Source organism: Miscanthus floridulus, chromosome 12 (genome assembly GCF_019320115.1).
Source record: "Miscanthus floridulus cultivar M001 chromosome 12, ASM1932011v1, whole genome shotgun sequence".
Lineage (NCBI taxonomy): Eukaryota > Viridiplantae > Streptophyta > Magnoliopsida > Poales > Poaceae > Miscanthus > Miscanthus floridulus.
Window position 1 is genome coordinate 40864492 of NC_089591.1, and position 72089 is coordinate 40936580.

Consider the following 72089-nt stretch of genomic DNA (forward strand, 5'->3'; position numbering starts at 1 on the left):
CATATGAATCAATATGATCAACCACATTAGCATTTGATACCTTGGTGTCACCTTGTGACATGAAGCAATGTGGTGATGTAGGAGAGCTTAAAGTAGCAATATCATCCGGGCATGATCCATCATCATAACCATCAAGTGTGCATGGGGTAGCATCATCATTTGCAACACTTGTGGCATCATCAATCTTGTCAAGTGAATTTGTAGTGGATCGATCATCATCATCACTTGACCGTGAGGTGGAGCAATCTTCCACAATCACCAAGTTGTGGTCATGCTCAACATCCTCATGCGCCACTTTCTTGGGCTCATCCTCCTTGAACTTGCCATCATCCCATGTGGAGGAATCACCGAAGATGCGCTTGATGGACTCCCATATCTCATGAGCGGTTCCCGTGTAGTTTACTTGTTTCATCAAATCAAAACTCAATGCATCCATTAGAAAACAACAAGCATGTGCATCAAGTTCATAGAGAACTCTTTGAGCTTTGGTGAGATTTCTATGGTCCAAGACATGAGTGAGACCACTAGTGACAATCCACCAAAACTTAGGTCCTTTTGCACGAAAATGATCAAGCATGTGATTTTTCCAATGTGCAAAGTTTGTGCCATCAAAAATATGTGTCTCACAAACATCTAGCCCACTAGACGCCATCCTCTTGGCTTAGTGAAGACCACAAATAAGAGACCTAGCTCTAATACCAATTGAAAGATCGAGATGGTGGACTAGAGGGGGGTGAATAGTCCTTTCTAAAATTAATCGCGACGGCTAACCAAAACAAATGCGGAATTAAAACAATCGGTCTAGCCAAGACTTCACCCCTCTATCAAAGTTCACAAGCACCTTATAAAGATCCTAATTAGGCAACAAAGGTGTCGGGCTAGCTAGAGCTCACCTATCCAATTCTAGGAGCAAGGTCACATAAACCTATGCCACTAGTATTTTGCACACCGGGAAGCTCCTACACAATTCTAGTAAGCAAAAGCACAAAGCTCCTAAGCTCACTATCAATGCTCAATAACAAGGCAACCAATGCCAATTTAGAGAGCACAAATACTTAGCTACATAAACTAAGCAATGTGACTAACAAGGTCACACAAACCAAATTAGCCACGCAAGGGAACTACTTCCATGCTACACAAACAAGAAGGTAACTAGTGAGCTACACAAGCTAACTAATTACAAGAGCAACTACACAAGCACAATGTATATGAAAGTAATTACAAGCTTGTGTAAGGGGATTGCAAACCAACGGGAAGAACAATGTTGATACAGTGATTTTTCTCCCGAGGTTCATGTGCTTGCCAACACGCTACATCCCCGTTGAGACAAGCTCCAAGGTTGCCACCGGTCCTCTTGCTAGTGGTGACCCACAAGTCACACTCTCCCATGTGGAATGCTTACCACAAGCTCTAGCACTTGACCCAACCGGACCACTTGTCGCCCTTCCCGTCTCGCTCTACTAGAGTTGCTCTTTGTGGCTCCCACGGGGCGAGAAGAATGCCCCTCACAAAGCTCTTCTCAAGAGCACCGCACAAGCTTCTTGCGGGCTTCGACAGAGACCACCACCAAGCCATCTAGGAAGTGGCAACCTCCAACACAACAAGCACCACCGGCTTGCAACTCGATCACCTAGTGCCACTCGATGCAACCTCACGATGCAATCGTACTAGAATCGCTCTCTCACACAATCGGATGAACACTATCAAGCATATGTGAGATGGAGGGCTCCTAAGCACTCTCAAGCATAGACACAAAGTCCCCCAAGGTGCTCTTCTTTAGCCATGGCTGAGATCCCCTTCTATTTATAGCCCCCATGAAAATAGAGCTATTGTACCCCTTCACTGGGCACTGCTCAGGGCGACCGGATGCGCCGGTCAGATTGACCGAACGCAACCGGTCCAGCATCCCGTCAACGGATGCATGCCACACGTCGCCTCCGTTTAACCTTAGTCGCTTGATTTCAATGGTCAGCTGCCGCTGATGACCGGACACAGTACAGTGAGGATGACCGGACGCTACAACGCCTGAGTCCGGTCATTTCTAGAGTGCTTCCCGAGCCTTTGTTTAGCAACTGGACGTGTCTGGTCCCTGGTGACCGGACTCGCCTCTACGTCTGATCCCCTCTGGATCAACTCAGTGCGCTACGTCAGCATACGTCATCACTGACTAGACGTAGGCCCTGCGTGTTTGGTCACTTTTACCATGCAGTGTTTGGTCACTTGACCGAGATCGCGCCCAACTGTTGCCACTAACCGAACATGCCGGTCCTACTGAGGCCAGCATCCAGTCACTCACAGTGACCACCTTTCTCCTCCTTTTTCTTCACCGAGTTGATCCTCATCAACTCTAAATTCTTCTCCTTTACAAAAGTACCAACACCACCAAGTGTACATCATCATGTGTATGTGTGTTAGCTTTTCACAAACATTTTTAAGGACTTAGCCACTCAACTTGCCACGCCACTTGATCCTAGCAACGATGCAAAGTTAGATCACTCGAGTGGCACTAGATGACCAATATGCAAACAAGTTTGCCCCTATTGATAGTACGACCATCTATCCTAAACCTGGTCATCAACTTCTCTACACACCTATGACCGGTGAAATAAAATGCCCTAGGCTATACCTTTGCCTTGCGCATTCCATTCCATCTCCTCCAATGTCGATGCAACACATGCACCAACACGATCAACAATCTTATGATCCACTTCATATCATCACGTGATCATATTGGTTCATCGATCTTGACTTCACTTGCTTTTCACCGTTGCCTTCGTCCATCGGTGCTAAGTCTTGCTCAAGATTCACCGCTACGTGGTCCATCGCTCCAAAGCCTCCAACTTACCCTTCACGCTTGCAACCGGTCCATCAAGCCAAGTCATGTCTTGATCTTCTCCACCGTGATCACATGTCTCAATGTCATGTCTCATGTGCAATGAGCTCCTTCATCATCATATGTGTGAGCTTTGCAACATCTCCAAGCCATTTTGACCTCCATGGCATATGTTGCTCACACACATGTACCTGTGGACTAATCACTTGTGTATCTCACATAAACATAATTAGTCCACCTAGGGTTGTCACTCAATTACCAAAACCAAACAAGGACCTTTCAATTATGTGCACTATGCACCCACATTCTACAGGACAACAAGTGGACAACCACGACCCGTACTATGTCACTTTGGTGCACCATACCTTGACGTGGAGAATAAGAACCTGTGATGGAACTCGAACATGCAACAGAAGTAGAGACAAGACATAGAGGTCCTACAGACCAAGCTCGCCAACCGCCACCCTCCTCTTGGGCTCTTGACCACTTAGGTTGGGAGATCCATTCCCTCTCAATTGTCACCTAACCCCCAAGACTATATAAGGGGAGCTAGACCTTCATTCTGGGAGGGGTTTTTTCCTATCTTGAATCTTCTCACTTCCAAACCCACTCTTACGAGCGCCCCCATTGTAAGCCTATTGAGGACTTGAACCGAGGAACACAAACTCGAACCCCTTTGAGACTAGACATAGGGATCTGGCCTGAACCAGTATAACTTCCCTATGTCTCAAATGCTTCCCATCGATTCCTAGCACAGCGTGACACTAAATTTAGTGGTCGGTTCTCATAACACTGACATCGTGCATCTTCTAGGGTAAAACGGCCCTCAATCATTGCTAGAGGTCCCTAGGACAAGTTGAAGCCGGGTAAAACCACTATTTTCATCTCCACCCTCCACATATTCTTTTAGCTGGTGGAAAAGCCATGCCAAATGGGACCTTATTACTTCGTATTTACACAGATAGTGAGCTAATAATTTAATTGGATTTAGGGTTTGTTTGCAAACACATGCCTAGTTACTAGTTAGGGCTAAAAATTAGTTGTGTTCGCTAGCTAGTTAGCTAACAACTAGTAAAAACTTAGCTAAAGAATAGCCCACCTATTAGCTCTCCTGTTTAGACGCACTAGATCTAATTTTTAACTAGCTAGTACTTAGCCCCTTAGTACCTATTTGGAAACTGGTTTATAGTTAAAATCCAGTGTTAATTATGGGTCCATATTTTTTCTGACATGGTTTAAAATGTTTGTTTGGCACTGCTAGCGCCCGGATGTCCGGACGGACACGAGTGTCTAGACGCTCACGGCTGCAGTCAGTTTCCCCTCTGTTTCACGTGTCCATGCGTCGCCTAGACTTCACTCGACCGTGCCTGCTCACTTGTACCCATGCGAGGGCCCACACCGCCCAAACGTCACCCGTGCGAGGACTGCTCGCGCCCCCTCCCACTTCCCACGTGCATCCATGTGCAACACCCAATCTACTTTTGAAACATCCAAATGCAACACTTGCAACTTATAAAAAAGACATATGAAACACTTGAAACATGCATCTGAAACACTTGAAAAAACAATTGATAACCATCGCAAACATATGGAAACATCCAAATAAAACACTTGCAACATATGTGTGAAACATATGCAACATCCAAATAAACGCACTTGTAACATACATTCGAAAAAATAGATGAAACATTGGGGACATACGCTTGCAACATACGTGTACATCCATTACAGCATATGCAACATCTCAATCTACTTTTGTAATCTGTGTGAAGAAAATGAAACATATCTCTAAAGCATATGAACCATTTCAAATGTATACTTGCAACATGCATCATATCCTGGTGTGGCCTCCTCCGTCGTCTGCATCGAGGCACCGCAGCCATAGCAGGAGGTGAGGCTAGAGGGCTTCCATGCCAAGGCCCAACGCTTCTCCTTGCGTCGACATCATCATCGGGCGAGGCGGGCAGTGGAGCAGGAGCAATGACACGAGCAGCAGGGTGGGCACATGGAGCATCACTGAGAACAGCGGCAGGCGCGTGGAGCATCGGTAGGAACAACGAGGCGGGCAGCGGAGTGGGAGATGGACAGGTGATGATGAATTGACTAGATATTAATAAGCAAAGGTTGTGTCACATGGTCCCACACCCTGTGTTTGCCTGATACTCGAGTAAAGGTTGGACGCTCAAAATTACTAATTTTTGTTTGGGTAACCGGTGAGCACTATAAAAATACAACTGGTTTGGTCTAATACCATTGTTTTTTTAGATCAAAGGCATTGCCTGGCTTTATTGAAAGCTTAAGGAGCCCAGGATCCACTGCTAGGGATACCAGCTTACAATAGAGTTTGGAATGTTAATGAAACTCAACTTAACATCAACAAAGATAAACCTACAACTCTACTCAAGTTTAGACCGAACTCAACCAAACCACACTATTTGGGACTATGATAACATCAAAACCAATGCCATCATTACATTGTAGCAGCATTCACCGATAATAGCTGAATAATGTCCTCTGCAACAGGCTTCAACTTTGGTTTCAGCAATGGGCTCCATGTCTTCACCACCATAACCATCTTGTAGATGAGTGCCACTGAAGAGGATAGTATCTTGTTGAACACCACATCATTACGTGTCTTCTAGAACAACCATAGAGCGCCTGCACATAAGAACATAGTTACCACCTGCTTCTTACCTCTACATTTCTCTATGATCTCAGAAAACAAGGATGCACAGCTGATGGGGGATGACACCCAGCCCAAGCAGTCACACATGAATGACCACAAAAACACAGCTATGGGGCATTGAAAGAGAATGCAATCAAAGGTTTCAAGAATGCCACACATAAAGCACTCCTCAGGACCAGACCATTTCTTCTTTTTTAGCTGAACTCCACATTGTATCCTATCATGAGTTGCCATCCACATAAAGATTTTGACCTTCAAAGGAATGGTGCATTTCTAGATTATCATCATTTATCGATCAACAACCTCCAGATGTCATCAGTTTGTATAAAGAACTAGTAGAATATTTCTAAGAGTTTTCTAGGAGCCAAACAACCTCATCTCTTCCTTCAGTAAGCTCAACACCTTCCAACAAGTCCATAAGTTGGGACCATTCCAACACGAGCAGCAGGGTGGGCACATGGAGCATCACTGAGAATAGTTTCTTGAAGGCATACACAGTCAAATGAATGTTTATAGACTAACTCTAATAATAGCTTTCTTCTCCCTACATTCCCCAACCCCCTTATGTTCCAGAAGAGGATCTTCATCCTTGATCCACAGATAATAAATTACCTTCATCAAAAGCTCTATCCCCTGCAAACTCTAATCAAGGGGGTATTGCCCTGTAGTACTCTCATCCACTGTCTGATCTCTATCTTCTATAGAACTCGGCAAAATTTTTTGTTTTGTGTTCAAAAGGGCAGCCATTGCATCCTCTTTGGCTTGAATCAAGGAGATATTTGCAATTCTAGTGGCTTCCTCATTCCCTAAAGAAAAGCCACAAACTCTAGCAATTGTATCTAGGGAGCATGAAGTATAAAAAATAGGTAGGGTGGAGGAAGAAGTAATGGGCGTACCCAGTGCAGAGAGCTCCCGTTCTGTGCGGGGTCTGGGGAAGGGTGTCAGTGGCAAGCCTTACCCTCGCTTGTGTAATGCGAGGAGACCGCGACTCGAACCTGGGACCTTCTAGTCACAGGCGGTAAGACTCTACCCTTGCACCAGGCCCACCCTAATGGAGGAAGAAGTAATACCTTTGGAAAAAACTTTCCTAGCCATGGCCTTCTCTTGGACAAGCACATCTCTATCTTAGAGTCTTGAGCTTTGTCTGGTACAATTGATTGACACCTTGATGGGTTCAAAGGGAACCAGAACTGGATTAGGCATAGGCACTTGGCCAGGTTGAGAAGACAAATTTGGATCAGCTTGCATAAAGTTAGAGAGCTTCCTAACTAGCTAAGATAGTATCAATTGTTGTAGCGCTACCGTCTACTTTGGGATTGACACTAGAAGGACTCATCCCCACCGCATCTCCAACTATCTCATCAGTGCCAACTATCTCATTGGTATTGACCACAGGAAGCAGAGTATCAGGACTTAAAGTGAAACTCTCAATAGGATTGGGCAGTAACTTGGCCACTAGGGTCCCAACCTGATTAGCCCTTGTATTAGTTACCAGCTGGGCAGCTTCCAAATGATCATTGATAACTAAAGAGTTACTATCAAACATAGCTTCCATAGCAGCAGAATCTAGAGCTGTGATCGAACTCTTTGGATGAGGTAAAGGCACCTTAGAAGACTCCTCACTCACCCATTTGGATGTTTGCCCCTCAACTATTTTAGAACCTTTCTGATCAAATGTTCCATTTGGATTCAACTTGCTTGCTAGCTCAACTATCTCCTGAATTATATCTGTAGAATACATCAAGTCCTGACAACTCTAAATATTAGCATTTGAGGCTTGAGATGTAGCTTCCTCCACTGCACTATTATTGGTACTAGGGTCAGCCAAATTGGCTTTCTTACCCTGGTACTCAGATGGACTAGCTCCATTGTTGTTTGAAGGCCCTTGTGGTGGTGGGTTTCTAGACTCCAACCAACCATGACTCTCTTGTGATTCAGGGTCATCCTCATCCTTATCTTCCAATTCATCATCATTAGGCTTAGAAGAAGGGAATTTCTTCAACTTATTAGAGTAATACCGAGTAATCCTTCTACCCTATTTGTTGATGAAGACCTCTGAAGTACCACCAATCTGACCAGGGTTCTTGCATGAGACTTTAACCTCGACTGATCTCCAGCTCAATGATGGTAGATGCACCTCTTTAGGATCCCCTACCAATCGAGCCAATTCCATTACTCATAACTGCCTTGGATGGAATGTTAACTATAAACTCACTCCTAGAGATGTGTTTCACATTCCAATCCCACTTAGAGTCCACTAAATACTGTAATTCAGTTTTAATTCTTGCTTTAGTGCCTCTCCCTTCTAAAACAGACACAAGAGCTCTAATTGGGGATTCTGAATTAGCTTTACCATCTGCTTTGGTTTCTGGTACATCTAGACAGTAAAAAATTTGCCCTGGCAACCTATATCCACACAGTCGTAGGCCTTTAGATTTCATCAGAGAGCACTAAGCAGACTTATGACCAGTATCTCTACAACTATAATAGAATGGGGGCCTTTTGCAAGTAGATTGGTGATGGCCATAGTCATTATAGTTGAAGCATTTCATAGGAAGGCCTGAATACTGACCTAATCCTGACTCCCAATTCTACTGTTGGTTGAAACCCCTCCTGCGATCTTTAATCTTGTGTCAAAGGTCCTCCTCCATCATCCGCCTTATATCCTGAGCCTCTTGAACATCACCAGCGTGGTTGCGACCTTGGAAATCCCTTGGGTCATGATCTCTAAACAACTGGCAATTCGGGCGCTGATCTCTTTCACCTTGCTCCTAGTAATCCCGATGCCCATGACCATCCCGACCTTGGAACGACTCACGAATGTCACGGCGTTGATCTTGGAAATCATCACGCCTGTCTCTGAAGCGATCCCCCTCACAGACCTCCCTAAAGCGCTCACCATCTCTGCTATCGCGCGACTGGTAGGGCTTTCTCTCCATAGATTCTTTGGCTACCTCCACGAAGGACTTCTCATCGGTAGTGGCGGGATGCGCACAATGAAGATGTTTTGATTGAGCTCCGAACTATCTAATGTCACTCACACTCGCCAGGAATCGCTTCGTCGTCGGGTCCCAAACCCTAGTGGCGGCGACCCCCAGCGATGGCGACAGGTCTTAGGCTGGGGGCGACTAGATGGGGGAGAAAATTGGTTATTTGCCATTACAAACAATGGGCTTCGTAAAATTGCCATTCAAAAAATTGACTTCGCAAAATTGCTAGTCTAAATATGTACACTTTGTTTTTTGTTGCCTTAATCCCTATTTAGCTCCTTTGTTTTTGTTTTTTGGGATTGTCCTTCACGCAAAAAGTCATTGCTGTCCTTGGCTTGGCTGCTAGGAGACGTCGTTTGCATCTTGGCTGCATCAGCCGGAAAGATAGTTCAAATCGGTTTCCACGTGCAAACTGCATCGGACGTAAAGATAGTTCAAATCTATTTCCACTCGCAAACCGCATCGGACGTCCTTGCAAACGAAGAACACGTGCCCTAGACGTCCATGATGCGGCACCACCGGCGGACGCGCTCGCCGCTGCCACACAACCACCCATGCTCAGCGTCGCCACGTCGTCACCTGCGCTCGCAGCGACCACGATGGTCGTCGGCACGACCATGGAGGAACTCACAGCGACCTCGGCAGCCGTCGGCACGACCACGGTGGACCTCGGAGTGACCTCGCCGCCCCTCATCGTGGCCCCGACAGAAGGCGCGCTCAGCTTGCTGTAAGCGGCCGACGCACTCGGCGGGCTAGATGCAGCCCCAACGTCGTCACGCGCCCCGCCGGATCCTAGTCCGTCCCTCATGGTGGACGCACCCTCACTGACCGGCATTGACGCGGCTTCGCTGGCACCTGCGCTCAACGAAGACTCTGCGCCCTCGACGCTGCCTGACATGGTGCAACGTGCACTACCTCCGAGGTGTGGTGATGTAGCCTTTTCGTTTTTTTGTTTCTTTTTTTCAATTTTTTTTGTGTAAACCGTAAACTGCAAACGATATTTGGTTTAGGTTTGATATGGAGGTTGATGATCCTATACCACAAGTTGACTGGGACAACTTGCAGATAGTAGACTCACACGATGAGGAAGGAAGAATTGAACTTTTGAGTGAAAATCAAATATATGTGCTTTTAGGGCTTAGAGATGAGGAGAGTGCACATGTGGCTGCACCAAATGATCGATCGATGGATATGCAGAGTGTCGATAATGATAATGATGCTGCAATTCCTACTAGTGATGTTATACCAAGTGAGTTGGTAATTTCATATGATAAGGACCACCCCAAGATGGACCTTGGCACTATCTACCCATCTATGAAAGAGTTCAGGATGGCAGTGTGGCAATTTGCCATCAACGAAGAGTTTGATTTGGGAACTGAGAAGTTTGATGCGACCAGGTTTAGAGGTTTCTGCAAGTCCACTGGTGACTGCCCTTGGAAAATCAATGGTTCGAAGCATAAGGGCGCAAGCACTGTAGAGGTGAAAATATTTTTATGTAGTTCAGATTTAGATTACTTAATTTGTTGAATTTATTTCATATAGTCCTCACAAATTGTGTAATTGTAGGTCACAGTTTTAATTGATCACCATACATGTGTTTCCATGATGAGGGTGAAAACTATTACACCATCTCGTAACTGGGTAGCTAGCAAGGCTGTTAGTATCCTCAGGGATTATCCTCATATGGGTGCTAAAGAGTTGCAGGAAAAGTTGCAGAAAGAGCACTCTGTTACAATTTCATATGACACGGTCTGGAGGGGTAGAGAAATAGCTCTCGCAGAGGTTTATGGTAGCTAGGAAGAGAGTTTTGAGCTACTGTACAGATGGAAGGCTGAGGTATTGAAGAGGTCACCTAGAAGTGTGGTGGAAATTGAGGTGCTTGAAGTGGATGGTAAAGTTTATTTCCATCGTTTTTTCTGTGCTCTTAAACCTTGTATTGATGGTTTCTTGGAAGGATGTAGGCCTTACTTGAGCATAGATTCTACAGCACTTAATGGAAGGTGGAATGGCCATTTAGCCTCAGCGGTAGTAGTTGATGGTCACAATTGGATGTACCCACTTGCTTTCGGGTTTATAGCTTCTGAAATAGAGGACAACTGGACTTGGTTTATGACCCAACTAAAGAAGGCCATAGGTGATCCTCCACTCCTTGCATTGTGCACAGATGCATGCAAGGGTTTAGAGAATGCAGTGAAGCGTGTGTTCCCAAAGGCAGAGCAAAGAGAATGCTTTCTTCATCTTATGAAAAATTTTCAGAAAAAGTTTAGAGGGTTTGGAAGGATGTATCCTACAGCAAGGGCATACGATCAAGATATATTCTTTGAGCATATGGCTGCAATCAAATGTGAATCACAAGAAGTGGTGAAATGGTTAACTGACTACCATAACCTGTTGTGGTATATGTGTGGCTTTAATCCAGATATCAAGTGTGACTACATCACTAATAATATAGCTGAGGTTTTTAATAATTGGATACGAGACATTAAGGACTTACCTGTTGCTGAACTTGCTGATAAGGTTCGAGAGATGATTATGAGATTGTGGAACAAGAGGAGAAATATTGCAGATAGACTGCCAGTTGGGAGGATACTTCCAGGTGTTATGGTTCAACTAAAGGCCAACACTAGAGGATTGGGACACTTGAAAGTTGTGTCAGCTGCTAATTGGAGTGCAGAGATTTGGGACCACAGTAAGAATATTGCTGAAAGGCATATTGTCAAGTTGCATCAAAGGACTTGTACTTGTCTTGAATGGCAGCACACTGGTAAGCCATGTCAACATGTATTGGCCTTTGTAACCTCACGACGGGGAGTGGACCTTGAACAATTTGTGCATGACTACTACTCAGTGGATAGATTCAAGGCTGCTTATGGTAGAGAGATTGAGCCAATGACAGGTAGATCACAATGGCCACATGTGCAGCTGCCATTTGTTGTTTGTGCACCTCTTAATCCTAGAGAAAGTGGAAGACAAAGAAAACTTAGGATAAAAGGATGTCTTGAAGGTGGACACAAGAAGAGAGGTAGGAAAGACAGTGAGGGTACCAGTAGTGCTACCAATGCATATGACAATGCTACTAATGCAGGTGATACTGCTCCAACCAACGCTAAGGGAAAGAAAATGATTAGAGGCCCAATGACTTGCAAGAGATGCGGTGAAAAGGGTCACAGCCAAGCTAGTTCCAAGTGCCCACTCAATAGGACAAAGAAAAAAAGGTAAACCTTTGTTTTTATATTCAATCCTATAATTATAATGTCATTATAAAATTTAATTCCCTTTTTCTTGTAGAAAGAGACAGCCTAGAAAGAATGTCACAAAGGCTAAGCCAGGTGAGGTTAGCACCCCACAGAGAGCAACTAGAGAGCAAATACTACGGGATAGTCCTGGAAGGGTGACTAGAAGGTAAGAATAAGTGACACAAATAATCTGTCATTTTGATGTACAAATCTAGTTCAAAAATATTTGTCTAAGTGTAGTACTATCTGTGTGTAGCCGTCTTGCTTTCTTGCTGAGAGAGGGCGGTTCAGCACAATCTATGACCACTGCTCCAGAGAAAATGCCTACTACAGCTGCACCAAAGAAGTTGACGCCAAAAAGAAAGCTACATATTGGATGAACTCGTTTAGACTTAAATATTATAGATTTACGAGATGAACTCATTTAGGCTCAATTTATGCATGTATGAGATGAACTCATTTATACTCAGCTTATGGATTCGGATGTGAACTCATTTTATTCTCAATTTATGAATTTGTGTGATAGACATATGCGTGAATGCAGGTGGAGTGCATGCAGTTGTCAGCGTCACACTGTTGCTGAACATATGAAGAACGCTGACGGTTAAAATTTGTCCATGAATTTTGCTAGTAGCAAAGTGCAGCAATAGCGCATATGCATAGTAGCATCATATCATCGCTCTAATAGTGGAATGCATCCCCGGAGTACGAGTGTATGGCAGCGATAGCTAGCTGATATTTAGTAGGTCTGCTCCCTGTTTTACTTTCTGAGAACCCTTTTCTATTAAAAAAAAATTGACAGAAAGAGCGTGTATGTATACAAAATTCAAATAAAATACAAAAAAAACGTTATTATAATCTGTCACTTCACATCAATTCCCAGTGATTTGGTGTCATGATTGCTTTTGACAAATCATACCAAACGTAAAAGGTGTGCTTAGTGCCGTGGGGCTGGACAAACAGTACAGGTAGAGATTTTCAGTATCCTGTGGGAGCATAAGCTCCACGATTAAATCCTTTTCTACAGCCTTATATGGCTGAAAGTCATGTAGTTTTTGTCGTGCACAAAACGTGCCCTGAAGCAAGCTGTCATCACGATCCTTCTACGCAGCAAAGGTGCGAACGATGATCGGTATTCTCGTTCCTGACGCAGCAAAGGTGCCAACGATGATCCGCCCGACGTCTCGCAGCAGCCAAGGGCAGAAATGTCTTTTCGTGGAGAGGACAATTCCAAAATACAGAAACAAAGGAGCTAAATAGGGATTATGGCAACAAAAACAAAATATACATGTTTAGACTGGCAATTTTGCGAAGTCAATTTTTTGAATGACAATTTTGCGAAGCCCATTATTTGCAATGGCAAATAACCAATTTTCTCCTAGATGGGGGAATGTAAGAGTGAGAAAATAACTCCTCTATGGATGGGCCATAGTAGGCCGGCCCAACTCCTTTACCTTTCTCTGCCTTTGTGAACTTTCTTGAATTTTGGGATCACCTGCTTGCCCCCCGCCACCCTGCTTCAGCACAGAAGACGCGTTCCTCTGCTCCAGCAATGGCGGCTTCATCCTTTGCAGTATCTGTTCGGTTGATCTTATGCTTTCTGGCTCCCTAGTACCTGCCGGCTCCCTGCCTGCCCAAAAGAACTGAATCGGAAGATTACCCACAGTAATCGAACGCGAGTCCACAGCGACGATCGGAGGAATTTTGTGGTGTCTGAGCCTATTCACCCTGGTTGGATCATCGGGCTGGGAATGTTTTGGGAGTCCCAACGCCACAGTGGGGTTCTTCCTGGCCGAACTCAAAGGTGGAAATTGATCCGCATTCAACCAATCATCCAAATCCATCTCTAACAATTCAACATCTGACTGAACTTGCTCTGACGATATGCCCTGAAAGCGAATATCTGTGTTTCTGCAGAATCTCGATCGAAAGTCACCCTGATTGGAGCCCAGTTGCTTATGATTCGAACTCCTAGAACTCTGAGGCGATAGCGCAAATGGGGGATAGGCAAGGGTTAACCTGCGATTCCCCATCAGACCTCGAAGAATTTGGTAGTGAACAACACAACAGGAACTAACTCTGAGAAATCAAGCTCAATTGCAACACGCAACCGAGACAAACATGCTTCAGCAAAAATGGCACCCGCGCCGAGGGAGTCCGCCCCCGCCACCCCCCCCCCCCCCCCCCCCCCCCCCCCCCCCCCCCCCAAGCCCCGGCAGAACCGGACGTAGAGGAGACGAGATGAGAAGATACCACGGTGAATCGAAGCGGCGTCGAAACCCGAGTCGAGTCTCCTTTTCGTCGAAGATGACCCCCGGGATCGTCGCCGGGGATCGCCAGAGTTGAAGCGTCTGTTCCGCCTGTCTGCCATCCCGGTCTAATACCGTTGTAAAAAAAAAAAAAATCGTCTAACCAGGCCCGACTAAGACTAGTATCGGACAGTGGCCAGTTGTGCCGCTGCTCTCGCCATGAGTAACGGGCCAGGAACAAGCTGAATGGCTGACATGTTGCACTACGAGCTTCAAATTTATGCGCAGGTCCATCACAGATGTCCAGAATTCAAGAAATTTAAGGAACAATTTCTTAAAGGAAAAGAAGGGCATGTACCGAAGGAGTGCATCCCTTGTGCGAAAAAAAAACAGCGGACAAAACGATGAAAGAAAATTTGACGATTTATCCAAAACATACAGATTAGAAGCCACAAATGAGACGCGTAAAGACCATCGGCCTGTTCGCTGGTTGGTTTCTAGGCTGATAAGCCCGGCTAGTGCTGATTTGTTGTAAGAGGAAAACACTGTTGGCTGACTGATAAGCCCTAGCTGAAACCAACAAGCAAACAGGCTGCATGTAGGAGTACTAAAGATTAGAAGCTTATGAAATATCACACAATCTGACAAGGGACATGAACTTCAAAATTATTTTCAAAGCGACAAGAAAAACAGATGACAGTCACAGTGTAGATTCCAAATCTCAGATGCTTAACTGGCATAGGCCAAAAAGCCTGCCAGTGGCATCATGGGTAGCAACTCTTAAAGGATTAACCATAAAGACCACATAAATCACAGTGGAAACTATCTGACAGTGGCACCATGGATATTGGTCTTCTTTAGAACGAAACCTGAAATGCTGCCTAAATTAAATAGTAGATTCAGATAACCAGATAACATAACACAAAATGCCTTCAACAGTTTGTAGGTGAATTATCCCTGCAGTAAGACTCAAGCCATTTAGTAGCCCATGATGTCGATATCACTATCAAAGGGGTCAGGTAGAGCATTCACAGCCTCTATACTGAACCTCTTACGATGGACAACTTTCAGGCCCTCGAACACGACTTTGGCTTCCACAGAGGCCCTGTGGCATTGAATGAAATTTTGCTGTTCAGTAATCCATGTAGGGGTGTTGGACATGGCAGATTGAATCTTCATGATCTGCAGCACCTGTGCATTCGCAAGGAGAAAACACACAAATTCAAACATGTTTCGCTCCTCAACTTCGCCTATTAGGTTCTTAACTTCGCTTTCCAGCCTCACGGTCTTGAGATGGTTAACAATACATCCAATGGGTTCATTCTTCTGGTAGTAGCCGAAGTCAAATGTGTCAACCTGGCGTTCCCCGGGCTTGCCCTTTTACACAAAAATGAAGAATCAGAGGAAGTTCTTTGCAAAGTTTAGCTAATGAGTAAAGTACGATTCACCCCTAAACTAGTCGTTGAATTTGAAAGACCCCCTCGAACCTGAATAACGGACAACATACACAATTCAACTTTTAAGACCCAACAAAATATTCCCTTAACCATTTCAAAGTGGTTTTTTTTGGTGGTTTTGCGGATGTGGCAGTGGGACCCACCTGTCAATTGGTCTCTTTCTTTTATATAAAAAACATAACCTTTTCATATGAAGTCATATGAATACAAACTTCATACCAAAGTTGTACATCTCGACACGATCTACAAATTTGTAGTTGATAAATTTTTTATTTAATATATTTTAGCGGCTCAAATATTCGTTTTACGTTACCAGATTTTTTTTTTAATTTGTCAAATGACCTCAAAATCTCAAATGTTGACATAGTCTATGCCAAAGTTGTAGTTTCAAGTAAGATCGACAATTTTGTAGTTGACAACTTTTTTATTTCAGATTGTTTAGAGGCCCAAATATTCATTTTAAGTTTTGTAACTTTGAAATTTAATTTATTTTTGAATTTTTCAAACGACCTCAGATGTTGACGTGGTCTACACCAAAGTTGTTCCTCTTAATATGTTCTACAACTTTGTAGTTGATAACATTTTTATTGGGGACATTTAGAGGCCCAAATATTTGTTTTAAATTCTCAGATTTGGAAATTCAATTTCTTTGATTTTTTTTAAACAATAAAAATATAGGCATCTAAACAATCACAAATAAAAAATTTGTCAAGTACAAAGTTATAAATGTTAAGAGCTACAACTTTGGTGTAGACCACGTCAACATCAGAGGTCGTTTGAAACATTAAAAAAAAAGTGCGTACCCAATGCAGTCTGTGCGGGGTCTGGGGAAGGATGTCAGTGGCAAGTCTTACCCTCGCCTGTGCAATGCGAGGAGACCGCGACTCGAACCCGGGACCTTCCGGTCATAAGCGTTAAGACTCTACCGCTTGCACCAGGCCCGCCCTTCAGGTCGTTTGAAACATTAAAAAAGAAAATTCAAAATTAGAGAACTTAAAATGAATACTTGGGTCTCAGATAAAAAATCTGTCAACTACAAAGTTGTAGATTTTACTGGAAACTACAACTTCGGTATAGACTATGTCAACATCTCAGGTCCTTTGAAAAATTCAAAAATCAAAATTTAAAATCCGGTAACTTAAACCGAATATTTGAGTCTCTAAAATCTATTAAATAAAACAAATTATCAACTAGATTGTGTCGATCTCTATAACTTTGATATAAAGTTTATATTCGGAAAAGTTGGACCAAAGACCTGTGGGCCCCACTGCCACGACAACTGAAGAAACAATTTTGAAATGTCGGCAAGGGGGATGTTATTTTGTCTGATTTTAAAAGCTAAGTTGTGTATGTTGTCCAGTATGGTAGTCCAAATTCAACAACTAGTTCAGTGGGTGAATCGCACTTTACTCTTACCTAATGGATAGTACACACACCGACAAAGCAATTGGCAATGGGTGGCAACCTCAAGCTGTAATTACCTGGATATGCAATGTCTCCAGGAAGGAAAAGCACTTGAGCAAGTTCATCACCGTCGCCATGTCCTTCTTGCTCGAGAATGTCATGCTTATAGCTAGAATCTTCACGCTATTGAAAGGAGCACGCAGTCCCTTGTTAACCTTCTGCTATGTACAAGTGAGCGATGCCTCATTTAGGCTCAGCTATCCAAGACGAAGAAGGAGAACGACAATGAATTGAAATAAGGTAACTACCTCCTCAACAGCAGGCTTGTCGATGCCGTGGAAGAAATTCCGGAAACCAACCACCAGATAGCCTAAAGCAGTAAGCTTTGGCGCGCCGATGATGGTGACCGACGCTCCCAGATGCACGTCGCCGAGCAGACACTCCAGGCGCGGGGCGTCCTCGACGGTGTGCTCCTCTCGGTGCTTGTAATGCCACACACCGAACAGCACGAGGCTGCGGCAAGAAGTGATGCGGATGCGGCGGGGGCCCTGGATGTGCCTGAAGATGACGTTACGCAGCGCGGGGCAGCCAGATAGCAGGCTCTGGAGTGCAGCCTCGGAGATGTGGGTGCGAGAAAGGGAGAGGTCCGTGAGACGGGATGCGGAGGCGGAGGCGGAGGCGGAGGCGGTCCCGGCATCGGAGAAGCGACACTCGCCGAGGGCGAGGGTCTCGAGCGTGGCGGAGGTGAGGAGTGGGTCGGCGAGCGCGCGGTGGCACCACTCGGGCGGGCAGATGAGCGAGACCTCGCGGGCGCGGTGGTCACCGGCCGTGAGGCTGCGAAACCAGGCCTCCGCGGCGGGGACGCGGGCGCGGAGGGTGGTGCGGGCGAGGCGGAAGCGCGCGACAGGGCCCGGAAATACTAGAGAAAAACTACAACATTACCATTATCAACACAGGAGCAGACATAATTTCAGTATATGTCATTACGACCATATGAGCTAATAATATATATCGAGTGTATGTCATTACGACCATATTAATAAGCATATCAGAGAGAGTCATAAAAAGTCATGCATCAACGCAACTCAAGTTCATTAGCTCATAATAGAACACTATTCAATAATTTTTAAGTTTTCAACTACAACTCAATCGAGGACATAAAAAACCAACTCACCAAATAACTAGATCAAGATCACAACACCACATAAAACAGAAGGATTGCAATATTATAGGTTAGGCATAAAGAATAACACAAAATATCAGGATAGAGGATGATTTTTTTTTACACAATTTGGAAGTTTGTGTAAGATATAACCATACCCGTATCCACCTATCCGATGGGTATGACATTCTATCCACTATGAAACCAACAGATTTAGAAATTAATTCATCCATACTCTAATGGGATAAAAATTCCATTAGATTTCGATACCCATTTGCCGTCTCCTTAGACGGCTTCGTTTCTGATTGCTGCATAGCCGCTGTGTATGGACAACTGTTGCTGCTAACATGAACAGAGCCGTAGGTAGGGTACACAAAGAGCATATGCACGAGACGTAGTTACGCAGACGTCACCGTATTGAAAAATAAAGCACAGCAGCACGCCGAGGTTTGGTATGGTAGCAATTAGCAAAAGACCAGATTTTCACTGGCTTGTTAACACAGCTAAGCAGTATAACGTAAATGATTGATTCAGAGAGATCAATGAGACGATGCCTACTGATGCCATATGTACAAAACCACATGGTGCGCGCGGTCCATTTCCTTCACCAGTCACTCCGAAAGCGAGAGCTCATCGATAAGCTAACCTATCCACCTGAATAGCTGATCGTCCTGCCACGCGGTCTCGAGCAACAACATCCGGCAGCATCGCGCGTGATCGCATCTCGCAGTGGTGTCAGGCCACCAGCAGTACATCCCTGAAGTTCTTCCCCAATAACCGCTGTTGTGCGGTTGTGCGCCCTATTCGTCCTCTGCACCAGCAGGTGCATATACGACCGCTGTTCTGCTGGGTGCATAGACCGAGAAAGAACACGGCCTGTTGTCATGCGGCCAGTCCTGTAATAAACATCAGAAAATGGGTCGTTATCTTAGATGATGTAGGGGGGCAATAAAATAAGAGAAGCAGACTGTGTGCCGCAATACTCAGAACCAGGACTTACAGCAGTGAAGTACTCAGCATCATGATCAAGCCGACTAAATCCACCGAAAAGGCCATCGTCAGAATCTAACACGATCTGACAAGGAAAAAAGAGAAAAGCCATCAGCATCCAGCACAACACATTTGTGTCCCCAAATGGGCTGATTTGAGTACATTTTGGAAACAAATTTCAGTATTACAGAGTTCGATGAAGAAGTCGATAGAAGTTCATAATTTAGTGAAGATAAAAATAAATTATAGGAGTGCTAAACTGCTACATGACTACAGACCACATAATCTCCAGCAACAGATTTATCCATGATGGAAAAATATTGTTAGAACCCCAACAGTGATGAAAGGTTGGATAACGAAAATACAGATGAATGCAAAAGAGTTGCATACCTTGTACTTCCCAGGCTTGAAACAACCAACACGATAGTCAAAATAGCTATTGCTCCAGTGGAAGTTGAACACAAAGACCAAATCTCCTCTCTCGAAGATGATCACCTTATCCTCCTCATGTTTCCGTGATACATATGAGTGATCAGATGTCATGAACTGAAATAATATTGCACATTTCATCAGTAAAATGCACCAATCACCCTCCTACAGAGAGAAATTCCATATCCTCCTCTCCAGCAGTTTTCCTCAATTTATTAATTTGTTTTAGACTCCCTACTAATATAAAAAAAATAACGAGATAGAAATTCTAACAGCGAGCCTACCCCAACTTGCGTGGGACTAGATGCTTTGTTGGTGTTGTTGTATAGAAATTTAGTGGTAACTGGTAAGTTATTGTGCAACAGAGATAAACCAGTGACATACTTCATATTTTCCCTCAAGGTGTTGCATTGCCTGATCAAACTCTTGCATACCACGATATCTAAGATAATCTGCATCTCCCTGGAAAAAAAGATGGATTAAAATTGTATTCAACAACAATGATAACATATGGTAGTATTAGCTTATATAGAACATTATTGATCTTTCCCCAGCAAGATTTACCAAGAAATATGTGGCCAATCCAGATATGTTGAAAGAATATAGTAGCATAGTTAAACTTACAAGGTCAAATCTACGACGGCATTTATCAAAGCTACAGTTATTCCCAGGAATGACAGAGCCATTTGGAAGACTTTGAGGACCTCTTGGAAAATCTATCCATTCTGCCACGTAAAATGAAACTAGTCATAACTTCCTCCTCTGATGAAGTAGGCTACATGCCAGACAAAGAAGAAATACATTATAACTCGTAACTATGCAACATGCAATAAAATTGAAAAGACTAACCGGGATGCCCAAACTCATTTCCCATGAAATTCAGATAGCCTTCACCTCCTAAACCCATTGTGACAAGCCTAATCATTTTATGTAATGCTACCCCACGATCGATTTGAGGTGTTGAAGGCCTGTCCAGAGCCATGAAATCATACATATCCTGCAGGAAAAGAAGTCGAGATGTTCATGTCATTCTGTTCTATTGTGAACCAGCAGTTTACAGCACAATGCTACACTTCTGCATGTACTGAGTATCAACAATATGTGATGATATTTAAGTGGAAGTGTGCTTTTCTAGGAGAAACCAAAAAGCATAAAAAAAATTATCTTCAATGCGCAACCATAGAAAGCCCTTCAATACTCTGGGTAACTAAAGATAAAACATACAAGGACACATTAATGAATAAACAAATGCAAGATGGAACACCTAAATGTCCTTTGGTCAAGAAGCCATCAAATAATACAGATCATAGTTCTAAATAGCGGGATTTAGCGTTTGGGAAGCTCCGCCGCTAAGCTATGTCACTTTTGGCGCTAAATGGAGTTTGCCGCTAATAGCGGCTAAAAGCGCGCTAAAGAGCGCTAAAACGGAGGCATCATAGCGCCGCTATCAAGCCAAACTCAGCATGGGCTTTTACACCATCCGGCCCAAATCACACACCAGCCCAAAACCAGTCAATACACTGTGTTGGAGTCACGACGTGAGGTTTTCTTCAGACGACAGTGGCGGCGGCGGTCCCAGGTCCCAGCACGAGTAGTTGCTTCGACTGGCGGCGGCGGTCCCGATTCGAGGATTTGCTTCGACTGTCCGCTGCTGCTGTTGCTTCTACCGGCAACTTCCTTCTTCCTTTCCCGCTTTAACACTTCACTAATTTGCTTCGATCAGCAACACATTAACGCTGTGAATGCCTGGATTTACTTAGGTCCAGTTTGGCAACTTAGGATTTTTTTTGTACTGCGCTACTACTGTTGGTATTTAGCCTCAGCTATCACTTTGTTCTGCACATGTCTTCATCTTCTTATGTTTATTATGTGCAAAATTACCTGATGTTTGACATATTTTTTGCTCAGCCGCTAAATGGCTTAGCCCACTATGGCCTTTCTTAGCCTTTGGGAGAGGCAGCCGCTAAGGGGCTTAGCCCGCTATTTAAAACATTGACACAGATAGATCTTATGTGTTTCTCCTGATAATATTAGTTTAGCTATGTCCTTTAAATAGGAGGGAGCATAGCGCCTCGACCAGTAGACCTACAAGATCTATGCTCAAGGGACTCCTAGATATTTCAGAAGCAGTTACAAAAATCAGATCCAGTTGCCAAAAACTGCAACCAGATTGATTTTAATTGGGTAAAACAAATTTCTGGTTTCTCCTCAGCTATCAGCATAAACCAATCTGATAGTTTTGATTGAAGCTGCCAATTTACAGAGTTATCATAGGTGAGTTGGACTCATCCTTGCCCTGTTTTCTGTAATGACTTTCTTAGCAAAATATTTGATAGATGATTCATTAGTCAGTTAAGTTTTACTGACTGAAAAGTATTTGCAAGAAGATGTGTGTGTTCAACTGATTAGCAAATCACCATACACACTGCTCTTAGCAATCATTGCATTAGTATCAAGTAACGTGCTCAGTTTGCCCATGCGGCTAATGACTAGTGAACAAACAAATCACTATCCCAAGAAAGACAAGCGATCTGATAGAAAACCATAAGAGTAACAGCTAGTACCTTATCCATCAACCAGAATGCAATTGTCTTGTCACCAACTAGAGCTTGATCATGACTTTCACAATAAGTGACACACTTTTCTAGCCACCTTCTATTTGTTAAGGTGTGCACGATATCACCCATTTCCCAATATTCATCACTTTGCCTGTGGTAATAGAGAATGTTTAAATTTGATCATATCATATGTTTATTTGGAACTACCCAGAATATGTATGAGGTACTAACATTCCAGCTCAAAGTAGGAAATATGTACATGAAGGACACATATTTTACTTGTCACATAAAATACTGGCATGGTCCCAATACACCTTTGACCATTGCATGCTCTGACTGTCGTTATATCTAAAACTAAAAAATATTATAGACATAATGATAAGGAAGTACTAGCTTTGCCATTTGATGATAATTCTACTAATATCTTTTCCCTGCGACAAACCTAAAGCATTTTTTTAGATATTTGGGGCAAAAAGATTAAATAATGACTACATGTGTTTTGGGACGATAAAAGAGAATGAAGGTACTATGTTATTGACACTTCTCATATTGAACCTGATACCACAAATATCATCTAAAGAATAACATAAATGTAGACTTGAATCAATTAAGAACTCAAATATACCATTTTGCATATGTAACCACTAATATTAGACCACTTACTTCAGAAGTTCAATCCATTTGTCTGGGACAGCCATATGAAGGCGATAATCAAAACCAACACCACCATCTTGGACAGGAATACAAAACGTAGGCATTCCGCTGACCTGAACATAATTAGATAAGTTGAACAATGAATGCTGAAGATCTGGCTGAACCTCCTATTTGCATGCGACTGTCATGTTGATGTTCAAAAGCCATATTTTTAGAATCTTAAACCCACAGAAGTTTAATAATACCGGTATAGGCCCAGGCATGTGTACAGTTGGAGTCCATAACTACTTTGCATGTATGTTAAACCTTGTTCCTTTTGCAAAATCTACCATCGTAATAGCATTCCAGGTCAACATTCTCAAGATATTTATGAGGATGACCTTTTCTTTTCACCACCACTACCAACAACAACAACAAAGCCTTTAAGTCCCAAACAAGTTGGGGTAGACTAGAGTTGAAACCCAGCAGAACCCATCAAAGTTCAGGCACGTGAATAGCTGTTTTCCAAGCACTCCTATCTAAGGCTAAGTCTTTGGGTATATTCCATCCTTTCCGGTCTCCTATTATTGCCTCTACCCAAGTTAACTTCGGTCTTCCTCTGCCTCTCTTCACGTTACTATCCTGGTTTAAGATTCGACTACGCACCGGTGCCTCTAGAGGTCTCCGTTGGACATGTCCAAACCATCTCAACCGGTGTTGGACAAGCTTTTCTTCAATTGGTGCTACCCCTAATCTATCACGTATATCATCGTTCCGAACTCGATCCCTTCTTGTATGACCGCAAATCTACCGCAACATACGCATTTCCGCGACACTTATCTGTTGAACATGTCGTCTTTTTGTAGGCCAACATTCTGCACCATACAACATAGCAGGTCTAATCGTCGTCCTATAAAACTTGCTTTTTAGCTTTTGTGGTACCCTTTTGTCACATAGGACACCAGATGCTTGGCGCCACTTCATCCACTCTGCTTTGATTCTATGGCTAACATCTTCATCAATATCCCCGTCTCTCTGTAGCATTGATCCTAAATATCGAAAGGTATCCTTTCTAAGCACTACTTGACCTTCCAAACTAATATCTTCCACCTCCCGACTAGTAGTGCCAAAGTCACATCTCATATACTTAGTTTTAGTTCTACTGAGTCTAAAACCTTTGGACTCCAAAGTCTCCCGCCATAACTCCAGTTTCTGATTCACTCATGTCCGGCTTTCATCAACTAGCACTACATCGTTCGCGGAAAGCATACACCAAGGTATGTCCCCTTGTATGTCCCGTGTGACCTCATCCATCACTAAGGCAAACAGATAAGGGCTCAAAGCTGACCCTTGATATAGTTCTATCCTAATCGGGAAGTTATCCATGTCTCCATCACTTGTTCGAACACTAGTCACAACATTGTTGTACATGTCCTTAATAAGCCCGTACTTCGTTGGGACTTTATGTTTGTCCAAAGCCCACCACATAACATTCCTTTGTATTTTATCATAAGCCTTCTCCAAGTCAATAAAAACCATGTGTAGGTCCTTCTTCATCTCCCTATACCGCTCCATAACTTGTCTTATTAAGAAAATGGCTTCCATGGTTGACCTTCTGGGCATGAAACCAAATTGGTTCATAGAGACCCGCGTTTTTACTCTCAAGCGATTCTCGATAACTCTCTCCCATAGCTTCATAGTATGGCTCATCAACTTAATTCCCCGATAATTAGTACAACTTTGAATATTCCCTTTATTCTTGTAGATCGGTACCAATATACTTCTCCAGCATTCGTCAGGCATCTTGTTCGATCGAAAAATATGGTTCAACAGCTTGGTTAGCCATACTATAGCTATGTCCCCGAGGCATCTCCACACCTCGATTGGAATATCATCCGGTCCCATCGTCTTACTTCCTTTCATCCTTTTCAACGCCTCTCTGACCTCAGATTCTTGGATTTTCCACAGAAAGCGCCTATTGGTGCCATCAAAAGAGTCATCCAACTGAAAGGTTGTGTCCATATTCTCACTATTGAACAATTTGTCAAAATACTCTTGCCATCGATGTCGGATCTCATCCTCCTTCACCAAGAGATGCCCCCTTTCATCCTTAATGCACTTAACTTGGTTGAAGTCCCTTGTCTTTCTCTCACAAACCCTAGCCATCCTATAAATGTCCTTCTCTCCTTCCTTCGTACTCAAATGTTGGTAAAGATCCTCGTACGCTCTACTCTTTGCCACAATTACAGCTCGCTTTGCAGTCTTCTTTGTCACCTTGTATTTCTCTATGTTGTCCACACTCCTGTCATGGTACAAACGTCTATAACATCCTTTCTTTGCCTTAATAGCCCTTTGGACTTCCTTGTTCCACCACATATCTTTAGCCCCGCCTCCTATTCCTTTGGTTACTCCACACACCTCTGAGACCACCTTCCGAATGTTGGTTGCCATCTTCTCCCACATGTTTGTCCTCTTCTTCCTTCCAAGAGCCCTCTTTGATAACCCTTTCCCTGAATACCTCTGACGTCTCCTCTTTTAGTTTCCACCACTTTGTTCTTTCAATCTTAGCTTGTTTATCCCTACGGGCACGCACTTGAAAACGAAAGTCTACCACCAAAAGCTTATGTTGAGAAACAACACACTCCCCTGGTATCACCTTGCAACCCAAGCATGCTAGTTTGTCCTTTCTTCTTGCGAGGACAAAGTCAATCTGGTTAGAGTGTTGTCCGTTACTGAAGGTCACTAGATGAGATTCTCTCTTTCTAAAGAAAGTGTTGGCTATCATCAGGTCAAAAGCTACCACGAAGTCCAGAACTTCCTCCCCCTCCTGATTCTTACTACCATACCCAAAACCTTCATGAACTGCCTCGAAACCTGTGCTTGTAGTACCTAAATGCCCATTAAGATCTCCTCCTATAAAAAACTTCTCACTACAAGGTACAGCTCTAATCAGGCCATCTAAGTCTTTCTAGAACTGTCTCTTAGCACTCTCGTCAAGGCCTACTTAGGGGGCATACGCACTAATTACGTTCAAGACCATATCACCAACGACAAGCTTAACTAAGATAATCCTATCTCCTTGCCTTCTCACTCCCATCACACCATTCTTGAGGCTCTTATCAATCAAAACTCCTACTCCATTTCTATTCGCGACTGTCCCTGTGTACCAAAGCTTGAAACATGTATTGTCCACCTCCTTCGCCTTCTGACCCTTCCATTTAGTCTCTTGAACGCATATATATTTACACGCCTCCTAGTCGCGGTATCAACTAATTCTCTTAACTTACTTGTAGGCGACCCTACATTCCAACTACCTAAACGGATCCTAGTTGGTTCGACTAGCTTCCTTACTCTTCGCACCCGTCGACTTAGATGTGAAGACCCTTGTTCATTTTTCACTACACCCGGACGCCGATGTAGCGCGCCACTAAGGAAGCGACGACCCGATCCTTGTTCACTTGACACCATGCCCAGATCACGACACGGCGCGTCACCAAGGGGGTGCCGACCCGGCCCTTGCCCATTTAACACCATACCCGGGTTCCGATATAGCGCGTCGCTAAGAGGATTACGCCCCAACGGTTTTCTTTCGGGTTTCATGACCTTTTCTTTTCACCAATAATATCAAATCAATTGACACTTGCATATTATGTTAAAGAACTAAATGCAATCTGAGAACATGCGTGCAAGGTAAATAGGAATATAGACTTCCTTCCCAAAATGAATAATACTAACCTAGTCCCTCAGGGGGGGACAAAAGCACCAACTAAATTAATTGCTTTGAGAAGAGTATTTACAAAAGAAAAACACCAAAATATCGTTAGCACTTACATCTTCACCAATGGAAACAGCTTCTGGATAAAGCCCATGAATAAGATCGTTTACCAGCATTAGGTAAACTACTGCATCAACATCAGTGGCAAATCCAAAATACTCACCATAGTTCCCAGTGAATGCCACCTACAGTAAATAACAGCAATTTTAGAAAAGTCAAATATCTCTTTCATCATGTATAACTAAGGTAAGCTATCTTGGACTTGGTAGTTGGCCTAGGAGACGTGATACATGTAATTATGCAGAGCAATTATTTCAGAAAACGGACAGCACAATGCAACCACCGGAGAACTGTGAAATCAAACTACCAGAATCATCTGGTAAACTTACTTGTAATCCATGGTGAGTATACATCATGGAGGTCACCCCATCAAATCGAAACCCATCAAACTTATATTCTTCAAGCCACCATCTTGCATTTGACAGCAGATATCTCAAAACCTGCACAAAACATAATGTTGCGTATGTATGTATGTATGTATGGAAAGATAAATAGGAACTATTAGCTAATACATTGTGCACATTACATACTTCCCAACTCCCATAATTGAATAGGCGAGAATCCCACATCCAATGATGGCCCCGTGGACCACCATGGAAGTAATGTGTATCAGTGCCATCGAAACCATTCAAACCGTCCAAGGTATTATTTGATGCATGACTGCAGGATACACAGAAATATTGGTAAATCTATGCAATTCAAAAGGACAAACCAATTGAGACATGGAGTATGTTGAGTTATCGTCTTATTGAGAATACAAAGGCCAGAATACAAATTTCAACTGGCTAAAGCAGGTGGATTTCTTAAAGCCCATTTGACTGCCTGTACAACTCTTCCGTAAAGATATTGGCAAGTGTCTACGTTGTGTTCCTTCTTTACGTCCCTTACGAGAAATATACCAAGTATGGATTAAGCTCAGTAACTATGCGAACATGTGTAAATGGAATGAGGATGATAAGTGGCGCCTAGGACCATTTATCCATAAGAAACCAACTATACTTTCCCAACTCACAACTTCTATGTAGCAGTGTAGCATCACCTAGAAAATTTCCAGGTAAGTGAGTTTATTGCATCTGAGCTTCTCTGTCCATATCCACACCATCTGTGTGACTATTTATAAAGCAAGGTTCCAAGAAGTATCTACTCATAGGTGTCAAATACATTTAACTTCCAACTGAGTTAATACATCTAACAAAAAAAAATCAATGGTGCAATTCTACTGCATGATAAAAATAGGGCCATCCAACGAGGCAACCTATAAAAATAGACCCAGTCTAGAATAACTGAACAGACATACCTATGAACAATATCCATGAGCACTAGCAAGCCAAGCTCATGCGCTTTGTCAATCAGAGATTTTAGGTCCTCTGGAGTCCCAAAACGGCTACTTGGTGCAAAAAAATTTGTAACATGGTACCTGAAAATGGAAGTATACAGTAATCATATAAAGTAAGAAAACTAAGGATTGTTGTATGGCCTACGAAAATAATGAAGTGGATCCAAATGTTTATGTTTGTACAAAGCATTTAGGATGCAAGAGTTCCGATGGATGAAAAAAAAACATAAACAACGAAGAGAAATGGATGTATCATCCATTGAAAGTGTGAATACCCAAAGCTTGCATAATAAGAGTGTTCCTGGATTGCCATTATCTGTACTGCATTGTATCCAAGCCTTTTAATTCTTGGCAGCACCTCATCTCTGAAGTTAGCATACGTATTTATCTTTGGTTCCTGTGTAACAGATCATCTAAAATACTCAGTTTATCTCAAGTATAGATGATCATAGTTTCTAGTACTGAAACTTCAATTACCCAACAGAATGGTACAAACCAATCACCCATAAGCCACCTTTATTTAAAATGGTCTTTCTTATCCTTACAAATAGTTTGCACAGCTTTCTATTCTGAAACTACTAACATGGCAATACTTATTACCACAAAGACAACATTCACATATAACTAAGTTCTCGAAACAACAAACCATGTTTTCCATTTATGTTAATATGGAATGTCTTTACGGAAAAAAGGAATTTGGAATCATGCAAGAAAATAGAAGAAGACCTGATATACACATATTATAATCTTTATGCAAATTAAGTTCCACATTAACCAATTTAAAGATGTACCAAAATCTGACTAGCTGCCACATGAATTCAATGTGTTTGAGAGAGTAGCTAAGTGAAGAACAAACAGAGAGCAGCTAAGTGAAGAACAAACAGCTTTTCTTCCTTTCTCTTTTGCAGAAGAAATATGAACAATTGGATGTTAAAAATATTACAGAAGTGGTATGGACTATAAGGGACTAAACAATAAACACAGCAATAAATAAATAAATTATAACTTATTGGCATACCGGGCTACTCATTCCAACATGTGATTCGTATATCCGCAGTGACTTTGGCCGCTTAGGTTGAGGGTGTTTGAATACATATTTCTCCTGCATTGTGCATGTAAAAAACCGTTAGTAAATGGTCAGAAAAAGTTTAAAACAGAGAAGCGAACCAAAAAAAGAGTAAGCAGGCATCTCTAAGAGGCTCAAGTGGAACAAAGACACACAGAATCCTTTCCACTAACAAGAAGACATATTGTATATGTCACTACCAAGATTCAAAATATTGTTCTGTATCCACATGCTATAAGAAAGAAGTTGAAAATAAAATGATACTAAGCAGTGGTAAGCATCAAAACCAATGCTATTAAAAATGCAAGACAAAAACTAGAGCATATACCTCTTCAGGTGGATCATAATATATACCATTGTATGGTATTTCACCTGGAGCCTGGACAGAAAACTTGATCCACGCAGGAATGGAATCCTTCACACCAGATGGTGTATCCAACCGTATCTAGAAACAATAGGAAGGAGAAAAAAACAAGTCCCTTTAGCAGACACAATCTGAAGAATGCTTTCGCTCCCAGACTAACCAATCAGAAAAATCTACCTTTACACGTGAGCCATGAGGAATAGCAGGGGAACCATCAGCATTATTAGGCAGGAAAATCTCCCAAACGCCATACTCATTCTAAAAGTGATAATTCCATATATCAGGATAAATAGAAAAAACAATACTTATGAAATGGAAATGTGTTTGTATGCAATGAAACCTCATCAGCTTATCTCACATTAAAATGTGCAAAAATGTTCTACAGATCATTAATAACACAACCACATCCATGCCACCTTGCATCAATTTTTGGATTTAGGATTAAATGATATGATGGTTGATTGATGGTTAAGCAGAAGTATAGAACCAAGGAATCAGTGCATTCATTGTACTGAATTTATACAATATTGTTAATCTGAGAACTTCAGGCTCAACTTGAAGGAATGTGTGAACAAGTCAAATAGACACAGTAGATGAAATATATCAACAATTACAAGGCAAACACGGAATATCGCAGAACTGTAGACATACTCTGGTCATAGCATCAGCATTTGGATTCCAGTTGTTGAAGTCACCTACTAATGCTGCAGACTGCAGTAAGATGTAAGAATCAGTTCTTAAATCTTAATGAGTTGATCAGCAAGATAAACTATCACTTTGAAGAGAATCACGATATTCGTGTGAACTATCTGTATAAGTCTTGTGCACAAGGTCTCAAGTGAACCATGAACATTATCAAGTGTTAAAAAGTTGATTGCCAAGACTTGCTGAGACATACGTATGCTCCAGGAGCCCATTCTCTGTAAGTGATACCTTCAGCGCTGGAAAAGGAAGGGGAAACAAGTAATAAATATTTGCTCATATGATGTCCGGTTTACTAAAAAGAGCATATTCATGTGGCTGTAAATTTACCTGCGGGTAAATCCAAGCTTTTCGTACCCGCGTGAAAATGCATCCAAACCACCTTCATGTTGATCAATAGCCGCACGCATTCTCTTGTATTCACTGTATCTGTTGAATCCACCAAGGCAAACCAAGCAAAAAATGACAAATTTGCACTTTTCCCAACAAAAGCAACAAATATTGGAGCTCAACTTGTCCAATTGTCGGCGCATCGGCAGAGTAAATTGCACACCCCGCTTACCAGTTACACATTCTTATCAGTTTAGTTGCTCTGTTTGAATAATGATAAGCAGCGATGAAAGTAATTTATATTGCATTATGAGTTTCAAATATAGAAGTTATGTTTTTCAGTCATTAATTCCAAACTGCTTTCTAATACAGCCACAAAACCATGATGAATGATCCCATTAAGAGGGGAGCGTGATTTCAGCAGCTTAGCTCAGGGTTAACAGCTTACCGGTAGTCAAGGTGGCCCCGAAACCCTTCCAGCATTGGGTCAATCTCATATATTCGCTGACCATCTCCTGGTGGGGAGATAACTCGTGGTTTCTCCTCCACGAGTGGTGCTTTGGCTTTGATGGCTGCCTCAACTTTGGAGCTTGCTTCAGCCGCTGCTGAGGTTGCTTTAGCTGCTGATGAGTATGCCTTCTCCTCCACAACCAGTTCTGCGTCAGGTATCTACATCGAAGAAATAGATAAGTTGTATATAGAACAGCAGAAATAACCAAAATGGTGTATTCCTTAGTGATCTTCTTGCTAGGTGTAGGTGGGATCACAAGCTAACATGTCAGTAGCCCAAGAACCAGCACGGTGTCCTAACCAACAATGCACGAGGCTTTGCACAATGCCTGATATGAGGAGCGCAAAAGCTGACCATCCCCCATAATTTGATTTCATCAGACATTTGGGCAAGCGTATCATCATGAAGGCACAGAAGGGAGACAATCGAACCTGTAGTTCTTCATGCTGCTCTGGAGTGTCCACGACAGGCTCCGCGGAGGAAAGCAAGTCATCACTGCCACCTCCAGGCACCAGCACCTTTCCAGGAGCACCAGCACAGCTCAGAACGGTACCTGCAATTTCCAAAGCCAGCTCCACTGATAAGAACTGAGAAAATAACACCACCAATTTCGATCCAGGCTGCGACGATTGAGAAAGCAAAATAGGAAGAAAACGAGGAAACGCATTGGCTCAGACGTTGAAACGATCGCTGTAGCAACTGGTAACACTAACGCATATTGGCGCAACAAAATGCAGGTTCCAGGTTCAGGAACCGCGCTCGATCGCTTCCACCGGTCAGAATGCAGCGCGTATGAGAATCAGAACCACTCAGGATCCAGGGCAATCCCTCTTGGAACCAGCAAGCACATACGCATAAGCCACACGAGTGTAGAGAGAGAGAAGCGAGGAGAACCGGTGTGGGGGGTACGACCCCGGATACCCACGGCAGACTACATGGGCTGCGCCGCCAGGGGTGGTCCAGCCCACAAGACGAAGACTTACGGTGCACGGTACTGCTCGGCGTGTACCGCAAGACATCAAGGGCGATATCCTGAAGATGCTACGAGATCTGTTAGGATATGCTCGATCCCGTGATTCCTGTAACATGTTATTACTTACCGGTTAACTCCTAGATCTAACCGACTTGTAACCCTACCCCCGGCTATATAAGGCGGGTAGGGGACCCCCTCAAAACACACGCAATATCATACGATAGCCAATACAAACCAACAGACCACAGGAGTAGGGTATTACGTCGTGCAGACGGCCCGAACCTATCAAACTCTTGTGTCTCTGTTGCCTTCTTGTTCTTGATTACGCGCACCTCTGCTGATCAATTTACCTTCGTGGGATACCTCTTGGAGGACTGCCAACAATATTCTGTCGACAGTTGGTGCGCCAAATGGGGGTGTGCGTGCTGTTTCCATGACGAACAAGATGGTACACTTTTCAAGCTCTTCGTCCTCTCCAAAGCCCGGCCAGATCTTTACGGTCGGATTGATCTCTTGGGTCATCAATGTTGACGGAGACGGATAGATCTTCAAGCCGGTGCAGATCGATTCTGCGCCGACCACACCAACGCCCGCAACAGCAGATCCGATCTCGAACCGCCTCCGAGGTCGTTTTCACCAATAACTCACCGCCTGCTGCCCCGCTACTCGAGGAAGCAGGTCAACAACGATGATCTGATCGCATCCATCGATCAGGTCGGCCAGAAGCTCGCCGACTGCCTCTCCCTCACGGAATCGGCTCTAACCACTCTGGTTTGGCGCCGACCACCTTCCGGTTCCGATCTATCAGAAGCCGACCAAGAAACTCGAGGGTCAAACAATTTCGTCAACGCCGACCAGATAACGCCATACGCCGCCGACAAGATGTTCTGTCTAAAGCTAAGTCACGTTTTAATATTTTTCTAAATATTCTCCAACATTCGTATATCTCCGTGATGTTTCTCCGAGCTGTTTTCCCCATGTTTGTTTTCCGAACGATTTTCTTTCATGTATATCATCTTAAAGATAACATACAGCTAAGCCTAAGGCAAATCCCCGAACAACCATGTTGATGCTCGGATGTTTCCAGAGACGGCCCTATCTCTGACTTCTCCCTACACGTGCACGAGCGCCTACCCTCTGCGTTAGGGGTGGTCGGCAGCGGCTCCTTAGCGACGCCCTGCTCTTCCTACACGCACATGAGCTCCGCGCTCCGCGTTATGGTTAACAGGCTAGCTAGGGCTGGAGACTCAGCTACACACTAACTGGTCGGACAGTTTATATTAAATATAAACACATCTTCAGAATAACACTAAGTGTTCACACCAACTGATCGCCGAGCTGCATACGCTATTTCATCACCATTGCTGATTCTTCTCCAGAGTTCATATATTTTATTTTTACATCATGTACTACCCATTCTACACATTTGTTTCACAGGGGCACGGTTCAGTCAACGAGCTTACGCTCAGGGACTGGACAAGATGATCATCGTCCGGGTGGTCGAACCACCTATCAGACGGACTTCACCGCCAAACAACTGGTCGGACTGCTCGGCGCTCACTCCTGCTCGGCGTTCACTTCACCGCCGACCAGTTGGTTGGACTGCTCATCGCATGGGCTTCATCGTCAGTTATGCTGGGGCTCACCAGCTATGCTAGGGACTCCTCGGTGTTCCGATTCTTCGTGCAAGCGTCGGCAGCTAAGCTGGGGACTCCCTTGGTGGTCGGATCTTGCTACGTCTCATCGGTGTGCTATCAAGTTGCTCCATGCTATTCGGATCAGGGTGCTGATCTTGGGCATCACATCCGGGGTCTTATGAAGTACATGGCAGATGACGTTAGCAAGCTCTCATTAAAAATTCTTTGACCTTGCTACAAGATATCTTTAAAATCTTCCAACAGACTCGGGGACTACGTGAGAGTACACGTCATCTCGCGATGATTGTATTTATTTCTACACTGGTTTCCAGCGACATTGGGGACTGGGCCAGCACCTAAAGAGGACCCTAGCACCACGTGACTACTTCACCTACTGTCAGGCTTGGGAACTAAGTAGGCACGCTTCACCTTGCGGTGAATGTGCATTTTTCATTTCAGGGCTCAGCCTATAAACTGGTTGCCTGGTAGGCTAGTCTTCTTTCTTTCTTCTACTTTCTGGACTATGGCACCACGTGACCACGTCACCTACTGTTGGGCTCGGGGACTAAATGGGCACAATTCACCTTGCGGTGAATGTGCGCTTTTCATTTCATGGCTCAGCCCGTGGATTGGTTGCCTGTTTGGCTGGTCTTCTGTCTTTCTTCTACTTTCTGTGCCCTGGCACCACGTGACCACGTCACCTATTATTAGGCTCGGAGACTAAGTGGGCACACTTTACCTTGCGGTGAGTGCGTTTTCTTTAATCTGTTCATTGGAAGACTCCGTGCCTCCTGAAGTTGAAGAAGATTATCTCTTTTTCTCGTGGTAGGACTCTAAGTGGGCACACTTGGTTCACAGTGAGGAAATTTTTGATTTTGAACTTGAGCTCCTTACATCCTTCTGTCAAGTCTTACTTGGGCTTGGGTAAGCCCGGGCTCGGCCGGATAGTTAAGCTGGTCAGTTACGGTCTACAACTGCTCGGCGACTCATTAGGGTGGTCGGACTATGAGTCTGACTGCTCGGCTTTGTTTACACCAACTCGGATAAGCTCAGGACAGTGTTGCACACCGAATACAAGGCGCACGGGGACTAGCTATGGGGGTACGATCCCAGATACCCACGACAGACTACATGGGCTGCGCCGCCAAGAGTGGTCCAGCCCACAAGACGAAGACTTACGGTGCACAGTACTGCTCGACGTGTAACGCAAGACATCAAGGGCGATATCCTGAAGATGCTACGAGATCTGTTAGGATATTCGATCCAATAATTCATGTAACATGTTATTACTTACCAGTTATCTCCTAGATATAATCGACTTTTAACCCTACCCCCAGCTATATAAAGCGGGTAGAGGACCCTCAAAATACACAATATCATACGATAGCCAATACAAACCAACATATCATAAAAGTATGGTATTACGTTGTAGTAGATTATCCGAACATGTCTAACTCTTGTGTATATGTTGTCTTTTTGTATTTTATTATGCGCATCTCTACCGATCAATCTATATTCATGGGATATCCTCGGAAGACTGCCAACAATCACCCTGTTCGTTTGGACTTGTTTGGTTGATAAACCATGACTAAAAGTACTAGTCGGCTAATTTAGTGTGAGAAAAAAATATTATTCGTTGATTGAAAAAAGAACGATTTATAAGACAAACAAACTCCAACGAACGGGGTGAATATTCTGTCCACAGCCGGCGACCGACTGACTAACAATAGAGGGGAGGGGGGAGAAGCGAGGGGGAGCCGTACGAGAGAAGGCGTCCTTCCTCCTGAAGAGCACCGTCGGCAAGTCCACCCCACTCCTCCGCTCCCCGCCAGATCGCGCTGAGCCGCCGGGCCGCACGCCCCCGAGCCTCGCGCCCGCGCCGGACACAGCGAACGACGCCATCCCGCACGCACCCAGCCGCAGATCCGAGTCCAACCGCCCGCACGTACGCACCCACGCGAAGCGAGTGCACGCGTGGAGGGGAGTGGCGGCAGCTGAGGCCGAGCAGGAGCGGCGCGAGATATTATTAGCCCGCGGCGGGAGCGAGCAGGGCTGGGGACTGGGGAGGGAAGGAGTGCTGGAGTGGGGGAGCAACGTGTGCGGCGGAGGCGAAAGGCAGTGGCGCTGCATGGGGATGGGTGAGGGAAAAAGCCAGCAGGGTGGGGGCCCGCGGAAGAGCGTGTGGCGTCGTCTTCCCCGTGCGCCCGCGCCGGAGGTGGCAGCGGACGGACGGAGACGTGCGGTGGGGATCGCGAACCAACGGCTGGGAGCGCGTTCCGTTGAGTAGGCCTGCCGCTAGCCCGCTACCGCCTACCAGTAGTCCAGCACCAGTAGAAGTCCCGTAGTCCCGTAAGCTACTACTGGCTCTCCGTTTTTCTCTGAGAGGGGAGGCTCGCTCGTAAAAAATGCGATGTGCTTAGCTCCTTCGTTCACAAGAGTCACGGCTATTCGCGCCATGTTTCCATCATTGCTTTCATGTGTCTTCTAGCGCCTGGTGACGGCGCTTGCTCGTGCCCCGTAGATCGTGTGTCGTGCACTGGCGTTCGCTATCGTGCCCCGTCTAGGGTCATGTTTAGTTCCCCCAATTTTTTTTGAATTTGGCACTATATAAAAAAAAGATTTTCCATCACATCAAACTTGTGGTATATGTATGAAGTACTAAATGTAGATGAAATTAAAAACTAATTACACAGTTTGATTGTACTTTGCGAGACGAACGTTTTGAGCCTAATTAGTCAATGTTTGGACAATTATTACCCAATACAAACGAAATGCTATAGTGTGCTGTAGTACACCTGTATTTCCTGGCGGACGTCAACTTTGGCCGGAACTAAACGCGGCCTAGGTTTCTAGAATAGATGAATTTGCTTGGATGTTTTTGTCCGCAGGTGGAAAGATCTTCCAAGAGACTAGAGGGCGATCGTCCGAGCGAATGAAATGAAGGGAGCATATTCTCATCCCTGTGGGATTTAATGCGTATCCTTAGCATCACGAACGGGAATACGAAATGTTCCCAGCATTTTATATTTGATTTCATAAAAAAAAGATCTACTATATTTTAGGTGTCTGAAATATAGCAGTTGCCTCGGCGACATATTCCAACCGTCAGATTTGAATGTAGCGCGTGTTCAGTTCCACCTCTAAATCCATAAAAGTGCTACAGTACCTATTACATCGAATGTTTGCGGCCCGTGCATGAAGCATTAAATGTAGACTGAAAAAAAACTAATTGTACAGTTTGGTGGGAAATTGCGAGACGAACGTTTTAAGCCTAATTAGTTCATGTTTGAACACTAATTGTCAAATAAAAACTGAAAGTACTACAGTAGCCCAAAATTCAACTTCCTAAAGCTAAACACGCTCGTAACGTCTACGATATGTCTTGTTCTGTTTATGTTAAGCAAAATCGCCTCTATTTCCTGGGACCCACCTGTTCCTCTCCTACACATGCGGTTCCAGAAACAATGTCCGAAAGAGAGAGCCAGTCCAGGTAAGTTGCGACGCCATGAGAGATGAGTACCCATGAGCACTGAGTTTTTTTTACAGCACGAACCACATGTCGTCCGAACAAAAGAAGAATTTCAGGTGACTCATGCATAGGAAAAGTGTAAAAAAACATGGTCAAAACTTTAAACAAGACTACTTCTATGACAACGAGATCTCACTCGCCACTGTCATCTTGCCTAATGCACAAATTTTAATTACTTATTATTATTCAATCTGCCTGTTAAGTCCGGCTAACGTTGGTTTGTTGTGATAGAAAAATGTCATTGATTGGTTGATAAGCCCTGACTGAAATCAACAAGCGAACATGTTGAATACTAGAAAGCGTGCAACCGTGCAACCCAAGCATAGTTTAATACATTAGAAAGCGTGCAACCGTGCAACCCAAGCATAGTTTAATACATTAATCACTCGTTGATACTAGATACGAGGGAGATTTTTCTATAGCTTGTCGACTGGTGCTGACTAGTAGGGGATGATAGGAACCGTCACAAACTTTTTCAGTCCCTATCGGTGATCGCTTTCGGTCGCCCGGGCAGTTCGCCGCACAGTATCAGAAACAAACGGACTAAGGGCCTATTTAGAATCCAAAATTTTTTGCGCAGTAACCGTCACATCGAATCTTGTGGTACATGCATGGAGTACTAAATGTAGACGAAAAAAAAGCTAATTACACAGTTGGTCGAGAAATCATAAGACGAAACTTTTGAATCTAATTAGTCCATAATTAGACACTAATTACCAAATACAAACGAAATGCTACAGTGAGTCAAAATCCAAAAAATTTTGGATCTAAACGGGGCCTACAAGGCCCGGCCGGGGTACGGTGGGGCCTACGGGCAGCCGCGCTCTCCTCCTGACCGTCAATTCGGCCGAGCTGATATTTCGCTGATCTACCGCCAGAAATTTTCACGGCGCAAAACGGCAAGCGAGCCTGCACCGTGCTCCGTGCCACACGCCCCTCCCTTCCAAAGCTATCGATCAAGAGAGGGACAGCATGTCATCACACATCGTCAGCCTGGCTGGGATTATACGATATACGATCGTGGATTATAAGTTAGAATAATTTTTTTCTCTCATACTAAATTATTCAAATCAGCCTATTCGTCCGGTTCTGCAGAGCTACTTCAGCAGTAAATAATCTACGATCATTTACGACGAAACGAACAGGCTGCATGTTACAATAGGAAATGTGCTGACGTGTAAAAGAAAAGCATTTTCGTCCTGTTCTGCAGAGCTATTTCAGCAGTATTTTTCTCACAATAAATCAACATAAGCATTAATATAGGCTAAATTTCAACAAAACGAACAGGGTTCTTGAGACCTGGTGGAAATCTCGAATGCACACAGGCAGCCATGTCATAAACTCACACAACTGACAAGCATGTAAAGTTTATTGCCCTACAAGGTAGCATGCCCGTGCATTGCTATGGGACAACTAAACTTTTATACTAAAAATACACGGATCACACAATAATATGACAATACTGTCTGACAAATCATTCCCGGTCCAATATGATGTTCAGCCCATGCGTTGCTACGGGTGTTTTAATTCACACGATCCTATATATTCCAGCCAATACATAGATGAAAGAAATGACTTATGTGCACTATTGTTTTGATTTGAGTATAGGCGTAGGCAACGGTTACACTTTGTATGGACAAATGTCTTATAAGAACAGCTTGTAGTTCACTTTACTAAGCACCGCCTTAGAAGCCAATTATTGTCCACCATCAATATCTAAGCTGTTTAGATTGTAGGGAGATATGACCTTTGTGAATTGCAAAACTTTCGAATCCACCTTCGAACTAATACAATAGATGAGGCAATCTAAGATGCAGTTTCATAAACATACATGGTCAAGTAAGTCCAATCTGTAAGCTAGGATCTTTTTACCTGGACCATGATCAACCTCTGCAACTAAATCTAATAAAAGCAATTGACTTATAAAAATGGCCCGGTAAATTTAATAGGAACCCATGCAAGGGACAAAACTGTTTCTTGAAATGTAGCAATTTACATCCGGAACATGCTCATTCAGCTTTTCTCTTCTTATTTTCATCACTTTTTTTATTTGCACCCACCAATAGACAGATATTACATACATGCAAATTTAAGAGGGCATCACTGAGACTGACGGAGCTAGCATATGTTTTGAACATTCTGAGCCAGCAGGAAAATTAGATGATTCTTTTTTAGTTCCGAACATGGATGTACCCATAGGGTTATTTTTGGCTGTACTAACCAAAAATCTTACGATGGTCTCTCCTTTACTACTATGCATGGTTGTTTCACTATGTTTTGGACATTCGGAGCCAACAATAAAATCTAATTTTGGCTGTACTAACCAAAAATCATATGAGTTCTGGATACAACAATGCATGGCCGTTTCGCTTCGCAATTCCATAAAACAATGCTTTACAACTCTAGGAAACAAAGTCAGGAATCAAGTTATTACTTGGTTTTCGCATCTCTGAATATTCCTTAAGTACACTTTAATCTTTGGTTCAAGTGATTTTTTTGTATTGTTTGCAATGCACCATCATTTTGTGGCGTTTGTTGTTTGTAGATCAATAATGCGAGAATTTCAGGTGTTGACCGTGATCCGGTTTTGTTTGCCACAATCAAGGATAAGGTACCCTTGATCTAAAGCAAAATATCACAAAGTATTGCAAATGTGCAGCTTGTGAGCAATTCTCTTGCACTTCTTACATTTCACACCGAGGCACATTAAGGCGAATGCAATTGTATTTCACAGTTTCAAAGCACCTATACTACTCATTCTGATCTAATATAGCTTGAAGAATAGTGGTTAGGATATAAACATCTTCATTGGACGTTGATAATTCCTAAATTATGCAATTCAGCTACGACGTTGCTACATCATTTGATTGTTAAATATTTGTCTGCCCTGACTAACTATGCACTGATTGCACAATTATATTATACCAGAAAAAATAGTTCTAGAATAATTGACATGTCCATGAAGTATAGGGCCTTGTTTAGATTGCAAATTTTTGCAATCTGGACATTGTAGCACGTTTCGTTTGTATTTGACAAACTTTGTCCGATCATGAACTAACTAGGCTCAAAAGATTCGTCTCGTGATTTACAACCAAACTATGTAATTAGTTATTTTTTTATCCTACATTTAATGCTCCATGCATGCGTCCAAAAATTGATGTGGTGGAGAGAGAGTGAAAAAACTTGGAATTTAGAGGATGATCTAAACGAGGCCTAGGTCGATGGCATGGATGTAAATCAGAGAGTTGAATGGATGAGAGAAAATTCAAAAGAAAGATACGATGAAGCTATACAATGTATGAGAACAAACCACCATGGCACTATATTAGATATTGCCTTATTAAGTCTGCTCATTTCAAATGTCACAAAATATCATTTCTACTAGGGTTTGCATGCAATGAAATGCTCACTTAGTTTTAGTCTAATTTTAGTTACTGAAGATCGCTGACATTCCTTCTTTTTGAGCAGAACTTCAACAGTGAAGACCTTAAGAAGGAGTTTGATGACATTGACAATCTCACTAAAAATAAACTGGCGGAACTGTTGAATAAGTTCCTAGAGGATTTTAAGGCCAACTTAGTAGAGGCACATGGGTGGCCAGCCTATAAAGTTGCCAAAGCGGCACTTAATGCATATACTAGGATTCTTTCCAAGAAGTATCTTACATTGCATATCAACTGTCTGACACCTGGTTATGTCAAGACCGATATCTATATGCACATGGGAGTATTAACACTTGAAGAGGATGCTCACAACCCTGTGAAGGTTGCTCTCTTGCCTGACCATGGACCAACCTGTGCTTATTTTGATCTGAATGGTGAGGCGTCCTTTATGTGGTCATGTTATATGATCGTATTTCTTTTACTCCTTAGCTTCTGACTAATCCAGATGTCTTTTGTATGATCTCTCTGAGATGTTTGCATATTATAATTGGTGTGGTGTTCAAGGTGTGGGTGGTATTTAGATGTCTGGAAATATTGCAGACGCCGAAAGTTCTAAAAAAAGTTGCAATAGACAATGCCGATGTGGGCGATGGGTACCATCACCATCTGATAGTAGCAAGTAGGGATCCAGCGGATTTGACCCTACATGTCATAATTGATTTTCAGGGAGCACTACTACAAAATGGATTGGGCGATGGGTACCATCTCCATCTGATAGTAGCAAGTAGGGATCCAGCGGATTTGACCCTACATGTCATAATTGATTTTCAGGGAGCACTACTATAGAATGGACTTGTTGTTCCGGGCGATAACGGCCTTTAGTCCCGGTTACCACGCCGGGACACAACGATCCCAGGACTAAAGGTGGAACCTTCAGTCCATTGGGTCATCGAGCCGGGACTAAAGAGGGACCTTTAGTCCCAACCGAGGACTAAAGAGGGACCTTTAGTCCCAACCGGGACTAAAGGCCCTCCAGCCGAGCAAACCTGGCGCACCCTTTAGTCCCTGGTTGATAACCTCAACCGGGACTAAAGGTTCACCCTTTACTTCCGGTTGGTAACCCCAACCGGGACTAAAGGTTCCTTTTCTTTTTCTTTTTTTTTGTTTAATTTGTTTTCAGTTTAGTTACACATATTTGTTTAATATATAATATGTTTTTATGTACTGTATTCTACGCTGCTAATATAAATACACTGCACGGCATATAATTACATCTAATTCTCATCTCGAGCATTATTATATTCGAATAAAGTATGAAACTATATATATTATAGATATATATGTATATATACAACACTTTCATAATCTTGTTCTCGAAAATAACGATATCAATAAATATTTAATTTACATCATTAGTTCCTTAGATCAAAGTAGAACTCGCCGTTGGGATTTAGCACTTTTTCTAGAAGATATCCTGCTATTGACTCTTGAACTGCTTTCAGATGGTCTTTTTGCATGACCCTTCATTTCAACCATTCAGTCTTGTATTTGAAATAAAAGGAAAAGTATTAATACATACATATATATATTCATTTAAAAATAAATAAAAATTTGATATATATACGTACTCTGAGGACATCTTCAGGAGTTCTTCTTATGTATGCAGTGATAAATTCACAAACGTAGTATCCACACAAGTTATTACCTTGGTTCCTGCCGCAAATACCACTGTACGAGAAGAAGATTATTCTCATCATCTCACACGTAAATTGAAGTACGATATAGTAATTAAACACGTGGAGAAGTATATATAGTACTACTTACTGGTATTTCAACTATATTAAGTGGTGCCTTGCAATTCCTTATGGTGTTGCCGAATAAACTCTTTCAAACTCTGTGCGACCAATAATGTACGATCGTTAATAAATTATGGCAAAGTCTATTCAATAATAGTTGTGCGCGAGAGATCGAAATTACTCCCTGGATAATAGTCTATCATATCTTGGTATTGTGCTCGCTCTTTTCTCAATGAGTCCAAGATTACTAACTGACTTGAGTTTAACTCAATGACAATGAGTATCCACTGAAACCTGCATTGGTTTATACACACACGTACATGCATATAAGTTGTATTGATATTACATAAAATGTGTAGACTACATTATTATTAACACTTACTCAAAGTTGTACGGGAAAAGTATTGTTGTCTTGTCGTGCTGCTTCACGAAGAACTTCATGATATTCGTCTGTGCTTCAGATACCCAGTGGTCCTTGACAATAATATCGGTTTTGAATACGATATAAGGATCAATGAAGCCAACACTGGTGTCTTGTATTCTTTGGAGCTCTGACATCTAGGAATCTGTATATAAATATAAGTTACATGTGAGGATAATTATATACACGTACGCATGGAAGTGAGTTTATTAAATAAAAGTAAGAATCACTTACAAACAAAAGGAGCTAATGATTGATTTGTCCTAGAGCGTCCAAGTGGAATAGTTGATGCAATTCTTCGAAACTAATATGTAAGATGTCATCGCCACGGAAGTAATGATGGTCTCTAAATCTGACAAAGATCCACTGCTCACCCCTACCACACGCCTGCATGTACCACTTGTTGAGCAAGTACATTTGCGTATCCAATTCATTCAGAGCCGCAGGGTTGTACAGACTTTTACCATATTTATAAGTCTTCCAGGTATCAACTTCCAGGTTCTGGATTGGAGCTTTGCCCGTCAATTGATCCAAGGTTAAACCAGTATCTTTAAAAAAAGCATTAAGGGCTTGAATCGACACTTCTCCAGAGTTGTCTGGTCGATAGACTTCTATGTTGGAACCATATTCATTAGCAACAACAAGATTTTGCATTGATTGCTTCTATTGTCCGAGCTGTGGGACATTCTTCCTTGATGCTCTTTTCCTTTTCTTATCTGCATCATGTGACTTCACGAGGGAGCGGTCATAGTCTGATAGTGGCGAAGGCTTACGAAGTTCAATCATCTTTTTCTTGTGAGCATCGACCTTCTGCCTCAGCACATCTCGTGGTATGTAAAAGTACGGCTTCTCCTTAAGCTTCGCTTGACTCTTGTTTTTGATATCTATAAAAAAATCTTTCACTTTTTTGTCTTCTTCAGCTGCTATTTGCTCATCAGTCTTTTCAGAAAGTATTTCTTGAGAAATAACTCTTTTTCTCGGGGTCTTCTTTGCCGCTGGGACCTTAGACGTCTTTGTAGTGCAGTCGTTGTGGAGGGGGTGGGGGCGGTGTTGGAGACCAGCATGGAGGCGATGAGGCCGGTGTTGGTGGAGACCGGCGTGGAGGCAGTTGGAGATCGTTGTGGAGGCGGTGGGGCCAGTGTAGGAGTTGGAGATCATTGTGGAGGCGATGGGGCCGGTGTAGGAGTTGGCGATCGTCGTGGGGATGAAGTCGTCTCGCCCCCCGCGACGCTGTGATGAGATAGGGGAATGAATGATTAGGCTAGGCTGGGGGGAGACCCTGCTACAAAAACAAGTTGTGTGTCAATTATTTTTGAAGCCAATAGAAAATTAATGGAAAATAATATTTCATTCACTTTCATTCATACCTAGGGTGAGGTAGGGGAAGCGGTGGCGCCCCAGGAATGATGATGAAGCGTTTGCGCCATTGAATAAATGTCTTCTCTGCTTCTCCTAGTGTCTTCTCCCCATCACCGCCTTCAATGTCAAGAGGAATATTGCTGTAACCTTTGAGCACTCTATCGACCGAGACGCTAGCATATCCAGGTTGAATAACTGACCCATGGATTCTTGGTGTCTTCGTTCGGTCTATTGGAGATACAACCCCGACAGCCACCATGATTGATGCATTATTACCATCTGGAATGTGCAGCTCACATGTTGTTAGAGGCTCGATAATGTCATCAACAGGGAAGCTACAACCCAGCGTCGTCTTGAATAACTGGCAGCTCCGTAGAAGCACAACTGCTTTTCATCTAACCAACGGGGCTAATGGTGACTCCCAGCATTGATTGCGATTGCATTTGACTCATTGCTAGCTACACTTGCCTCTTGATCTCCTCCTGCATTCTTGCCTCAAGAGATTTTTCTTGTTCACGTGATTCAAGCAATGCTTGTCGTGACTCATCAACAAATTGCTCCAATGCACGAATTCATTCTGTCTCCTCATCCTTCTTTCTCTGGCGGCTTCTGTAGGTATCCTTGTCTGTTGGGAATGCGTGTAGCCACGGAACTGCCCCATAGCCTCTTGTTCGACCACCATGTTCGGAATTCTCTAGGGCATATGTCAATTCATCCTTCTCTCTGTTGGGCTTCGAAAACACCACTATTAGCTTCTTCCCTAGCACGAGCTAGTCTCTGTGTTGCTCTCTTCAATTTTTTGGCTGAAAATTAGCTTGCCAGTGTCTAGGGTCTAGTCTTCCCCCATGAGCGTAGAACCAATTCTTCACGCGTTGAGGCCAGTTCTTCTCTATTGTTTCAGGTATGATTCCCTTGGCAGTAATCTCTGCTTCTAGGTTCTGCCACTTGGGAATAGCACTCCTATAACCACCTGATCCCATGCGATGATGGTATTACTTCTGTCGGGCATTCTGCCGATTCCTCATCACACGTTCCTCACTATCTTGAGATGTCTTGTATTCTACGAAGGCATCCCAATGGGACTCCAACTTGACAAATGCCTTAGCATTGAAATCCGGCGTAGCATTCTTCAAGATAAACTTTTTATACAATGTCTTCTTCCAACTCTGGAACAATGTTGCCATCTTCTTCATTGTCCAATCCCTCACTAGCTCCTTCAAAGCATCATCTGCTTGTAATGTGAAATGCTGAGTGATATCTTTCCAAGCTAGGTTCTTGTCATGATCAGATACAAAACTAACATTAGGAGCGGATATCTTCTGCTTCCATTCACAAGCACTAACTAGGATCCTATCCCTTACAATGAACCCACATTGATTGACATATGTCTGAGCATGTGGTCCCAATGGTTTGCCGGTGTCGGTGTCGAATTCTGATATTATGAAACGGCCCTCTAATAGGCTTTTTTGGCCCTCAGACTTTCCTACTTTTGTCGGTGGTTGATGTAGATCCAGAGACCGGCTACATGAGTAGAAACACAACGATTAACAACAAATATACGTACGCATGCATCTATAAGAGATGATAGATAATCGAATATATACCTCGCCAGTATTTTCTTGCGCGACAATTTGTTGATCTTCAACCACCGGCATATTCAGGATATCCTCATAATCAGCAAAGTACTGACTCGTGTCATCTACATCCACATTGGTGCCGGCGTTGATAATATCCGCCATTATGTCATCACTCAAGTTATCATCCGGAGCAGCCATTTGTATCTTCAAGATAACACATAGATAGAATTAATATGGTACATAACATAAGTATATGTGATAACACATATAGAATTACTAAATCCAATTAAATATAATAACACATAATATTTCATAAGGATAAACAATAATAAGGTATAGGCTTTGGAATCGAATCAAAAACACTTTCGATCCAAAAACATGGAAATAAGTACATGTATATATATACACATAGAATGATACAATATATTTTCTCTCTCTCTCAACACATAGAAATAAGTGCATATGTCTATATCTCTCGATATGCATGTGATAACACATAGAATGTCTCTCTAGATACAATTTTCTCTCTCTCTCAATACATGAAAATAAGTACATGTATATATACATATAGAAATAATTAAGTACATATGTATACATATAGAATCTCTCTCTAGATATATATAGAGAGATAGAATATATAATTACTAAATCCAATTAAATAAATATAACATGAAATTAGATAAACTAGTAATAGATAATACATTTTAATCTAACATATATCAAAAACTATAATAAAAACTATCTAAAAAACTATCTAAATAAAGTACTAATTAAATTTTAATACATTTAAATCTAACATATATCAAAAACTATCTAAAAACTAACTAAAAAACTAACAATAAACTACTAATTAAATTTTAATACATTTTAATCTAACATATATATCAAAAACTATCTAACATTTTAATACTGGCGAGGGCAGCTAACATTAAACTACTAATTAAATCTAACATTTTAATCTAACATATATATGGCCGAGAGCATGCAGCTATAGCTAGCTAGCAGGCTGGGACGGCGGATGGCGCGGGCTAGGGCAGGGCGTGCTGGCCGGCCACGGGGCCGAGCTGAGCACCTCGTGCGAGGACGACGTACGGCGGAGACTGGCGGGGCTCGACGACGAGGCCGGGCGGGAAGCGGTCGGCGACGGAGGGCTCAGATGGGGCGGCGGGGACGGGATGCGGCGGAGAGACGACGCGCGATGCGGGCCAGGCGGATGGCGCGGCCGGGCGAGGGTAGAAGACGACGGCGGCAGCGGCAAGAGACGAGCTCGACGTACGGCCAGGCGGGGCTAGGCGACGGAGGCGAGATCGAAGATGGCGGTGGCGGCAGCGATGATCGACGTGTAGATCGAAAAGTAAAAGATGAAACCGTTCGATATATATAGGCCGGGACCCTTTAGTCCCGGCTGGTAACACCAACCGGGACTAAAGGTCCAACCCTTTAGTCCCGGATCGCCTTACAAGCCAGGGACTAAAGGCTTTTTAGTTCCTGATTGGTGTTACCAGCCGGGACTAAAAGTATTTTTGGCGGGCACCTGAAATTGCCGCCCACCCTTTAGTCCTGGTTCTTGGCCTGGGCCGGGACTGAAGGCCTGAAAATTTTGGCAACCCGCCAGCGTAATTGGAAAGGCCTGAGATTTTGATTTTGTTTAATACTAGGTTAATCAATTAATTCCATAGCAACTTCAATACTTTGCAATATTTATTTTAAAAAATACTATTGATTAACTCATTATTTATTGTAAATAGGAAAATTTTGTAACCTAAAGTTTTTAATTTCTTTTATGAATATAGAATATAAATGTTACTAATACTAAGTATTTTGTTAATGCAAAAATATATTTGTAACTTAAAATTAATAAAACTAATATTATTCGATAGGAAATTTATTATCACATTATTGTAACGTCAATGTTTCAATTTTTTCTCGGTTTTTGACCAAAATTGACAGGAAATTTTTGTTGAACCTATAAAAATAAAGAAAATAGTAGTATTTTTTGTTCTACAACTTTTTCAAATGAAAAAATAGGCCTATATAAGGATTGTAGATATTGATGAGATGAACAAACTTGGTATTTAAAACTTTTCAATTTGAGACAATCTAGGGTTCCGAAAACTAGTTTGTAGGCGTCGAAATTTAAAAATCACAAATTTGAACCATCCAAACTTTCTCAAATGGAAAGTTGACCAAAACAACAATTGTAGATCTTTTTGAGTTTAACAAACTTGGTATTCAAAACTTTTCAATTTGAAGTCATTTAGAGTTCATAATACTAGAGTCAAAGTGTTATTTTTTCATTTGACCAAATTTGACTTGGTCAAACTTGCTCAAATGAGACACTAAATGACCTCAGATGAAAAAACTCTGAATACCAAGTTTGATCATCTCAGCAAGATCTACAATTGTTACATAGCTCATTTTCCATTTAAGAAATTTTTATCAAACACTAGTCACAACTTCTTGAATCTCATATAGACTTTCTAAAACTATGTCACACACTTGTGAAATTTGAACTACATTTTGTTCAAGCTTTCTCAAATGAAAAAATAGCCTATATAAGGATTGTAGATATTGATGAGATGAACAAACTTGGTATTCAAAACTTTTCAATTTGAGACAATCTAGGGTTCCAAAAACTAGTTTGTAGGCGTCGAAATTTAAAAATCACAAATTTGACTCGTCCAAACTTTCTCAAATGGAAAGTTGACCAAAACAACAATTGTATATCTTTTTGAGTTTAACAAACTTGGTATTCAAAACTTTTCAATTTGAAGTCATTTAGAGTTCATAATACTAGAGTCAAAGTGTTGTTTTTTCATTTGACCAAATTTAACTTGGTCAAACTTGCATAACATATTACATAATATCCATCCCTAAAACATAATATATTAAACATGCATCGTTGTATCATGCGGGCACAACAGTAAATTTTTTCTTGACATATGTCCTTTGGTTATGATCTTATCGTAACCATGGAGTGTCTTCATCATTTAACATGATGCTTGGATCTTTCTTCACTATGAAGGGTGGAATTCGGACATTTCTTTCGTAATCTTCTACATGTCTGACTTGTCTTCAATTTCCACTATATTTATTTTCCTAGAAAGAATTATGTGGCACTTTGGCTCATTGATCATTGAGTTGATGTCTTCGTTTTTTCCTCTCTTTGATTTTGTAGACATGTCTTTCACATAGAACACCTGACTCACATCGGCAGCAAGGATGAATGGTTCCTCTTTGTACCCAATATTGTTGAGGTCCACTGTTGTCATTCCATACTCTTTGTCGACTGTTACCCCTCCTCCGGTCAGCTTCACCCATTGGCACCGGAACAAAGGGACTTTAAAATTAGGTGCGTAGTCTAGTTCCCATATCTCTTCTATGCGGCCATAATATGTTTGTATATTCCCATTTGGATCTGTGCCATCTATGCGAACACCACTATTTTGATTGGTGCTCCTTTTATCTTGGGCAACTGTGTAAAATGTATTCCCATTTATCTCGTACCCTTGGTACGTGAGGATATGCCACGATGGCTGCCTAGCCAACAAATACAGTTGCTCATCAATATTGTCATCGCCTTGACATTCTTTTCGCAACCAACCACTGAAACTTTCCATGTGCTGACGCCTAATCCAAGCTTCAGTCTTCCCTGGAAACTTGGATCGTAAGAACTCCTTATGTATCTCGATGTACGGATGCACCAATGACGAGTTCTGAAGAACTGTGTAGTGTGCTTTATTGAAATAATCGTCTTCCATGCCGATATATGTTTTCTTCCCTAAAGTTTCTTTACCACTGAGTCTCCCCTCGTGTCGTGATCCGGGAACACCAATCGGGGCAAGGTCAGGAATAAAGTCAACACAGAACTCAATGACCTCCTCTGTTCCATAGCCCTGGGCGATGCTTCCTTTAGGCTTAGAACGGACTTTCACATATTTCTTCAAGACTCCCATAAACCTCTCGAAGGGGAACATGTTATGTAAGAACATAGGTCCAAGAATACTAATCTCCTTCACCAAATGAACTAGGAGGTGTGTCATGATATTAAAGAAGGATGGAGGGAACACCAACTCAAAGCTGACAAGACATTGAACCACATCATTCTGTAGAGTAGCTAGTTCCACTAGATTGATTGCCTTCTGAGAAATTGCATTGAGGAATGCACATAGCTTCACGGTGGCTAGACGTACATGTGGAGGTAGAATTCCTCTTAAAGCAACTGGAAGCAATTGCGTCATAAGCACATAGCAGTCGTGGGACTTTAAGTTTAGGAATTTCTTATCTGGCACATTTATTATACCCTTTATATTGGAGGAGAATCTCGATGGGACCTTGATGCTGCTTAGACATTCGAACATGCTGTCCCTCTCTTCTTTGCTAAGCGTGTAGCTAGCAGGACTTAAGTAATGACGTCCATCATCTGTCTTCTCTAGATGAAGGTTGTCTCGTTCTTTCATGCCCTACAAGTCCTGGCGTGCTTCAAGTGAATCCTTTGGCTTCCCGTACACACCCATGAATCCTAACAGGTTCACAAAAAGATTCTTTGTCAGGTGCATCACGTCGATTGCGTTGCAGACCTCTAAGACTTGCCAATAGGGTAGCTCCCAAAAGATGGACTTCTTCTTCCACATGGGTGCGTGTCCCTTAGCATCTTTGGGAACAGATTCACTGCCTTGTCCCTTTCCAAATACTACTTTCATATCCTTGACCATTGCGAGTACATCTTCCCCGGTTTGGTTATGAGGCTTCTTCCGGTGGTCTGGCTTACCTTTAAAATGCTTCCCTTTCTTTCTTACTTGGTGATTCAAAGGAAGGAATCGACGATGGCCAAGGTACATGACCTTTCGACATCTTTTCAAATATATACTATCAAGGTCATCAAAACAATGTGTGCATGCATTATATCCTTTGTTTGTCTGACCTGAAAGATTACTTAAAGCAGGCCAATCATTGATGGTTACGAACAATATTGCTCGTAGGTCAAAGTATTCTTGTTTGTACTCATCCCAGACACGTACACCTGGTTTGTTCCATAAAACTAGAAGTTCTTTAACTAATGGCTTCAGATAGACATCAATATCGTTTCCAGGTTGCCTCGGACCTTGGATGAGGATCGGCATCATAATGAACTTCCGCTTCATGCATAACCATGGAGGAAGGTTGTAGATACATAGAGTAACTGGCCAAGTGCTATGACTAGTGCTCTGCTCTCCAAAAGGATTCATACCATCTGTACTTAAGGCGAACCTTAAGTTTCTAGCCTCATTTGCAAACTCTAGAAATTCCCTGTCTATCGCTCTCCACTGGGACCCATCAGCTGGGTGTCTCAGCATATTGTCTACCTTACGGTCTACTTTATACCACCGCAACAACTTTGCATGGTCTTTATTTCTGAACAAACGTTTTAAGCATGGTATTATAGGAGCATACCACATAACCTTGGCAGGGATTTTCTTTCTAGGACGTTGTTCACCCTCGACATCACCAGGATCATCGTGCCTGATCTTATACCGTGATGCTTTACATACCAGGCATTCATCCAAATTCTCATATTCATTGCCATGGTAGAGGATGCAGTCATTAGGACATGCATGTATCTTCTGGATTTTTAATCCCAAAGGGCAGACAACCTTTTTTGCTTCGTACGTAGTGGTGGGCAATTTATTTGGCTTCGGAAGCATCTTCTTTATGAGGTTCAATAAATTCCCAAATGCCTTATCGGATACACCATTCTTTGCCTTCCACTGTAGCAATTCCAGTGTTGTACCCAGCTTTTTTTGCCCCTCTTCGGCCGTCGGGTATAGCAACTTCCTATGATCCTCAAGCATGTGCTCGAACTTAACTTTCTCTTTTTCACTTTCCCATTCTTGTTGTGCATCACGAATGGCATCGCCAAGAGCATCACCGAGATCATCTTCTACCGCTACTTCTTCTTCATCTCCCCCCATTGTAGTATCATCAAAGGCACCATACTGAGCAATAATGTCATCAATGTCTAAATCTTCTCCTTCACCTTCTTCCATCATGACCCCGCTTTCTCCATGTTTAGTCCAACATATATAGTTTGACATGAAACCTGACTTAAGCAAATGTGAATGAAGACTCATTGAGCTTGAATATTCCTTTAAATTCTTACATAGGGCACATGGACAGCACATGAAACCATCCCGCTTATTTGCCTCGGCCACACCTAAGAAATAGTGCAAGCCCTCAATAAAGTCTTGGGAGCAGGCGATCGGCATTGTACATCCAATGGCGTGACATAATCTGTATTACACGACAAATTATGAAAACCTTGAACATAATTAAGTATTTTATTACACAACATAAATGACACACACACGGTTGATTAATTAACTAAGCCTGGCTACAACGTAAGCAATCCCAACTATCACTAAACAAACTAAAACTACAATGCACTTCAGTAACATAATTATTTCGTGATTGTACGCAACTAAAACAGACAAATCATTCTTCTGTTGAATATCAATAAGCTTCTCCTGCTGGCTCACTGCCTCATCATCAGCAGCAGCCGCTACCTCAAGCGCACCCAAATTCTGCACGTATGTAGCATAATCTTCCTCCCAGTACCAACCATCGCATCTATTGCCCTCCCACTGAAATTAAAGCCAAAAAATATTTAGTCAAAAATATTCAAGAAAAGCAGGTCAATTAGCCATAATTATAAAATGCGTAAGAAACTCACATCGCGATCCGGGCACTTGTAGAAAACACGACCCTTGTTGGGTCCCTGTCTCTTGACTCGGTACTCCATCACAATCTTCTGCTTACACTTGCCACAGATAATGAGAGGGAGTTCTGGCCTCAGTCATTTCGCAACCGAACGAGAGGCCGAGGATCCGGTACCAGTTGTCATCTACTTTCTATACTTATTTTTGCAAACTAGTGTAAATTTCATATTTTCTAAAATGATATATTTAAACAAAACTAGTACGGATTTCACATGTTTCAATAAATAACCATTCGTACTAGTTGACCTTGCTTACGTGATCATCTCGGCTAGCATTTCTCCACCGGACGGCACCGTACTTGGCCAAGGAAGAGCTCCGATTCTACGAGAAAGGGAACATGGTCTTTCACGACCGTTGCCGCTCTCCCTCGTAGAATCAAAGTTCCTCCTTGACGTCCGTTACCGCTCGGCAAGAGAACATGTTGGCCGAGCTGAACACGGTCCGCAAGTTCAACTAGTACGGATTTTCTATAATTTTCTAACTATTTACTAAGTTTTTCATTTCATGGAAAATTTAATTCTAAAAAAGGCATGATTTCTAAGTAGTTCATTTCATGGAAAAAATAATTCCCAGTGACCTGCTCGATATCGGTGAGCTCGCGAACGTTTAGGTTGCTGAGGATAGTAACATTTGTAGATGACATTTGTAGGTCTGAAGTTATCAAATATCCATCAAATTATAGCTCAAAAACATGTTTCAATAAATAACCATCCGTACTAGTTGACCTTGCTTACGTGATCAACTCGGCGAGCATTTCTCCACCGGACGGCACCATACTTAGCCAAGGAAGAGCTCCGATTCTACGAGAAAGGGAACACGGTCTTCCACGACTGTTGCCGCTCTCCCTCGTAGAATCAAAGCTCCTCCTTGACGTCCGTTACCGCTCGGCAGAGAACATGCTCGCCGAGATGAACATAGGTTCGCAAGTTCAACTAGTATGGATTTTCTACAATTTTCTAACCATTTTCTAAGTTTTTCATTTCATGGAAAATTTAATTCTAAAAAATAAAAGGCATGATTTCTAAGTATTTCATTTCATGGAAAAAATAATTCTAAGTGACCTGCTCGATATCGGCGAGCTCGTGGGCGTTTAGGTTGCCGAGGATAGTAACATTTATAGATGACATTTGTAGGTCTGAAGTTATCAAATATCCATCAAATTATAGCTCAAAAACATGTTTCAATAAATAACCATCTGTACTAGTTGACCTTGCTTACGTGATCATCTCGTGAGCATTTCTCCACCGGACGGCACCGTACTTGGCCAAGGAAGAGCTCCGATTCTACGAGAAAGGGAACACGGTCTTCCACTGACTGTTGCCGCTCTCCCTCATAGAATCAAAGCTCCTCCTTGACGTCCGTTACCGCTCGGCAGAGAACATGCTCGCCGAGATGAACATGGTTCGCAAGTTCAACTAGTACGGATTTTCTACAATTTTCTAACAATTTTCTAAGTTTTTCATTTCATGGAAAAATTAATTCTAAGATCACGTAAGCCACCAGGGACGAGGATGGCGCGTGCTCCAGCGAGGACGAGCGAGGCGTGATTTTGATGAACTAATTTAACTTTTGTTTATCCAAACATATATGCAAATCATCATGTGATTTTGAGCTAAAAATGACATATAAAATCATAATAAAGTCCAACATATAAAGTTACACATGCATCTACATCGCAAAATGAGATAAGCTACTGACAAAACATATGAGGATTAAGTTTGTTACCTCCAAAATCAAAGAGCAACACCAATGGAGGGGGAGAGAGCAAGAACAACAGCAAGCTAAAGAACAGAGGCAGTGAGTTTGAATGGAATGGCTCGGGCTCAGGGAGGAAGAAATGAGCTAAATTATAGGTCGGGATAATTAGTCCCGGTTAGGGGTCCAAACCGGGACTAAAGATTAATCTTTATTCCTGGGGCGTCACCCAAACTGGGACTAAAAGCTTTAGTCCCGGTTGTTATTACCAACTGGGACTAAAGGTAAACCTTTAGTCCCGGTTGGTAATACCAGCTGGGACTAAAGATCCCCTACCCCGTAGACGACCGTTGGGCAGGGACCTTTAGTCCCAGTTGGTATTACCAACCGGGACTAAAGGGTCCTTTAGTCCCGGGGGCAAAAAATGCCGAGGCTAATGCTAAATTGGGACATCATTCTAAAGTCTGTTCTCTAGTAGTGGAGACTCTACTGACTATAGCCCAAACCCCTTCTAGTCCTCTAGTAGTCCATGTGTTTGGCAAAGTAGGGACTATTTGGAACTAAAATGGGCTCACTAGTGTCAAGTCCCATCTAACCAAACAGGTCCTTACACTCTTTCTTTCTCCTCTGCCTTTCACCTTTTAGTCATCTTTTAGCACCTGGATCAAACAGTTATCTTGAGCTAAACTTTAGCACCTTTTAACAGACTAGCATGTCAAGCTTTGACATCATCCTCAGTGCTGAGTGGTTTGCTTTTTTTGTCACTAGAGCTCATACGATTTAACCTTTTCTCTGTCTCCGTGTCAGTACTAAGAAGTGTGTGAAATGTCCTAAATAGCTAGAGGAGGGTGAATAGCCTATAAAAATATTCTACAAATTCACTAGACCAAAGGGTTAGAAACCTAAATGGTGAAATGCAATTTTGCTCTAGCTCTATAAGGGTTGCAAGCCACCTATACCAACAATTTGAGTTGCTATGATCTCTAGATACAAACAAAGGCTATGTCACTACTTTCTAAGCTAGTGAGTTATTAAAGACTAACTAAAGAGCCTCACTAACCAAGCTAACAAGCTCTCAAAACTAACTACACTAAAGAGCTTGACTACACAAGTATGAAAGTAAATACAAGAGAGTGAGTAGGGTGATTATACCGACTGTGGTAAGGGAGATGATCAATCACAATATGAATACCAAGTGAATCACCGAAAGAATGCCAAACACAATAGACACAAGATTTTTCTCCCGAGGTTCACGTGCTTGCCGACACGCTAGTCCCATGTTGTGTCGACCAACACTTGGTGGTTCAGCGGCTAATTGGAACCATGCCAAGCCCACACCAGGGGCACCGCAAGAACCTACCCCAAGTGAGATAACTCAATGACACGAGCAATCCACTAGAGTTAACTTTTGGCTCTCTGCGGGGGAAGGTACAAGACCCCTCACAATCACTAGGAGATGACCACAAACAATCACCAACTCATGCCAATGCTCCTCTGCTACTCTAATCCAGTCTAGGTGGTGGCAACCACCAACAGTAATAAGAAATCCACAGCCACAACGATCTCCAAATGCCACTAGATGCAATCACTCAAGCAAATGCACTAGGAATCACTCCCAATCTCACTATGACAATGAATCAATGATGGAGATGAGTGGAAGGTGTTTTCTTAGGCTCACAAGAATGTCAAGTATGTCAAAGTGTCAAGAGAGTGAGCCCAAGGCTGGCCCAGCTCTATTTATAGAGCCCTCAAACAAATGGAGCCATTAGGGTCCACTAAATGCTGCCACCCGTCCCCCTCATTCAACCTCCTCCGCTAATCTCCAATAGTCAAACGAACCCACACCAATGGCTAAGTGGAGACTGTACACACCAGCCCCCGTGTCCGCTCGTGCATAAGCCCACGCCAGCGACGCCAAGACTGGACTCGGCGGCCATCAACCGAATGCACCACCAGAGTCTGGTTGATTCCAGTAAGCACCCCAAGAGAGTTTTTGATGACCAGACGCGTCCGATCGGGGCTGACCGGACATAGGCAGAGTCTGGTCCTCTCCAACCCTTGCGCGCCATGCCACATCACCACGACCGGACATGAGAATAGTGTTCCCCACGTGTCCAGTCCTTCACCCTTGCAAGCGTCCGGTCGCAAAACCAAGTTGCACCTTTCTCTATGCGTGATGACCAACACGGGGTCTGGGTCCAGTCCAGAGTCCGGTCCCTACGTAGTCAGGGTCCGATCACTGACCTTTGCCACCTCTTCTTTTTCTATCTCCTCAAACACTTCACCATTGCTTCCAAGTTGCTAACCACATAGTGTACAACTCATGTGCCCGTGTGTTAGCATTTTCAAGGGTTAATTATTAGCACACTAGGTCCCTAAATGCGTATGCATGAAACACTTCACCTAGTGGCACTCGATAACCATTTAGCCAAAGATTTTTCCTCTTTATAGTACGGCTATCGATCCTAAACGCACTCACACCCTCTATGGTGTCTTGAGTGCCAAAACCAAAACCTATTGATACCTTTGCCTTGATCAACACTTGGTTTTTGTTTTTCTCTTTCTTCTTTTTCAAGTTGAAGCACTTGATCATCTCTTTTGGTCATCACCATCACCATGACCATCATCTAGCTCCACCACTTGATCTGTACAACCCTATCTCAATCACAACACTTAATAATGACAAGGGTTAGTACACTAGATTTCATCAATTATCCAAAACCAAACTAGGGCTTTCAATCTCCCCCTTTTTGGTAATTGATGACAACTCTTTCACAAAGATATTCAATAAAATCTTTTTGGATTCATGTTGCTTGCCCAAGCATTTTACCATGTGTAAAGGATATGGACAAGTTTTATAAATCCGAAATTGGTAGCATTAGCTCCCCCTACATATGTGCTAAGAGTTTGGATTTGAAAGCTTGCACATATGCATAGAACAGAAATGTGGGAGAGTAATGACTACCTAAATGATGCTAAGGTGTAAAGAATGGACCTTTGAAGCGTGATACCAATCGGAGTTGCCATTTGAACACCATCCTTAGCACCAAGCTTTCCTAGATATCACTTGAAAAGCAAAACACTAGATACCTTATGAGATCAACATTATAAGCAAGGCTCTAGTACCACTAAATCAAGTGTCTAGCTATCCTATACATGCTAGTTTTTTATTTCATCAATCAAATTCTACAATTCTAGCATACACCACACAAGCAAGGATATGGAATTAAAGACTTGTACCATGCAAGCAAGAATATGTAATGCACATCCAAATGCAACATATAAGTTTATAAGCTTGCTCCCCCTACTTGTATGCTTCAAATTTTAATTTTTGATCCCCTTCCTTATCTTATCTTTTTACCTCTCTCCCCCTATCTTTGTGAATTGCTTCTCCCTCTTTGTCAACAATTAGCACAAAAGGTGAGCTCAAATTTTAGATAGGTCAGGTGAGACCATGTTAAGTGAGGATCATTTTCCAAATTTGGTTCAATCTAGATCACTTGTAAAAGATATTTAACTCGATTTGATCCAATGGCAAGCTTCTTCACACCTCATTTCAAGGGTTATCTTGACAATGTTGAGTTAAACACTTATAGCTCATTTTCTAGATTAAACACTAGGTTCACAAGCCCACAATAGATCATTTCAAGCATAGAAGCAATAGTGATAACATACAAGCATCAAATTCAATTGACTTTCTTGAATGAGCCTAAGACATGTGAGGAATGACTAGATGCACTAACCAAGTCCTTGGCAAATAATGAATGACATATCAATCAATTTTACCTTGCTCTGCTCGAAGGAGAGTCATGTCATATAATGGGGGTGCATCAACACATATTTGAGAAGTCAAGTATGTTCAATTCATTCCTTAGCTTGCAAAACCTTTTCTCATCAAGTGGTTTGGTGAATATATCGGCAAGTTGATCATCGGTACCCATACTCTCAATGCAAATGTTCCCTTTTTGTTGATGATCTCTTATGAAGTGATGACATACATCTATATACTTTGTTCTTGAATGTTGAACGGGGTTGTCGGTGAGCTTAATGGCACTCTCATTGTCATATAGCAATGGCACTTGTTTGAACTTGGTTCCAAAATCACTTAAAGTAGCCTTCATCCAAAGTAATTTAGCACAACAACTACCGGTCGAAATGTATTCCGCTTCGATAGTTGAATGTGCTACACTATTTTTCTTCTTTGATGACCAAGACACAAGTGATCTTCCTAATAATTGACATGTGCCCGATGTGCTCTTCCTCTCAACTTTGCATCCTGTATAATCAGAATCTGAATATCCAATCAACTCAAATCTTGCTCCTCTGGAATACCACAATCCAACATTTTATGTATGCTTTAAGTACCTTAATATTCTTTTGGTTGCCTTCAAATGACTTTTTTTTTGGAGAGGCTTGAAATCTAGCACACATGCATACACTAAACATCACATCTGGCCTTGATGCGGTCACATAGAGTAGGCTTCCAATCATAGATCGATACATCTTTTGATCCACCATGTTGCCACTAGCATCACTATCCAAGTTTCCATTTGTTCCCATTGGTGTGCTAATTGCCTTTGCATCATCCATTTCAAACTTCTTGAGCATGTCTTTGATGTACTTGTCCTGACTCACAAATATACCATTCTTCATTTGCTTGATTTGAAGACCAAGGAAGTAGCTAAGCTCTCCAATCATGGACATCTCAAACTCATTAGCCATCATCTTTCCAAACTCTTCACAAAAATCTTGATTGGTTGATCTAAAGATAATGTCATCCACATAGATTTACAACACAAACAAATCATTGCCTATGAAGGGGACCGTGATGCCTAAGAGGGGGGGTGAATTAGGCAACTTAAAATTCTAACTCCAAACTATGGCCTCTTTTTCAATCTCTAGCAAAACCTACGCAAAAGATAATCTATCTAGATGTGCAACTATGGTTTTGCTAGTGTGTTGCTATCTCTACCGCAAATGATAATAATATGATCAATGTAAATGTAGAAGCTTAAAGAGCAAGGTAGAGATATGCAAACTCCCGTCGATGACTCCGGTATTTTTACCGAGGTATCGAGAAGCGCGCAAGCTTCCCCCTAGTCCTCGTTGGAGCCCCTCGCAAGGAATCCCTCGCAAGGGCCAAGCTCCCGGCCGGGTAACTCCGTGGATAGCCTCGGGCCTTCCCCACGCGCAAGTGGGTCTCCGATGTGCCTCTCGGCAAGCCTCTCCCGGATGCTCCCCGCCGTCTTCACTATCAAGCTTTCGGCTGAAACGCCGCGGGCCTTGTTCCCTTTGGTACACGATGGCGGCCACACCACAAACACGGTTGGTGTGATCTCGCAAGACTTCAAGCCCCTCCGATGTACAACACTTGTGCTCGCAAGCACGGGGTGGCAAGAGGTATGCAAACCTCACTTAAACACTAGGCAAACACCTAGAGCAAGCGCATGAGCGGTGGTCTAATCAACCTAAGCACTTCGCAAAGCACTTATGCTAATCACCTAATAAAACACTAAGCACTATGTATGTGGAGATCACTAAAATGGTGTATCAACACCCTTGGTATGTTTCCTCAGCTCCACTCTACTCAAATGGCCGGTTGGGGGTTGTATTTATAAGCCCCACTGAGAAAGTAGCCGTTGGGGTCGAACTCCTGCAATTCTGCTACTGACCGGATGCTGAATCGTCCTGACCGGACGCGTCTGGTCGTCCCGACCGTTGTAGCCGCGAACCACCGATCGGACGCTGCCAGCGTCCGGTCGCCTACCACCGGACGCGTCCGGTCGCAGTTTCGCACGCCTAGAACCTCTCTATACTCGATCGGACGTTGTGTTTCTGCATCCGGTCGGTTGCCGCTAGCGTCCGGTCCTCACGTCCGGTCGCCTGTCTGCCGAGCCACCGGTCCAGCGTCCGGTCACGCTTTCAGCGTCCGGTCCTTGCGTCCGGTTGCCTCTACGAGCTCGTTTCTTCGTGATCTTGCGTACGGCTTGGTTCCTATCTTCATGCTTGGACTTTGCTTGATATCTTGGGTCTTTTCTTGTGCTCCTAAGGTCTTGCTTAAGGTGTTGATCATCGGATCATCACGTCGCCTTCGTCCAAGTCACGTCTTGCACCCTATTGAACTACAAAATAAACACTTGCAAATTCATTAGTCCAATTTGGTTGTGTTGGTCATCAAACACCAAAATCCAAAGTAAATGGGCCAAGGGTCCATTTTCCTTACAATCTCCCCCTTTTTGGTGATTGATGCCAACACGACCAAAGCAAGCAAATAATAAGAGTTTGGGAGTTAAAAACTACCTACTTGCTAGGATACAATGCAAAGGGCAAGTTTATATGATACTAATTGATAGATACCAATTGAAACTTTACTTAAAAACTTGTCTTGCCCTTGTAAATGTCCCCATATGATATTATGGATTTAAAGCCTAGCTTTCTAAAAAAAATTCTCCCACTACTTAGACTAATCCATAATTCACTTTCCTCCCTTTCTCGGACCATTACCACCTGTAGACATCAACTTGATGCTTGCCTTTGGTCCTTCAAATTCTCCCCCTTTGGCATCAAACACCAAAAAGGAAGACATTAGTAGCACAAGGGAGGGTCAAATTTCATGATCCTTTTTATATAGAGTGAAATGGATCACAAAATTTGACTCTCATATTATATAGAATAAGCTCTCCCTAAATATATGCATACATATGATAGAAAACAAAGCATATGCATAGTTAGCAATTTATTGTTCAAGAGAGTTTAATCTATATAATGCATGGAGAAAGCATGTAAATATGAAATGAAATCAACATGATGAAGCCAATTGAAGAATGATGCTTAACTCCGGGGACTCCAATTTCCTTACAATGAGACTACTACAAATGTGATAGTTTCCAAGAAAAATTGATATCATTTGAACAAGTGTTAGTCTCAAGGCATCCAACTTGTAGATTAAGCTCCCCCTAAATTTGTGCACACAAGTGTTGAATACTCGTGACATTTGTGCACATTGATTTAAGTATCAAAATACCACTTTGAAAGATGATATTTGGGAGAGATTATCTACAATTTGGACTTTGGCACATATTAGATAAATAATTGTAAAACAAGCTATGTGCCGTGCTTCTAAGCAATTTTAAACCATGTAGGTTTGCTCTAAGGGTTGATAATAAAACCGAGCAAACCTACCATATGATATACCTATTGAATGCATAACAAAAGATGAAAGCATGTAAATGCAAACATAGGCATAAAAGATAACTAGATGCTTTAATAGAAGATCAATTGAAAAACAAACCAATTTAAATGAATACACATTGGAAGTAATGGCATCTAGTTACCTAACATGGGAATGGGAATTTGGGTCCATAGTATTCACTAACCTACTTGGCAATAACTTTGTCCATCATGATGCACCCCATGAAATGCACCCAAACTTTGCCAAGTCTCCAAATTCCCCGAAGACCGACGGACTTCTCACTTCCCTTTTGGGATCCAAACCTTCTTGGTGCTCTTCATGTTTGAAATGATCTCCTTTGGCACCCAAAAGTGTTTGACCCCATTGTTAGCTTGCTTGTTCACCTTGATGGCCACCACCTTGTCATTTTTCTTCTTCTTCAAGAGATAAGGTGTGGAGGCCTTCTTGTCCACCTTGTTGGTGTAGGTGTTGAAGAGCTTGCTTGTTTGCTTTTTCTCCTTCTTCTTTTCTCCTCCCCCATTCTTCATCTTGCACTCATAGGACTTGTGACCTTCCTTGTGGCACACGTAACAAACCACGGTTTGTCCTTCATCAAGCTTCTTCACTCCCTTGATGGTGTTATCTTGATGAAGTTGGGTTTGCTTCGCCTTGCCTTTCACTTGAGTCAAGTCCTTGGTGAGGCGAGTTACTTCTTGCTTGAGTTGCTCATTCTCCTTTGCAACCTCTTGTGTGCATGTATCTACAATAACTTTCTCAACACAAACTTGGTTGCACAAAGGTGAGTCTAAACATAAATCATTGCAAGAAGTAGAGGCATCCTTTTTAATGATAGAACTTTTCTTTTTAGATGCCTTGGTGGGGGTATTTTTGACGGCCTCAAGATTAGCAACTTTATTTGTTAGCTCATCACAATGTTTGCACATGATTTCCATTTTAGCAAGCAAACTTTGATAATCTTTTTGTGAGCTAGCTAATTTTTCTTTTAATTTTTCATTTTTCTTTTCAAGTTGCTTATCATTAATTGTGCATGCACTTGTTGTTGCACTAGCCTCAAGTTGCTCAATTTTAGTAGATAGTTCAACATTGAGATTTGCAAAGTTTTCATATTGTTCAAGCAAATTCTTGTATGCTTCTTGTGAACTACCTAGCTCTTCTTTTAAAGTTTTAAGCTTCTTTTGTTGACTAGTGCAAACTTTAGCATATTTAAGATTTTGTTGCACAATTGTATTGTAAGAAGGCAAATTATCATCACTATCACTCTCACTAGAGGATGAGCTTTCGTTACCTCGTGCCATAAGGCACACATGAGAAGAGCTTGATGATGAGTGCTTGTGACCTCGCCTCTTGTGATGGTTTTCTTCTTCACTTGAAGAATCATCCCATGACCTTATTGTTGTGAGGGCTTTGTTCTTGCATGCCTTTTTCTTTGTCTTGGGTGTGGGCTTGTTTGGACAAACTTCCACAAAGTGCCCCAACTCGCCGCATCCATAGCATCCCCTCTTTCTTTGCTCGTTTCTTTGATTAGTGAAAATGAGGTCTTGAATTTGGATGGGCACACCCTTGACATTGAGCCTTACGATCATCTTCTCCACCTTTTTGATAAGTTTGATTGATTCTTCATCAAGGTCGGAGGTGGAGGAGGAAGATTGATCATCATCACTTGAATCTTCATCATCATCATCATCATCCTCATCTTCTTCTTCACTTGAGGAGCTTGAGCTTGAGCTTGACTCAACTTTCTTGCCCTTCATCTTTTTCTTCTCGCTACAAGCGAGAGCTTTGCCTTTGCTTGATGAAGAAGCTTCTTCTTGCCCCATCTTACGTAACATTTCAAATGCCACTAACTTGCCAATGGCTATACCCGGGGTCATATTGCTCAAGTCCTCCATGTTGTGAAGGATGGTGATGATACTTGCATATTTCTTTTGTGGTAGCATGGAGATGATCTTCCTCATGATGTCCGCATCATCTAGCTTTAATAATCCTATGGAATGGAGCTCATTGATAATTAGATTTAGATGAGAATACATATCACGAACAAGCTCATCATCATTCATAGTAAAGGAATCATAGTTTTGCTTTGCTAGACAATGTTTTTGCTCACGGACATTGCTTGTGCCATCATGGAGCTCTTGGAGTTTTAACCAAATTTCATGTGCCGTATTTAAAGTGAAAACTTGGTTAAAAACTTCCATACTAAGTGATTCAAACAAGCAATTTTTAGCTCTAGCATTGAAGTGCATTTCTTTTTCATCACTCTTTGTGGGTTTTTCAGGATTCTTGATGGGTTTGATCCCGTCACGAGTGACTCTCCATACACTCAAATCAACCGCCTCAAGATGGCAAGCCATTCTAGCTTTATAGTATGGGAAGTTAGTGCCGTCAAATTGTGGAGGCCTAGCGGTATCCATCCCAACCACTCTACAATCGCGTTGGCTCAACGGCGGTTAAGCCAAGGGCCCAAATATGAGCCAACCGGCTCTGATACCAATTGAAGGGGACCGTGACGCCTAAGAGGGGGGGGGGTGAATTAGGCAACTTAAAATTCTAACTCCAAACTGTGGCCTCTTTTTCAATCTCTAGCAAAACCTACACAAAAGATAATCTATCTAGATGTGCAACTACGGTTTTGCTAGTGTGTTGCTATCTCTACCGCAAATGATAATAATATGATCAATGTAAATGCGGAAGCTTAAAGAGCAAGGTAGAGATATGCAAACTCCTGTCGATGACTCCGGTATTTTTACCGAGGTATCGAGAAGCGCGCAAGCTTCCCCCTAGTCCTCGTTGGAGCCCCTCACAAGGAATCCCTCACAAGGGCCAAGCTCCTAGCCGGGTAACTCCGTGGATAGCCTCGGGCCTTCCCCACGCGCAAGTGGGTCTCCGATGTGCCTCTCGGCAAGCCTCTCCCGGATGCACCCCGCCGTCTTCACTATCAAGCTTTCGGCCGAAACGCCGCAGGCCTTGTTCCCTTCGGCACACGGTGGCGGCCACACCACAAATGCGGTTGGTGTGATCTCGCAAGACTTCAAGCCCCTCCGATGTACAACACTTGTGCTCGCAAGCACAGGGTGGCAAGAGGTATGCAAACCTCACTTAAACACTAGGCAAACACCTAGAGCAAGCGCATGAGCGGTGGTCTAATCAACCTAAGCACTTCGCAAAGCACTTATGCTAATCACCTAATAAAACACTAAGCACTATGTATGTGGAGATCACTAAAATGGTGTATCAACACCCTTGGTATGTTTCCTCAGCTCCACTCTACTCAAATGGCCGGTTGGGGGTTGTATTTATAAGCCCCACTGAGAAAGTAGCCGTTGGGGTCGAACTCCCGCAATTCTACTACTGACCGGATGCTGAATCATCCTGACCGGACACGTCCGGTCGTCCCGACCATTGTAGCCGCGAACCACCGATCGAACGCTGCCAGCGTCCGATCGCCTGCCACCGGACGCGTCCGGTCTTAGTTTCACACGCCTGGAACCTCTCTGTACTCGATCAGACGCTGTGTTTCTGCGTCCGGTCGGTTGCCGCTAGCGTTCGGTCCTCGCGTCCGGTTGCCTGTCTGCCAAGCCATCGGTCTAGCGTCCGGTCGCGCTTTCAGCGTCCGGTCCTTGCGTCCGGTCGCCTCTATGAGCTCATTTCTTCGTGATCTTGCGTACGGCTTGGTTCCTATCTTCATGCTTGGACTTTGCTTGATATCTTGGGTCTTTTCTTGTGCTCCTAAGGTCTTGCTTAAGGTGTTGATCATCGGATCATCATGTCGCCTTCGTCCAAGTCACGTCTTGCACCCTATTGAACTACAAAATAAATACTTGCAAATTCATTAGTCCAATTTGGTTGTGTTGGTCATCAAACACCAAAATCCAAAGTAAATGGGCCAAGGGTCCATTTTCCTTATAGCCTATATTCTTAGTGAAGAGAGTGGTGTCAACCTTGCCCATCTTGAATCCCTTAGAGAGTAGAAAATCCCTCAACCTCTCGTACCATGCTCTTGGTGCTTGCTTTAAACCATACAAAGCCTTCTTTAACTTGTACACATGGTTGGGCTTCTTATCATTGTAAGGGACTATGTTGCCTAAGAGGGGGGGGGGTGAATTAGGCAACTTAAAACTCTAACTCTAAACTATGGCATCTTTTTCTATCCTTAGCAAAAACATATGCAAAAGATAAACTATCTAGATGTGCAACTATGGTTTTGCTAGTGTGTCGCTATCTCTACCGCAAAAAGGAGTTATGCAACCTAGGTTCCAAACCTATCAACTAGCCTATCACTAAGCTTGGAAAGTAACGCACAAACCAAGATTGCAATGTAAATGTGGAAGCTAAAGAGTAAGATAGAGATATGCAAACTCTCATCAATGACTTTGGTATTTTTACCGAGGTATCAAGAAGCGCACAAGCTTCCCCCTAGTCCTCGTTGGAGCCCCTCATAAGGAATCCCTTGCAAGGACCAAGCTCCTAGTTGGGTAACTCTGTGGATAGCCCCGGGCCTTCCCCACATGTAAGTGGGTCTCCGGTGTGCCTTCCGGCAAGCCTCTCTTGGACCGCTCCCTACCATCTTCACTATCAAGCTTCCGGCTAAACCACCGCGGGCCTTGTTCCCTTCGGTACATGGTGGCAGCCACACCACAAACACGGTTGGTGTGATCTCATAAGACTATAAGCCCCTCCGATGTACAACAATGGTGCGCACAAGCATCGAGTGGTAAGAGGTATGCAAACCTCACTAAACACTAGGCCTAAACCTAGAGCAAGTGCATAAGCGGTGGTCTAATCAACCTAAGCACTTCGCAAAGCACCTATGCTAATCACCTAATGAATCACTAAGCACTATGCAAGTGGAGATCACTAAAATAATGTATCAACACCCTTGGTATGTTTCCTCAACTCTCCACACCTCAAATAGCGGTGGGGGGTCTATTTATAAGCCCCATGAAGAAAGTAGCCGTTGGGGGCAAAACCTAGCTTTCTGCTACAGACCAGACGATGCTGTCGTCCTGACCAAACACATCCGGTCGTCCTGACCATTGAGCGCACGCGTTGATCGAACTTTGGGCCGAGTCCAACCTCACTTGATCAGACGCGTCCGGTCATGCTGGCGCCACTCTGGAACCTCTCTAGACATGATCGGACGCTGCTTCTTGGTGCGTCCAGTCACACTAAGAACGTTGCCATTGACGATGAACAGTGAAGTCTGTGCGTCCGGTCACTGCCTCACTCAGCATCCTATCACTGCTGCTGATGCCTGCTATTGTCGAGCAACTAATTGGATGCGTCTGGTCCTTATAGGGCCGCATCCGATTACCTCTACCGAGCTCATTTCTTTGTGATCTTGCGTTCGGCTTGGTTACCATCTTCGTGCTTGGACTTTGATTGATATCTTGGGTCTTCTCTTGTGCTTCTAGGGTCTTGCTTATGGTGTTGATCGTGGGATCATCATGTCGCCTTCGTCCAAGTCACGTCTTGCACCCTATTGAACTACAAAATAATTACTTGCAAATTCATTAGTCTAATTTGGTTGTATTGGTCATCAAACACCAAAATTCAAAGTAAATGGGCCTAGGGTCCATTTTCCTTATAGTCATCTTCAAAACCGAGCGGTTGCTCAACATAGACTTCTTCATTGATGTACCCATTCAAGAATGCACTCTTCACATTCATTTGATAGAGCTTGATGTTGTGGGCATAAGCATAGGCTAGCAAGATCCTAGTTGCTTCCAATCTTGCAACAGGGGCATATGTTTCACCAAAGTTAAGATCCTCTATTTGAGTGTAACCTTGAGCTACTAATCTTGCTTTGTTCCTTACTACTATCCCATCTTGATCTTGCTTGTTGCGAAAGACCCATTAGGTTCTAATCACATTGTGTCCCTTTGGCCTCTCAACTAACTCCCATACTTAATTTCTTGCAGAGTTGTTTAGCTCTTCATGCATAGTGTCAGGTTCATAAACCTGGGGTCCCTCATGGACCTGCTTTCTAGCAAAAGCTCGGCCTAGCAAACAACATTGTGAATGATGCATGACTCCTGGGCTGGCCCAAAAACCTAACAATAGGCCAGAAGGGCAATCCAGCCTCCGATCAGAAGGCCTAGCCAAGGAGAGGACAATGCTCGCTACCGACTCTGGCAAGCCTCTCTGACCGAAAGGCCTGACCAAGGAGGAACGATGCTCGCTTTTGACTTTGACCCACCTCTCCGACCAGAAGGCCTAGCCAAGGAGAGGACACCGCTCGCTTCAGACTCTGGCCGGCCTCTCTGACCAAAAGGCCTGGCAAAGGAGAGGACGATGCTCACTTTCAACTCTGACCCACTCCTCCGACCAGGAGTACATCAAACCTCTACTTATAGCTCTTCTCCGACCAGCGTGGTCGAAGCTGACTAGGAATGATCGACCAGGGAGGCCCGCTCGGTGAAGACCTAGGAAACAGACGGAGCAAGTAAAGCGGGGTGCTCAAGTCAACTGTAATATCGAGGACCGAACCCTGCACACCTATAGGACAACACTATCAGGGCATGTCAAAAGGGTGCTCTGCAACCTTCCAGATGTGTCAGAACACAAACAGTGTTATGGGCACTGACATTTATCCTATAGTATGGTAGGCACCGACATTGGCTATACTAGAGGATCACGATGGAGCCTACCACATGCATCTAGGCATCAATAGTATTGTGGGTGCCGACAAACCACCTTGTACCCAACAGCATGGGCAACAAGACTAGGTAGCACACACACTCTCTCTCTTGTAAAGCTGTCCCCTTCATCTATAAAAGGGGATGCGCTCTCTCTAGAAGGAGGAGGAACAATTCAAACAATTCCAACAAACAATGGACGGATCATTCCGATTCTCTCTGCCTAGCTCTAGAACTCTAAAGCCAAATAGAGCATACGTTCAAACACTTAGTGCATGTCAGAGCTCCCATCACTCTCGGCCCTTGGGTCTAGAGTCTGACCAAACCTCTGATACCCCCCATCTTACTCTCTCTCGTTTGTAACCCCATAGCAAACTTTGAGCACCTAGGCTAAGGAATAAAGTCACTGACCGACTCAAACTAGATGTTGGGCACGTTGCCTGAACTAGTATAAACCCTGTGTCATTGAGTGCTAGGCCACATCTGATCACAATGTATAACAAAATGACAAATATTTACTAGTTGGTCACTTTTCGCACCGATAGTTGGCACCGTCCATGGGGAAGATGCCGTACGCTCACGCCTTTGGTCATCAGAAGGCCCACCTTTTCGCCATCCTCGGCATGGTGGGCTCAAGCGATACGACTCACTTTGGCTCACTGGAGTTTTTCGCACTCCCACCTGTTAGGATGTGGGTTCCTCCCGTCTATAAGCTATCCTAGACCTTCCTCTTTGGAAGCCTAGACTTCATCGCCGACTGGCTTGACATGCTTCATCTCCATGAGGAGGCACTTGTCCTAGTGCCCATCGGAGGAGGAACGTCCTCCATTAGCTCTAGGACACCCGGTGACTTCAACGATGAGGCGCCTGCGCTTCGCTCCAAGCCTACGCTAGGCTCAAACCCCGCTGTTAGTAATGTACATATTGTTCTTTACTCGCTATTACATATCTTCTACCGACTCTCTAGAGGGACCCCATTGTCCTCACCATGACCGCCATGCAACTGGTTCCCCTACAGCCTCATGTCCCCCATGGACACGTATGCACGGGGGCTCCGAAGGATGCTGGCGCCGCCCCCTCTCACATCCAAATTTGTGGGGATGGCTTGCTATGCTCCTGCCTCTTTCCACAACCTCATGGATGACGAGGTTGAGAGCGATGGCTCTAGCATCAGTGACATTGTGGCACCTAGCCACCCTCTATCCTAGGAGTGTGCTATGGCAGACGCTCTAGGATAGCCATCGGTGGTGGTGGAGTCTCTATAGATCCACACCCCTCTAGACCCTCACACGGAGGCCCTCGCATGTGTGTAGGAGCACAACGAGGAGCTACGACAAAGGCAGCAGAACTAGCCACCACCTGCGCTAGCATGCTCAGCGTAGCATGCTATGCCCCGTGCGTGTAACCTGGCGAGCGGCGCCTAGGGTCATGCCCACCAGGTTCAGTGCAACATCATCGATGGGGGAAACGATCTCCCATAGTTTGCTCGAGCTGGCCAAAACATCACCGCAGCGGCGATGCTTCTGCATGGCCTTCCCAAGCCTGTCGACCCATAGGAGCAGGCGGTCCACCAAAACCTCCGGGCGCTGGTGGAGACCGCCGCCGTTCAATAGGCGGAAAGCTCCGCATCGCGCCACTGACTCATGGCCTCTTTCCCTACCGGGGGAATGGGGGGCGCTAGTCCAACCACTCCATCCACACACCACTATGCCCACTGGGCATGGACAAGGAGGGCACACATGGCCTGACCCGGTGCCCACTCCACACTGGGCACCTGTGCGCGAACACCTCGGGCTGAACCAAGATGCTCATAGCATCATCAACAACCGATGTTAGGCCCAGCATGATGATGACGTCCATCGAGCGGCAATGAGAGCAGGCGACATGGGTCCTAGCTGGACCATCGAGGGGAGTGGTGAAACAGACCCCAGGCATGGTCGCCGACCTAATGACCGGATTCCTAGCCTAGATGGTCCAGGACCATGGGCCTTTGGCCAATGCATCTAGAGAGCATCGTTCCCACAACGCTTCCGACCACCTACCAATGTCGCCAAGTATAATAGGGAGACAAACCCTGGTATATGGCTCAAAGACTTCTAGCTCGTCTATCAAGCCGAAGGAGTGGATGATGACCACTTCATCATTCAGTACCTCCCCATCTGCGTGGGGGAGCATGTTCGAGCATGACTCAAATTCCTCCTACATGACAGCATCTGCGACTGGGCGGACCATAAGAGGGTCTTCGTCAGGAATTTCTAGGGGACGTATGTCCACCCTAGGAATTCCTGGGACCTCAAGAGCTGCCAATAGGAGCCCAATGAGTCCCTATGGGATTACATCCATAGGTTCTCATAATGATGCAACTCCCTTCCTGATGTTGTCGATGTGGATGTCATCAGCGTATTCCTCTCTAGGACAACCTGCGAGTCCCTAATCCACAAGCTTGGCTGCTTGAAGCCCTGTACCACCCGTGACCTGCTCGATGTTGCCACAAACCACGCCTCCGATGAGGAGGTGGTTGGAGCAGTCTTCAATGGAGGCTAGGACAAGGGCAAGGCCAAACGTGAGGACCAAGACGAGGGCCCCTCCATGCAGAAGGGCAAAAAGAACAAGAAGGATCAGCGTTGACTGGCCAACTCCATGTTGGTCGCCATAGCTGATCACAGAGCAAGCAGCCCTAGTAGGGCCAGCCTAACCACTTCGACAAGCTCATGGATAGCCCATACACCAACCATGCTTACCCCATCAAGCACATCTACAAGGACTGCGAGCTCCTCAAGCGCTTCCTATGACAGGCCGATGGGTAAGGAGGCAGTGGCCAAGAAAGGAGGCACGGTGGGCAAGGATGGGGATGGCTTTCTTGACCACGAGGAATGCATCATGATCTTTGAGGGATCCGATGCCATCTACTCCAAGTGCCAGCACAAAGTGTGCTACAAAGAGGCATGCATCACCGAAACAGTCGTCCCCTCCTTCCATCACTGGTCAGAATCTCTGATCACTTTTGATCAGAGGGACCATCCTTCCCACATCGCTAGACCAGGTCACTACCCACTCGTCGTCGACCCCATTGTCCATAAGAAGCACCTCACTATGGTGCTGTTGGACGGAGGCAGCGGCCTCAACATCCTGTATGTCGACACCCTCGATGCCATGCACATCTCCCGGTCAGAGCTCCACCCAGTGAGCTCTCCCTTCCATGGCATGATCCTAGGAGTGTAGGCATACCCATTGGGGCAGATCAATCTGCCCGTCACATTTGGCGACTGAGGCAACTTCTGCTCAGAGGTGCTTACCTTCGAGGTGGTGGACTTCCCGGGGTTTTACCATGCCATCTTGGGGTGACCCTGCTATGCCAAGTTCATGGTGGTCCCCAACTACACCTACCTAAAGTTAAAGATGCCATGACCGAATGGCATCATCACTGTGGGTAGCACCTTCTCGCATGCCTACACGTGCGACCACGAGCATTATGAGCTCACCACTGTCGTCATCAATCGTCCAAGCTCCCACGACTTAGGGAGTTGTTGACCCTAGCAGTCCTAGACTGCAACAAGCCAACCTCCTCGATTGTCTTTTTCCCACTCAAGGAAACTAAGGCGGTGGGGATTGACCCCACTAACCCTACCAAGATGGTGCGGATTGAGACCCAGCTCCCAGCCAAATAGGAATGCGAGCTCGCTGACTTTCTACGTGCCAATCATGATGTCTTCGCATGAAAACCTTCTGACATGCTAGGCATACCGCGGGAGGTCACCGAGCACACACTACGCCTTGTCCTAGGCTCGAAGCCTACCATGCAATGCCTGCATCGCTTTGACAATGAGAGGCGTAGGGCCATAGGCGAGGAGGTTGCCAAACTCCTAGCAGCCAGATTCATCAAAGAGGTATACCACTTTGACTGGCTTGCCAATCCTGTTCTTGTCAAAAAGAAGATCGATAAATGGAGAATGTACAATGATTATACCGGCCTCAATAAGGTGTGCCCAAAGGACCATTTTCCTTTGCCACGCATAGACTAGATAGTTGACTCCACCTCGGGGTGCGAGATCCTCTCCTTTCTGGATGCCTACTCAGGCTATCACCAGATCACGATGAAAGAGTCCAACTAGCTCATGACTTCGTTCATCACTCTGTATGGTTCATACTATTATGTAACCATGCCTTTTGGTCTGAAGAACGATGGAGGCACCTATCAACGATGCTTGCCGCAATGCTTCACCAATCAAATTGACTTGCTCGACCAGCCTAACCAAGTCGAGCGATCAAAACCAACAATCGCCGTCTATGTTGATGACATAGTGGTCAAAATGGCTCAAGCTTGCAACCTGATCGCAAACTTAGCCACAACATTTGTGAACCTCTG

The 72089-nt window shown here is 43.5% G+C and overlaps 3 protein-coding genes and 1 pseudogene across 5 annotated transcripts; 2 read left to right on the forward strand and 2 right to left on the reverse strand.

The window, feature by feature from the left end:
- The first annotated feature begins 10558 nt into the window (after window positions 1-10558).
- On the forward strand, window positions 10559-12125 carry LOC136496367 (uncharacterized). Its single transcript, XM_066492026.1, has 3 exons — window positions 10559-11724; window positions 11798-11911; window positions 12002-12125. Exons 1-3 carry the CDS (start codon window positions 10559-10561, stop codon window positions 12123-12125), a joined length of 1404 nt encoding a protein of 467 aa, XP_066348123.1.
- A 2393-nt stretch (window positions 12126-14518) lies between these two features.
- Window positions 14519-17787, reverse strand: LOC136497764 (uncharacterized; the record flags this gene model as incomplete). Its single annotated transcript, XM_066493620.1, has 3 exons — window positions 14519-15371; window positions 16933-17073; window positions 17164-17787. Coding segments are annotated over 3 exons (1164 nt in total), but the record flags the coding sequence as incomplete, so codon positions are not given.
- A 598-nt stretch (window positions 17788-18385) lies between these two features.
- On the reverse strand, window positions 18386-35526 carry LOC136497763 (1,4-alpha-glucan-branching enzyme 2, chloroplastic/amyloplastic-like). Of its 3 annotated transcripts, XM_066493617.1 has the most exons (23): window positions 35145-35526; window positions 31203-31324; window positions 30709-30929; window positions 30261-30359; window positions 30127-30169; window positions 29880-29939; window positions 29406-29486; window positions 29193-29309; window positions 28817-28900; window positions 28074-28195; window positions 27760-27879; window positions 26993-27122; window positions 26792-26902; window positions 26459-26587; window positions 22658-22761; window positions 22001-22145; window positions 20286-20433; window positions 20061-20161; window positions 19821-19898; window positions 19398-19553; window positions 19018-19092; window positions 18770-18913; window positions 18386-18737 (listed from the first exon to the last, which is right to left on the reverse strand). In XM_066493617.1, exons 1-22 carry the CDS (start codon window positions 35509-35511, stop codon window positions 18818-18820), a joined length of 2709 nt encoding a protein of 902 aa, XP_066349714.1. In that variant the 5' UTR covers window positions 35512-35526; the 3' UTR covers window positions 18386-18737; window positions 18770-18817. The 3 variants fall into 3 exon arrangements, with proteins under 3 accessions (XP_066349714.1, XP_066349713.1, XP_066349716.1); XM_066493616.1 differs by having other exon boundaries at window positions 18386-18913; XM_066493619.1 differs by lacking the exons at window positions 18386-18737; window positions 18770-18913; window positions 19018-19092; window positions 19398-19553; window positions 19821-19898 and having other exon boundaries at window positions 20073-20211.
- Window positions 35527-40136: 4610 nt separating this feature from the next.
- Window positions 40137-40789, forward strand: LOC136495752 ((-)-isopiperitenone reductase-like; annotated as a pseudogene).
- The last annotated feature ends 31300 nt before the right edge of the window (window positions 40790-72089 follow it).

Bases quoted from the DNA above. Each gene is read 5' to 3' on its own strand.
- LOC136496367 (XM_066492026.1), top strand. From the start codon at position 10,559: ATGTACCCACTTGCTTTCGGGTTTATAGCTTCTGAAATAGAGGACAAC. The intron at 11,725-11,797 runs GTAAACCTTTGT...TTTTTCTTGTAG, and splicing joins AATAGGACAAAGAAAAAAAG to AAAGAGACAGCCTAGAAAGA. The intron at 11,912-12,001 runs GTAAGAATAAGT...ATCTGTGTGTAG, and splicing joins CCTGGAAGGGTGACTAGAAG to CCGTCTTGCTTTCTTGCTGA.
- LOC136497763 (XM_066493617.1), bottom strand. From the start codon at position 35,511: ATGCAGCGCCACTGCCTTTCGCCTCCGCCGCACACGTTGCTCCCCCAC. The intron at 30,930-31,202 runs GTTCGATTGTCT...TCTTCGATGTAG, and splicing joins AGCAGCATGAAGAACTACAG to ATACCTGACGCAGAACTGGT. The intron at 27,880-28,073 runs GTATTCACACTT...TTCCATTTTCAG, and splicing joins TCTTATTATGCAAGCTTTGG to GTACCATGTTACAAATTTTT.